Source organism: Anser cygnoides, chromosome 3 (genome assembly GCF_040182565.1).
Source record: "Anser cygnoides isolate HZ-2024a breed goose chromosome 3, Taihu_goose_T2T_genome, whole genome shotgun sequence".
Classification (NCBI taxonomy): domain Eukaryota; kingdom Metazoa; phylum Chordata; class Aves; order Anseriformes; family Anatidae; genus Anser; species Anser cygnoides.
This window is the reverse complement of record NC_089875.1, coordinates 119749496-119807266: the sequence shown is the minus strand read 5'-3', so window position 1 is coordinate 119807266 and position 57771 is coordinate 119749496. Positions and strand designations below refer to the sequence as shown.

The 57771-nt window shown below is 47.6% G+C and overlaps 4 protein-coding genes across 4 annotated transcripts; 2 read left to right on the top strand and 2 right to left on the bottom strand.

Annotated features, from left to right (window-relative positions):
- Positions 1 to 2918: 2918 nt before the first annotated feature.
- Positions 2919 to 4393, bottom strand: LOC106038109 (cygnin). The gene is made up of 2 exons (XM_013184397.3): positions 3981 to 4393; positions 2919 to 3115 (listed from the first exon to the last, which is right to left on the bottom strand). The coding sequence occupies exons 1-2, from the start codon at positions 4036 to 4038 to the stop codon at positions 2982 to 2984; spliced, it is 192 nt and encodes a 63-aa protein (XP_013039851.3). The 5' UTR covers positions 4039 to 4393; the 3' UTR covers positions 2919 to 2981.
- A 2469-nt stretch (positions 4394 to 6862) lies between these two features.
- LOC125184734 (small basic protein 1) lies at positions 6863 to 8811 on the top strand. Its single transcript, XM_048079281.2, has 2 exons — positions 6863 to 7032; positions 7608 to 8811. The coding sequence occupies exons 1-2, from the start codon at positions 6975 to 6977 to the stop codon at positions 7736 to 7738; spliced, it is 189 nt and encodes a 62-aa protein (XP_047935238.1). The 5' UTR covers positions 6863 to 6974; the 3' UTR covers positions 7739 to 8811.
- A 5720-nt stretch (positions 8812 to 14531) lies between these two features.
- Positions 14532 to 15940, bottom strand: LOC125184740 (cygnin). The gene is made up of 2 exons (XM_048079312.2): positions 15725 to 15940; positions 14532 to 14795 (listed from the first exon to the last, which is right to left on the bottom strand). Exons 1-2 carry the CDS (start codon positions 15780 to 15782, stop codon positions 14662 to 14664), a joined length of 192 nt encoding a protein of 63 aa, XP_047935269.1. The 5' UTR covers positions 15783 to 15940; the 3' UTR covers positions 14532 to 14661.
- Positions 15941 to 30548: 14608 nt separating this feature from the next.
- MTMR9 (myotubularin related protein 9) lies at positions 30549 to 52655 on the top strand. Its single transcript, XM_013184398.3, has 10 exons — positions 30549 to 30888; positions 33477 to 33585; positions 34289 to 34414; positions 40026 to 40199; positions 41895 to 42112; positions 43398 to 43559; positions 45687 to 45828; positions 46414 to 46634; positions 48557 to 48708; positions 49433 to 52655. Exons 1-10 carry the CDS (start codon positions 30704 to 30706, stop codon positions 49594 to 49596), a joined length of 1653 nt encoding a protein of 550 aa, XP_013039852.3. The 5' UTR covers positions 30549 to 30703; the 3' UTR covers positions 49597 to 52655.
- Positions 52656 to 57771: the final 5116 nt, after the last annotated feature.

Below are 57771 nucleotides of genomic sequence, written 5' to 3'. Positions count from 1 at the left end.
GTGGATATCTAAATCTAGGCTGGTGTGATTCTGGTCTCCTTCCCAAAATCTGGTGAGCCAAACCCACCCGAAACCTCTATATGACCCTCCCCACCCACACCTACTTCCCTGGAAAAGTCTTCGTTACCTTCATTCCTTTATGGTTCATTCATTTCTTCTCCAAGTAACGTGCCACCTTACCTGGGGTGGCCATCAGGGCCATTAGGAAAACGGCAAGCACAACATAGATGATCTTCATGCCTGGATCTCCACCAGGATCACAGCAGGTCTGGGATGCAGCCTTGCTGAGGGAGCTTGAATCTGTTGCTAAGAGGAAGGCTGGAAACCCTGATATTTATAGACATTTCGTGGCAGAAAGGACAGTGTTAAGGTGACTCTGCTGTTGTCCAAGGACACGTTGTTTGCTGCTCAGTGGGATATTGTGTCACTCCAACCCAGTGCCCATCCGACAATGAGACATCCACCCTGTGCCCATTTGTCACAGGGTATTGAAGGCACCTCGTGTGGCCTCTGTAGGCGTCTCTCCCTTCGGGGCTGGGCTCCTCTCCGTCTCGGTGACGATGCTCTTAGCACGGCCAATTGTCACTACCAGCCCCGGGGTCAGGGGACATGTCTTGGGATGGGAAGGTCACAGGGACAGGTTTGAGAGTGCTTCTGCCCTTCCAAAACAGACACCTGAGAGGGCTGGCACTACACAAGCCAATGCCACCATGTAGATTCTCATTTTATGTCAAATCCTAGGCCCTCAGCCAAAATACAGTGGCAGTGGACAGAAAAATTTTTATAAAGTTAAAATATCTTTCCTGCAGCAGAACTCCGGCTGTCTGAATGTGAGGACACCAGTCTAAGCTCATCGGCAGAGGCTTAATTCACTTTCCTGAACACCGACAGCACCATTCCCCAAGTTTATCCCACTCATCAACCATCCCAAAGAGGTTTGGAAGCTGCTTTCTGCAGAGAGATTAAACAGCAGCTCAGTCCTAGTCTCTTGTTCTCTTAAGTCCTCTAAGTGTTGGGCTTTAAAAATAAACGGATGGAATAGAGCAAAGCACTACGTGCAGAGGTGGCCAAACTGTGGCAAGCAGCCCGTGCCTCTGCTGCTTACCCGGAGTCTCCTTCACCACCAGCTAGAGAGAAATCCTAGCGCTTACATTTCCATCAGCGTGTTTGTTTCCTTTCTCATTCTCTTCTCCTTTGTGGACAAGCAAATAAATAGCAACCACAGCACCGCCAGTCCGAGAAGAGGCTGAACCCGAGCAGAGACACCGTGGGCTGTGTTCCCTGGCAATGACCGCACGTTTCAGGCTGAACAATACTGGCACTGCCTTGTGCCGTTCCCTCCGGACCTGCCTGCGAACAGGTTAGGGCTATCTGCCCCGGAGAGCACAACCTGCAGAAGCACTCGCTCCAAGTCCATTCGCTCTGTGTGGGAGATGAATAAACCTAGCAGAGATATCCCACCTCATCCCCAGCCGTGTCTCTAGAGGGTGACCATCTCCTGCAGCTTTCCATATCATACCTGGCAGCCACGTACAGGTGTCCCAGGCACAAAGATCCTTCTGTGTAAACACCTAAGAGCTAAACTCTCCCTAATTTCCATTTTAGTCTCACCCAGATTGTGCCAGGGGGACAAAAGCATGAAGGGAGGATTCTGCCTGTCTTCCACACCGTCCTTTACACCCAGCTTGGACAGCACAGCTCGAAGATGCTGGGAAACCCCAGCCTTGCGGTGCATCTGTAGTTGTTTTTCTGCCCCGATTGTGTCTAACTGCACTGCAAAATGAGAAAGCAAGAGAGAGAGCAGAAGAAAAGTTAAGATAGAAGAGGAATAAACTATAAACTCCTTGCGTTTTCCCAGTGCCTCCCTCTAGAAGGGAAACGATCACTGTCATGCAACTCTTCTTGTCCTTGATTCCCCCAATAACAAAAGCAACCACTAGAAATTCAATGATTCCTGCCGTTAACTCAAAACAAGTTCCTCTTGGAAAAAAAAAAATAAAAATCAGCCAGCAACCCCACAAACAGCCACGAGTCCAGGCAATGTCATACGGATCCTCCTCGTGGGAGTGAGAGCAGAGCTAGCCCTAGGATGTATTTATTTACAGAAGCTTTTTCACTGTTAGACTCTGAACCCCTGGTTATCCCCATAAATCCACTGCTATATCTTCACCTTTACCAGACTACAATTGTGGGGTGGAAAGCATTAAATCTCTTATTGAAGGGCCTAAAAACTGTGTTGCCTCTGGTACTGGTGTAAAAGGAAGAGAAAGCCAACCCGGTGGTGAGGATCTCTAAACAGCTTGTCTGTGCAGAGTAAAGGTCTGCCCCTGCTGCACAGCTCCCGCAGACCTCAGATGCCTTCATAGCTCTTTTCCATATCCATTTTTTCCCCACCACACTGAAACCAGAAATTGAACTCCCCGTATGGTACCGATACCCCAAAATGCAGAAGCCCTGGCTGGGCAGCCTTGGCAGTTTGACCAAGGAGAATTATAAAGGTGTGGTTTGAGGTCTGGGACAGCCTCTTTGTGTCTCTGTTGTTCACCTCTGGGGGTCTGCTGGTATTCTCACAGAAAAAGGGGTATAGCATGCTTACAGCAGACATTGCTGAGCCACCCACATTTTTTTTTGAGATGTCTGGAGATAACCTGTAGGCTGAAAAAACAGTAAGGAAACAAATTCTCCCTGGATTCTTGTCTCCAGGTGGAGCTGAATTAAGGGGCAGAGAGAAGGAAAGAGGACAAATGACAGCTTTCATCCCAAATCCCTACCCCACTTTGGGCTGGGCTCAGGGAACCTGTCCCAGTGCTCTGCCTGGGGTCACAGGACGCGAGTAAGCACACCACACACAAATGGGAGTTACATCTTTTATCTCCTTTTATTTATCGAGAGGAGGGGATGACAGTTGGGCTGACAGTCGAGAAGCCGCTCCCAAAGCAACCGAGCTGCCTCCTCGTCCCCGGGGGCTCCTTGCCCAGCCCTTATTTCCCCTTCCAGCCGGGCGGCAGGCAGCAGTAGAACTTGCAGTCGGAGGACAGGGACCACACGTCCGCCTTGGAGCACTTGCTGGAGCAGTACCCGACCTTGGGGCAGTACTTCCTCACCTGCCCGTAGCCTGCAAGAAGAAAGCAGAGGGAGAGTGCTTGGGTTAGGAGCGTGCCCTTGTTCCCTGCTCTCCAGCCAGGGCCAGTTGGTGATAGAGGTGCTCATCTGTGCAAGACAACATTTCTTCATCCTGTTCCTCTCCTTAAGAGACAGGATTTATGTTTTCAGTGGAAAACAGCCAAAGTCATATCAAGATGGTTTCAAAAACCTAGTGTCCACCCACTTACAACATGCTTTTAAAAATTGTCCACTTAGGAAAAAAATCAAAAGAGGTGCTGAAAATGTCCTGTTGGCCACAGAGCAGCCTTGCACCAAATATTCACTGTGGTGGTTACAAGTGGGAACCCGAGTGAAGGACTCGGCCCAGATGGATGAGAAGTTGTATCTGAATGGAGCTTCTAATGCCCGACTGGCAGACCTCAGCCCAGAGTTCCCTCTTGACTCCTGCAGAGGGACCAGAGGGCCTCAGACTCGGGCACTAGCAGCTACAGCTACATCACATCAGCAAGCCGAATGTGCCCAGGACTGCTCCGAGACACAGAAATTGAGTGGCAAGGGTCCCCTATGGAAATGTGAAGCTCTCTTACCCCCTGCAGAAGTGTCCACATCCACACCAGAAGTGTCCACATCCAGAGTCTTGGTTAGGAACTGTCTATCCTAAGCTCGCTCCCAGACTTTTAACCTCAGTTATCCCTCCACAAATCTTCCTGAGCTAGTCCCTGTTTACATCCCAGTCCCTTGAAATAAATCACTGATGTACCTGACCAGGTTAGAGCGATCATCTCAGATGGCAATATCTACAAATTCAAGGGATAAAGGTACTTTAAATGAATCCCAGCCAGTCTCATCGCATCTCGCCCGCTTTTCCCACTTACCTGGGGCGGCCAGGGAGACCAGCAGGAAGACGGCGAAGACGAGGCAGAGGAACCTCATGGCTGGGGCCGAGCTGGGATCTCAGCGAGGCTGGAGGGAGGAGAGCCGACTGAGCTCGAGGAGGCGGTGCGGAGGGAGGCTGAGGCTGCCGCTATTTATCGAGCCCTCTCCTGCAGCGCGGAGGACGCCGGGGAGCCACGGGAACCCGTCCAAGACCGTGCTGTTCGTGGCCGGGCGCAGGGTGGGGGAACAAGCAGCAGGACCTCCCGCCCGTGCCCAGGTGTGCTGGCAGCCGCCGCCTGGTTGCCCAATATCGGCCGATAATCCACGCGCCGCCTTTGAAGGGAGCACAAAGGAATAGGGGCTGGCGAGAGCGGGGCGGATGGGTCAGCGGGACCTGATGGAGATCTGCAGTATAACGGGGAGGGGAGGGCGAGATCGGTATCACAGCATTTTGGGGCCTTTCTCGGCCTCTGGCAGAGATGCAGAAGGGCTGAGCAGCGGCCGCGGTGTGCCGATAACTCGCCCTCCATTGTCTAGGCCCATCAGCGTGCAGACAGAGGGACCCTGCTGTGAGCTGCCTTGGCCTGGGGAGGACCTGGGGCCTGTGCCTCCATTCCCACCCTCACAGGAACACAGTCTGCAAAATATCTCTAATACCTTCAGCAAACCTCGTATTCGTTACTTACTGTCCCCTCTCACCCCGCTGATGGGCAGCAGCACAGGGGCTGAGCGCCTGTCCCAGGAGCCTGGATGAGCCGACTGCTTGCAGACACTTTGGTCATCATCCCCCCTTTCAAACCCTCCAGGAAATTATGAGGTTGCAAGCATAAGCAGGGCAAAAATTGCTTTTCCAGCCCCAGTTAGCCAGGTTGTTTTATAGCTTTACACACAGCCAGAAGAATGAAGTGAGTGGTGCAGGGACAGAAGCTGCTGCTGCAGGATTACCAAGTGCCACCAAACCCAGGTCTCCCGAAGGACCTTACAACACTGAGTAACAGGTTAGCAAAGGGTCACAGCTGATTCAAGGTCAGTCACTTCAAGGCTGTGGTTTGGAAAAATATGTAAACAAATGATGGGCCTGGATTAGCTAGAGCCAGTTAGGAAGGAGGTTTGGGAATCCGAGGGCTCTGAAAAGAGCTGGAAGTCCAAAAAGGGGAAAATTGTATGCTAAGAAATCTTAGCTTTCTGATTTTTTAGCTTTCTGATTTTCAATTTCTGATGGGCTATAATAGGGCAAGAAGAGGTTAAAAGGTGGGAACTCATTCCCATAAAGTTAAATATGCTGGTGCTTTTCAACTCAGGAAAGAAGCGATTACTGGATATGTATCACAAGGCGTACAAAAAATTGTAGAGGCCTAAGGAAGAGAGATCTGTGGTTCTCTAAATTTCCTAACCCAAGAAATAGGTGAGATGTAGTGCTAAATCACACTTCCATTGCAAAAAATAACCAAAATTCGTCCTTCACACTGAACGTAGCTGAAATGTTGAACTTGTTGCCACCAGATGTTGGAGAGGTTAAAATGTCGGACGTCTGGCAAAGCAATTTATAAATTCAAGGAGCAATTATAAACTCAAAAATTAGATACAAATCCTTATCAAAGAAGCCCCCAAACCTCATGTTACAGCAGGCTGGAGTGTTTTGCTGGGTGAAAACACGCTCTTGGACTCTTTCCCGTGCACTTGCTTCTGCCCACAGCCTTGGCTCAGCCTTTCTTCTGTTCCCCTCTGATCCTATCTGAGAAACCGTGTAAGAGTAAGGGTGAGAGGCTGCACACCTCGCCTACTTCACGGCTGCTGTTTCTTACCAGCTCTCTGCCTGTTTTGTGGTGTTTATTTTCTCTGTGCACGGTGTACAAAGCTGGATGGATGCACTTTCCGACACGTGCACGGTGCCGTGGGTACGTCCTGTGTTTTACCAACCCAGCTTCTGTTTATACTTGCAGGACAATTGGTGCTGGCTTCCCAGCACCAGGACATTGCTCGTTTGTTCCTACCTGTGATCCACTGCAACCTGAAATTTTCCTGCAGGACTGCTGTGCAGCCAGAAACTCCTTGTTCTGCATTCCCCAGCTAATTACTCGTGTCTGTATAGAAAGGGTAACTCTCCCTGTTACCTCATCGTGCTTGGTTTGTTATTTCTTTAGCATGAAAAGATCCACTGGAATCCTAATCCTGTCCTCTAATGTGTTGCAGTCCCTTACAACTTTTTATTTGTGAATATAGCAAGCACAGTCCCTAGATGACCAGAAAAATTATTAGGCTGGATAGCACTGGGCTCACAACAGATTTCTGATCGGATGTGGTGTGGGAATCAAATGCTTTATTTTCATTTAGATATTTGCCTGTTTCCTTCAATCAGCATCATGGGTCTTTTTGAGGAGATTCCGACAAAACACCCAAATAGCTCCCAGGCTATTATTGCAGAGCATCAATGGGAAAGACCCTTGGGGAACCTCACTGATAAATTGAGGATGAAGGCACCCTGAAAACCATTTCCTGTGATGGATTTGACACCCCAGTGCTGTCCGTCAGGTCTGTGCCTTGCAGACGGTGTCCAGGGCCGGTGCCTGACCAGAAGGACACCCAGGCTGGATTCCTGCAGCCCTGGGGTGCAAACCTGACCCAGGCAGCTCCTGCTGGCACTGGGTCGATCAGGGCTGCACCCGGCGGTGCTGAGCAGCCGGATCTGGAGGAGGGGGAAGTGCCCCCGCACGTCCGGGTTGGTGCAAGCGGCTGGGAGCTGAAGCCCGCTGGAGCATGGCCCCAGCCGCCAGGCACCTTTGGGAGCGGGTCCAGCAGGTCGCAGTGACATTGCACGCGCCAGAAAGCAAACGCCGCCTCTCCGAAGATGGCTTTGCTCGAGTTCCTCCTCCCGCCGCTCTGCTCGCAGCAGGCACTGCTCTATAAAACCCAGCACCTCCAGCGTTCCTCACCGTGGCCATCTCAGACCTGCTTTGCTCCCGGCGTGCCGAGATCTCCACCGTCCTCCAGACATGAGGGTGCTCTGCGTGGTCTTTGCTGTGCTCCTGCTTTTCTCCATGGCCGCGCCAGGTAAGAGAGCGACGCCGTCCCCAGGGCTGAGGGCGCACAGCCTCTAGCAGAACCATTTCCAAATGCTTGCCTTGGGTCCCTGGGTTTTAGAGGCTCACAGCCACAAGGGGATGCCCCGGAGACACCTCCTGACCTTCTTTCTCACTCTTTTTCACTCTAATTCCTGCCCTTTCTTCCCCTTTTGCCCTCTGCCCGCAGCACCCTGTGCCTCCTGCCTCCCCGTCTCTGGTCTGTGGGGTGGAGGGAGGGATGCATCTCACCCAGCTTTAGGGTTCATCCTCCCGTGGCCACCCCCTGCTGCCTTCAGCTTCATCAAGGAAGGTCAGAAACGGGCACTTTAAGACATGATTTACCCAACACAGTCAGCAAGCTGCAGTATAGATCAGTGGGGATGAACTCCCACCTGGCTCAATGGGGACAGAAAACACGGCTCCTCCCCTGCAAGAGTTTAAACACAAACCTACCCCCTGCACCAGTACAGCCAGCGAGGAGATAATTTCCAGCCTTTGGGGGCTTTCTCTCCTACAGTGCCGGACATTTGCTGTTATGACCCACCTCTCTCTCTTCCCTCGCAGGGTACGGGCAGCCGAAGGGCTTTTGCGCGGGGTACTGCTCCTACTCGTGTGCCAAAACGGACGAGTGGACGTTCCACCAGACCTGTGGGAAGATGTACTGCTGCATCCCGCCTCCCAAAAAGGGAAAATGATTGCAACGGAGCCCTGCGGTAGACGAAGAACGGCGCTTTCAGTGGAGACTCCAGCGCTGTGTTCATTGCGTGCCGGAGACGGTTTCATTGCTTTGAAGTAAATGTGGCCAGATGTGATTTCTGTGTGTCGTGTGGTTCATTCTCCTCCTGGGCAGGGAGCTCCAGGAGAGGTTCTGCAGCCTCCCTGGACCACAAACACAATGTACCTCTGATAACCACAGACCTGTGACTGCAAAATGTCAATCTGGAAGGGAAGGGGCTTTGGGACCTGCTTCAAAACAGGGTGGTGGCAAAGGCTGGGAGAGGACGGACTGCCTGATATTGTGTCCTCCTCCTCCACAGTTTAGCCTTAGGAGCTCTTTAGCCCAAGCCCCCAGCAGTCCCATTCCGCGCTGAGGACCTCGGTCCCACCAAGGGGCAGACACCAGGGTAAACAGCCAGCCACCTCCTTCCCCTCGCACCCCCAAAATCCCTCTCCCAGGGTGTCTCCGGAGCATCCTCACCCCAGTGCGGCCACTCAGGTGTCGTGGTCTTGGGCACCTTAGCACAAAGCAGGTAACTTAAAAATACAGTCCATGACCAGAGGTCCGTGGCCTGGGGCCTGGCAGTCCATGTCCCCTTGGGGGTCACCAATAACAGAAGAAAAGACACAGATTTTTTCAGTTCCCCTGTCCCTACCCGCTCCATCACACAATAAACCATTCACTCCAGGCTTTCTGCATGGGCACGGGGACAGGGAACGGTCCGGTGCCGGGGGGCTCACAGCATCCCAGCAAAAGGCAGCCAGGGAAGGCTCAGGAGCAATATCAGAGGGTGGGATGCTTGTGCCAAAAAGAAGCAGCTCCCTGACCGCCTCATGGGACAGAAAACAGCCCAGCTCCTGAGCAATCCCCCAGGAAACAGAATAAGTTTCCAGCCGTGGGGCCTTTCAAACCCAGAAAAAGGCTCCTGCACTGGTGTTTGTCAGGCTAGGGGATGATGCAGGAAACTCCCTCGCAGAAAACTTGCTTAATTTAAGATTAAAAGAAAGAAAGTTTGCTTAATTTTGTCCATACATGCAACCTGAGCTGCTCCAATTGCTTCCACCAATCACTCGGGTACAAACGAGCCGCACCAGGAGATTTTTTTTTGGGGGGGGGGGGGGGGGGGTTGAAGGGAAATAACCTGGCAAGCAACCTTACACTATTTTATCCACAGGACAAAGGATAATTGTGAAACCTGATAACCTTAAAAGACGCATGGCTTGAAAAAGTGAGCAAGAAGGCAGGAGTCCTGACGGAGCCGTGGGATCCCGTGCGATATTTCTCCTTGCAGGAGGAGCTGTCAGGATTTCTCTCGCATATTTCTCTTTCCAAACCAGCCGCGGATTGTGAGATGCTGAGCGAGAGGGGTTAACACCAGCGTGCGGCTGAGATCAGCCAGGGGAAGGCGGCAGGTAAATGTCGAGAGCGGCAGGCGTCCCGCTTACCCAGCGGTTACTTACCAAGCTTCTCCTGGCCCCAGGCAACAGGATCCAAAAAAATAAAAAAGGGAAAAGCACCTGAAACAGCCACGTGCTGGTGAGAAGACTACACAGCCACACGGGGCTGGGAGCTGGAGAAAACAATAAAGCTTGCAGGAGGAGGTGCTGAACAACAGCAGAAAAAAAAAAAAAAAAAAAAAAAAAAAAAAAAAAAGCCATATTGTTTCTTTCCCATTTTTCCACAAGAAAAAAAAAAGTGTGAAGAAAGTGAAAAGAAAAGCTCTGTGAAAGTGAATGAGCAGCAAAATGGGGTTTTGAAGAGGTCTCTCTCGCTCTGCTGCATCTCCAGCCTTCAAAATGCTCTCTGCAGCTATAGAAACTTTCCGATAGCAAGAGCTTGTTCCAAATGTCCATTGTGAGGAGATAGAGAGCTCTCCTCTGCCCCCTGGGGAGCAGAGGGACCCTCCAAGGGCGCTGAGCAGCAGGAGGGGTGGCGGGGGCTCTGCCTTGTGGTTTCCAGCCTGGAAAGGGATGCGGTTGCAGTGCAAGGAGGAGGGGAGGAAGGCTTCCCTCATCTTCAGGGCCCGTATCCTGTACCTGTAGATAGCTGGACCTTGGTACATGCCACAGAAGTGCTGTTTTCGTTGTGTGGAAGTGATGTTTGCCCAAGGGGTCTTCACAAAAGGGAAGCAGAAGACCCCCCCCCCTGCGAAGAGCATCCAGGAGATTCTCAATAGATCCCTTTGGAGGCAAGACAAGGGCTGATGGGGACAAAAACTTGACCAGTCTCCTGGAAGAGCTGTCAATAATAAATTAATTTTTGCAGGAGGCATTTTGATCACTATCGTGCAGGATTTTGTTTTGTTTTGATTTGTTTTCCTGCAGGATAAGTGCACCAGATAGGAATCATAAGCGTGCAGAAAGTGCTTCAGCCGGTCTTATTTACACACACTGAAAGCAGAGAGAAGGTCGTGATGAGGTGTACGAAAGAGAAAAGCCCAAACGGTAGGAATCATGCCCTGGTGATGAGAAATCAGTGACAACAGACTGACATTATGAGAGAAACGTTCAGCTCTGACACTACTACAGCCAGATGTGATTTCCAGGGCTAAGCCTTCCTCTTGGCACCATGAAGGCGAGCATCCAAAGAGCCACGCAATCAAACACTATTGCACACCTGGAAGGTGCTTCTGGGAGCTTCAGACTTTCGGAAGAAGGACGAGCAAAGAGCACAGAGTCTTAGAAAATTAAACCCCAGCATCCCGCCTTTCACAGCGTGGCGTCGGCAGTGTGTTACCTGCTGCGTCTCGCACGGTGCTTTGGGCGTGAAGGCGCAAGGTTGGGTAGGAGGCCACAATCCTGCCTTCCAGGATCTGGATCAGAGACCTCAGAAACTGTGCCCAGACCTCGTCTCGGAGGTGATTATACCCAGAAGTTGCCCAGAAGTGAATTAATGTGTGCATGGGAGACAGACAGGGCGATCCAAGTTGGCACTGTGAGTGCAAGGTAACTGCAGGACCTCGGTGGGTGAAGAAAAAAGACCCCATTATCAGATTATGTGTTATATGTATCAGTTCATATATTATATATAATTATCAGATCTCCTGCACAGCACACATGTGATCATGACAGCCTGATCTTGCATTGAATTCAATCTCTTCTGGGTGCCTTGGATATTTTTTGAACAAGGTTACTCAGGTGGGAATACATGCCCAAGGAAAAGAGAAAACATATCTTCCCTAGCATGGTCACCATTTCTGCTAAAAACGGGCATCTTTCTAATTTCAGTCTGTTCGTGTTATAAATTCCAGCTATGCCAAGAAGCAGATTTAGGTCCTGGAAAGCACCTTCTGTTGAAGTTCTAGTAGTTGAATTCTTAGTTGAATTCTAGTAGTTGAATACTTAGGCCTTACAAAGTCAGCGTGGATAAATTACTGGTGTAGAGGGGTTTTAAACGTTTACAGGGAGAAAACACCAGTTAGAGGCTCACTGACCTAGCAGGAGGAGACAAAGATGTAACAAGCAATTTCTCAGTACTTCTTTCGGTATGCAAAATTAGAGAGGACAGCTCTTGGTGCTGGCTAACCCTCTGGGCTTAGCTCAAAGTTTTACCCTGGGAAAGCTGCCCTGCAGCATGCATCAGGTTCCCACCTCTGCAGGAGCAACAGGGGATGGAAAGGCCACTATTTCTGTGCTTAATTTCAATGAGGGAGCCACATAAAAATGAGGGAAATGTTAAAAAGAAGACAAAAGGGACAGCTAAAAGAGTTAAATCCTTGCAAACAGATTATTTGCAGGCACCGTGGGAGCTATTTAAGGCCACTATATTGGAGACTCGGAGAGAATGTATGACACCTATTAAAGAAAAGCCCTGAGAAAGAGCAAAAAGAAAAGGTCATAGCAGAACAGTGGGATGAGGGAGATTGTTAGAAGGAAGAAGCTGAAATTGTGTCCAAACGTGGGAAAAAGAAAAGATAATAAACTGTGCCTGACAACGTGTAAAACGCAATAAAGCTGCTCAGCAGAGAATTGCAGGAAGAACTTGCAAAAGGCAAAGAAACCTCCTGAAATATGTCTTTTTTTTTTTTTTATTTTATTATTATTTTTTTTCTTCAAACACATCAGAAAAAGAAGCTTGGTGAAGAGTGTGTAGGGCAGGAGATGGATAAAATAGTAATGCTAAGAAAAGCTAAGACCGCTCAGTGGAAACTAAATGAAACATTTGCAGCTGTGTTCACCTTGTGAGAAAGCAAGGAGGTCTTCGTGCCAAGCCTTTGTGGGCACTCGTCAAAGGATTGGTCTTAAATGAAAAGGCAGTGGAAGGGAGGAAATAAACAGCAACAAATCTCCAGCATCCAGAGAGATTTCCCCAAAAGTCCTAGAGGAACTCATGGATGCAATAGCTGCCCTATGACTGCAGCGTGTCTTATTGATGGATAGAGATTTGCTGTGCAAAGGTTGGAGATGCTTGTGTTAGGAAAGAAGGAAACTTAAAAGGGGTCCAGGACCAACAGGATGATAAGGTAAGATTGTGCCAGAAACAAATATAAGACATGGGGAAAGACGGGAAAATCTTGTCCTAAAAACCTGCTGGAGCTCTCTGGTGGGGGCAGCAAAAAAAAAACCTCAAGGACTAGGAGATGCGCACAGGAGGAGGAGGCAGGGGCCAGCACCAGGGGGCCCAAATTGATGGAGAAGGAGGTCACTGGCAGATCCATGGGGTGTCACTGCAGGGGCTGCAGTGGTAAAGTTGTTCATTAAAGATGCACAAAAAGGGTTGAATGGAAAGATGGTAAAATTTGCTGCTGGCACTGCGTTGCTCGGGGTAATAAAGGTGATGGCTGCGGCAGGACCTCACCGTTTTGAGTGGCTGGCTCATAAACCATGATGAAATCCAGCACAGGTCGATGTAGAGGGATGCACATAGGAGAAATCAGACTAATTTTATAAGTTGAATGAATGGCTCTACGTTGGCTATTCCATGGCTCAGCAGAGACCAGGAAGCAAGCAATCAGCAGAGGAAGAGAGAGCAGGGAACAGCGTCATTACAGGGCACAGCTTGATAAATCTGGGGAATTCTAGCCAGAAATTTTGAGAGCACTTACTTGCTCTTTTTTAATTTTCCTGTTTCAGGTAGAAAGCGTTTGCCTTCTTCTAATGACAGCTAGTAACCCCGTGCAAGAAGAGGGAAGAGTTTGAGGTGCCGAGACTTTGTGCGCCATTCAGAGGGAGAAACGGGAGCCTTCAGTTTCCTCCTTGTTGGGAAGCTTCAGCTGGAAAAAGTCCTGACGGGTCATGGCTTTGCTACTCAAACAAACTGCACTCAGCCATAAAAGCCCAAGACCCGGTGCAAAAAGCCGATTCTGCCCCGATTGCTGTCTGCGATTGTACGTAGGTACAAGTGACAGCAAAGCAGATGGGCATGCTAACACGAGTCATTGGACCAGACGTTTTCATTATGCCTGGCACTCCTCTTTGTTCCAGGGCAGATGTACGGACTGTCACTACGGGAAAAGACAGATCTCTAAAATGTATCGCACCAGACAGTGTGGTATCTCCAGATTTGTGTGGTAAGTGGGTTTTGCTGCTGTGTGCAGCTTGTTTCCTCTAAAATGTCTCTGCAGAAGTTGTTATATTTCACTGAAAATAAGACATAGAGAAAAATGGTGGGAAAAAATAAAAATAAAATAAAAAGCACCATCTTACAACCAGGATCCAATCTGTTATCATCCTGCACGTTCCAGAAGCAGGGCTCAGAAACGCAGCTTTTCTCTTGGAGCTGCAATTTATGGTGCTGTTTGAACAGGTACTTACTATAACTTCACAAGTTAACTCTCGCTGCCAGATAGGAAAGACCACGAATTTCTCCCCAAATACCTGTCCTTTCAGGTAGTGGAGCACCATGAAAGCTTTAAATGAGAGGGGCCCATAAATGACTGCATTAAAATGAGGACGTTTTAGCTGAAAACCATTCATGGTCACTTCATTACTCTGCTCAGGCACGTTCTTTATAGTAGTCTCTGCTTTGTCATTGAAAAATGTGGTTTCTTTTCCAGGACCCAGAAACGTGAAGAAGGGCATCATATGAAGGGCACATAGACAGTGACACAGTTTTCTAATTGGAAAGTAGCTACAGAGAGACGGGATAAGGATGGAGATAATCGTTGTAACAGAAAGGGATGCTGCAAATCTTCCCTTTACAGCCCCTGCTAGGGCAGTGTATTGGCAGTGCAGGAGGGGGAGTGAGAGGGCAGAGGTGCTCAGCTACCTGCTGGTCTCAAACCAGCACAGGCTGCTGTGTGCCCTACGCAGAAACCCTCTAACAACCCTAATCGATGCTGCTGGTGGTGCAGAGGAGCCTTTGGGAACCAGAGGGCAGGAGCAATGCTCCCCTAAAGGTCCTTCTAGACAAGGGCCCTGGGGCATGGTGAAGGGAGGACAGACTACGGCACCCATCGTTTCCTGCTCGCTACCCGGTCCTACTACCAACAGGCTTGCCAGGATCTCGGAGGGATATTGATTTTTTGAGCCCCACTGTTAGAAATGGCTCTCTCTCCCCTAAAACCCATGGGCTTTGCCATGCAGCCCCAGGGGGGAAAGGACACCCAGGGGCGTGTTATTCTAACCAGCCTTTTTCCACCCACCATTGACTAAATTATCTGTGGGAAAAAAAAAGAGGAAAACGCCACATGTTTAGCTCTTTTGCTATCAGTTTTGTGCAAAACCCACCGATGAGACATGCTGCTAACGGGCCTTTTGGGCTGTGCTCAGGGAACCATCTTAACCCTCCGCCTGGGGTCACGGGACGCGAGTAAGCACACCACACACAAATGGGAGTTACATCTTTTTGTCTCTTTTTATTTATCGAGAGGAGGGGATGACACTTGGGTTCGACAGTCGAGAAGCTGCTCCCAAAGCCACCGAGCTGCCTCCTCGTCCCCGGGGGCTCCTTGCCCAGCCCTTATTTCCCCTTCCAGCCAGGCGGCAGGCAGCAGTAGAACTTGCAGTCGGAGGACAGGGACCACACGTCCGCCTTGGAGCACTTGCTGGAGCAGTACCCGACCTTGGGGCAGTACTTCCTCACCTGCCCGTAGCCTGCAAGAAGAAAGCAGAGGGAGAGTGCTTGGGTTAGGAGGGTGCCTGTGTTCCCAGCTCTCCAGCCAGGGCCAGTTGGTGATAGAGGTGCTCATCTGTGCAAGACAACATTTCTTCATCGTGTTCCCCTCCTTAAGAGAGGGGACCGGTGTTCTCATGGCAAAACGGCGAGAGGAACACCAAAGTGGTTTGAAAACGCGAGCTGGTATTCCAAATCTGGAAGGTTGCTGCGGCAACCAGAAAGCTGACCTGCAGTAGAGAAGGTGAAAAAAAAATTTTAAAAAAAATCAAGTGCCAAGCACTAGTCACCAAGGTGGGAGACTGTTTGAAAATGATGTCCTGAGTGAATGGATACTGGACTGGGAACCCTTCTGAGCCCAGAATCCCCCTTTGAGTCACTGAAGAGGGAAGTGGGAACCCTGCTGCAGGGGTATGCAGGGGAGCAGTGTTCTGGATGTGAAATATCCTGAGAACATCCTCAGAATCAGCTTGGCACAAAAGGGGGCATCGTTGGACTGAAACAGAGACACCATAGCCCAGCTCACCTGGACCTAGAAGACGTCAAAAATATATAAAACACCCAAAAGTGCTTTTTGTAGTACTTCAATTGTAAAGTGAGTTTTTCTCTAACAAGGATATCTATTTTCTAGCTGCAAGGTGCTGCTCAGTTGCCCGCACACGAACACCGAGCCCCATTTAAAGCAACCTGGGATAACCAAGTCATCTACATCTGCAGGAGACCAGCAGCTACCTGCCTACCCTAAGGATGAGATGCCTACATGTGTGCAACTAAATAATAGCCTTTAAAGCCAATAAAGACCCCGAGCTGTCTATGAAGCATGGCACACTCCTCTGTGCTGCAGCCCTGACCCCCATCTGGCTCTCCCACCACTCTCCCAATTATTTTCCAGTGCAATTTGCCCGCTTACCTGGGGCGGCCAGGGAGACCAGCAGGAAGACGGCGAGGACGAGGCAGAGGAACCTCATGGCTGGGGCCGAGCTGGGATCTCAGCGAGGCTGGAGGGAGGAGAGCCGGAGCGAGCCTGAGCTGGACACCGCTGAGTGGCGAGGCTGGGGTTCCTCCTATTTATAGCGAGTCCCTGAGCAGAGAGGAGGGCTCTGGGGAGGTCCTGCTGCTTGGCAGACCTCTCACGGCTCACAGCACAGCACCCTCCTGCCCCTCCACCCTGCACCTCGCTATGGTGGCGAAACTCTGCCCTCCCCAGCTCTGCTGTCGGAAATCACAAGGAAATAAAAGGAAAATCATTGACTGTGACAAGCACCAGCGGTGAACAGATAGGACAGATCTGCTGGGGCAGAGGGACCCGAGAGAAAGCGAGATCGGTATCACAGGGTTGCATTTCTCAACCCTGGGAGGAGAGGCGAGTTATGCAACAGGGCTGAGTGGTGGATGCGACGCACCGATAGCTCTCCCCCCACCGTCTGGACCAGTCTCTGGACATGCTGAAAGGGTGTGTGCTGGGATGTTAACTTTCCCTGCAGCAGCCCATACAGTGCTGTGCTCTGCACTTGTGCCTAAAACAGCAGTGGTATCACACCAGTGTTGTGTCTGCTGCTGAGCAGTGCTGGCGCAGCATCAGGACTCCCTCTAACCCCCCCTAGGGGGTGGGCAAAAAATGTGAGAAAAGAAACATCACCAGGGCAGCTGACCTAAACCAACCAAAGGGATATTCCATGCCATATGATGGCACTGAAGGGATGCACGACGCGGACTCCTGATGGCTCTTGAACAAGGAGACGTTTATTGCCCTTTTTCACTACTACATATACTTCCCCCGTAGCCCCACGCGCTGTCCACGCGCCCGAATCTGTCTTACAGTCGGTTAGAGACCCTCAGACACGCGCCTCGAGCCAGCCAGCAATTGGCCACTGCCCAAAGCTCATCTTTAACACTGTAGCCAATTCACTTTATCTCGACCTTGCTCAAATTTTTGGTTCTACCGCTGTTTTCCTCATTATCTCTAACTCAGGGACATGTGAACCAGCACAAAGCTCCCTGCGAATTCCTTTCCCACACGTCACACTCAGCCATAAAAGATGGAAAAAGGAAGAAGAGGGGAGGGGTGGGCTCTCGTTGTGAAAACGTCTGTCCTCCTCCCACACACTGGCGACATGCGTTGAGGCCCTGCTTCAAGGAAGTGGTCAAGCATCGCTCATTTGTGGGAAGCAGAGAGTAATTTCTTTCCTCTGCACTTCCACATAGCCTTTACTTGTTTTGTTTAGTTTTCCCTTTCCCCCTCCATTTTCCCCTTTCCTTTTTTTTTTTCCCTTTAGTTAAATTGTTAATTGTTTAGTTAAATTGTTTAAATTGTTTAATTAATAATAATCTTTCCTTAATAATTATTTTTTTCCTTTAATTAATAATAATCTTTCCTTAATATTTTTTTTTCCTTTAATTAAATCATCCTTATCTCAACCCGCGAGTTGTTCTTTCCTTTACTTCTTCCCCTCCTCATCTAAGGAGGGGGAGTGAGAGAGCGGTTGTGGTGTTCAGCTGCCTAGCACGGTAAAACCACCACAGGGTGTCAGGATCTTGGCTTGGGAAGGACCTGGTGTCCATGTCCCCATCCCCACCACCGTGGGAACCATGAGTGCAAATCCCCTCTAATTAATTTAGCAGAGACCGTGTTCAATGTAGCTCCTTGTGTCGTCCCCTCTCACCCTGCCACTGGGAAGAAGGGAGCCTGGATGTGCTGACCATCGTCACCTCTTCCTCAAAAACCCTCCAGACAGAGCTGTGGTCCAAGTGGGCTTTCTTTCTGGGGCACACATATTCTGATCCCTGCTACAGTCATTCATGGCAGTGAAACCGAAGCTGCCCGCAAGGAGTTTGCAAGGCAGGAGGGCCTCAGCCCTGAGCAGCGGCGTTAGCTGGTGGCAAATGAGATTCAGTGATGGCAAACTTACTCTCACCTTCCAGGAAAGAGGTGCTCCCAAAGAGAACTTCAGAAAAATTCACCTCCAGTGTCTGGAGGCAGCCAGAAAGGAAATCTGAGTGCTGGGATTTATGAGGAAGGGCGCTGACAAAAATTGGTGTGTCACTGTACCAAACCTAAGGGTACTGCATGCCACACACTGTGCATGCTGCTGGTGTCCTGTCTCTGCAAATACTAGGACAAAAAGTGGTATAAAGGATGGTACAAAGTACTCCATCCCACAGGAACCCTATCCTATATGCAACACGGAACTGTCATTGCTACACTTTAAGCCCACTGTTTACCATCCAGCCCACCGTAGGCATGGAGAACATATGTAATCCCCATCCCATGACCTTTCTCTTCCAGATTTTCAGGGCATCACAGCTCCCACTTTTTTTTTCTCGTCATCACGATCTCAGTTATTGAAGATTTTTGTTATAGATTGTATTTTCTTGGTCCATTAACCCTCTCAGCTCTAGACTCTATGCAACTATTCCACCCCATCTTGGAACACGGTGTTTAGACAGCGAGCAGTGCACTACCTGAAAGTTTAGCAGTCAGCAGTAACAAATGGATTGGTTTAGGTGCCTGAGCAGTGATAACCCTTAATACATACATAAAGAAATAATGATTTCTGCCGTTTCCATAGCAGGATGACATTGTACCATTCTGTGCACCTCGCTGCCCAGTGCAATCCCACGCCTCTCCTGCAGAACTGCTGCACTGCCAGGTATTGCCTGCTCTACCTTCTCCAACGATTGCTCCCGTCTTTTGCAAACAATGCAGCTCGCCAGCATTCTCCCACATGCTGCAGTCCCTTTCAGCCTGCTGTTTGCAAATTTAGTAAGCACAATCTTTATTCCATTATGCAATTTGGTAATGAAGACCCCGGATAGTCCAGGACTCAGAACAGCCCTCCGAGATGTCCTTCTGCCATCACCATGGTAACTGGAAATTTAGTAACTCGTGTTCATAGACCGTTTTGCCTTCATTTCCTTTAGGCCAATGTCATGATCAATATGGACGGAAAAAAAGAGAAAGAAAAAAAAAGAGAGAGAGAGAGAAAAAATACCCAAATAGCTCTAAGGCCAAATGAATGTGATGAAAATGTTGTAGAGCATCAGGTTGGAAAAGACCCTTGAAGAACGTCACTGACAAAGTGGGGATGAACACAACCTGAAAACCGTTTCCTATGATGGATTTGATGCCCCAGTGCTGTCCGCCAGGTCTGTGCCCTGCAGATGGTGTCAAGAGCCACTGCCTGATCAGAAGGACGCCCAGGCCAGATTCCTGCAGCCCTGGAGAGCAAACCTGCCCCAGACAGCTCCTGCTGCTTGAACAGGGCTGCAGCCCATGGTGCTGGGTGGCCGAGTGCCGGCAGCTGGATCTGGAGGAGGGGGAATTGCCCCTTTGTGTCCAGATTGGTGCAAGCGGCCGGGAGCTGGGAGGTGAAGCCTGCTGGAACATGGCTCCAGCCGCCGGGCACCTTTGGGAGTGTGTCCAGCAGGTTGCAGTGACATTGCACGCGCCAGAAAGCAAATGCAGCCTCTCCAAAGATGGCTTTGCTTGAGTTCCTCCTCTGTTTGTATCAGGAATCCATCTCTAAGTACCAATATCTCTGTCTTTGTTTGTGACGAGTATTGTTCTCGGTTCCTGGCGTGCCAAGACCTCAGCTGGCCCCCATGCATGAGCATTTTCTTCACTGCTTCATTCTTCTCTCGTTTTTCTCCATGCCCACCACAACAGTTAGGAAGCTAGAGAGGACAGAGAGAGGTGGAAGGTGAAAATTCAAAATTACTGCCTTCAGAGTATTCTTGTCTGGGCAACCTGCAGAGGTACAATTTTGAATACAGTATAGGTCTCCAAAGGCCGTAATTGTTGTATGTTCAGATTCCTGAAGACTAAACCAGAGAAAGACTCTTCCAAATCTCTCCTCTGCTTCTCTTTTACACTATTACCATCTTTCTCCATTCTTCCCCTTATTTGCCCTTTCTCCCAATTATTTGACACTACACGTTCATACCTTCCTAGTCCCCTTCTTCATTCTTTTCTTTTCCTGTTTGTTCTTGCCTTGATTTTTTTCTTGTTTCCCATGATCACTGCAAGGAAATAACTCTGCTCATTTCAGCAATTGGCCATTCATAAGCTTCTTAAATGAATAATTCAATTTACTTGAATTAAGCTGCTGAGCAGCTTCCTTTTTTCTTGACAAGCAATTGTTGTTTTATTATTTTTTTTAGATGCATTTTATTTTACAGATACTGAATGTATATGTTCCTATAAATGCTCAACAGGGAATCCCTAAGTCAAGCTACTCACATTTGAATACAAATAAACACCACCACTCATTGCTAATGTTGGCTCAGCATGAGGAGCTGCAATGTTTGCATGGATTCATCTTTTCTGGATGCAAAAACAACCGCTATAATTTCTTCCTTTGAGTTAAGGCATGAGGGCTGGAAAGGATGAGTCTGGGTGAGTCTAAGGGTAGACAAAAGAAAGCAGTGCTGGGAGATGCTGAAGCACTCCGTACCACAGGAGAAACAACAGAGCTGGAGAAAAGCCAGCAGAGGAGGGGAAGGATCTTTTATGTTTCTTCACAAAGCATATTTTTCATTGTATTTTCAAATTAGATATGATGTAGCCTTGATGTAATTCAGGTTTTTTTAAGCAATTCTGGGACCATTTGCCCTCAGGCGAATCACCCAGCCACCTTGTGCAGATATTTCATGGGGCTTATTTCTTTCCAACTTGTTCCTGGTAAGAATAGTGACCTCTGTGATCCTCCTATTGTTTACACAGGCTGCCTCTGTACCCGTAAATTAAATATTTTCCAGAGCAGTAATAAGAAATGTAGAGCCCTTCATTATTAATATCACTTTGGGCCTGTTTTCCCTTGTTCATTACTTTGCAATTATCAATTTTTGTGACTCTTTCCCAAAATGCATAGCAGTGAACATAGACTAGGTCTAGCAATACGCCTGCTTTAGAGCATTAGGTACTGAGGACTTGCGGCAATGATAATTGTCAGATTAATTAGACTTGTACGGTACTGCTCATTAGGTGCTCCAGGAAAGACAGATGCAATGAATGCAGTTTTAGAAAGTGTGTACCTCGACAGCTCTTTAAAACCAGACATAAAATATCCAGGAAGTGAAATGATGATGCTCTTTGCTGGTTTTAAGCTACAGCCTTTGTATTTCACCTGTAATAAGTTATGTTGGGCACATTTACAAGGAGGGAGGAGGGCAGTAATAGAAGTATCCTATTGTATCCCATCCTGTTCCACTCTACTCTGTGTTGGTGCGGCCTCAGCTTAAGTACTGTGGCCTGTTTTGGGAATCACCGTATAAAGAGGACATAAAATTATTAGGGAGTGTCCAAAGGAGGGCTACAAAGGTGATGAAGGGTCTGGAGGGGAAGGCGTGTGAGGAGCGGCTGAGGCACCTTGGTTTGTTCAGCCCAGAGCAGAGCAGGCCGAGGGGAGGCCTCATGGCGGCCTGCAGCTCCCTCACGAGGGGAGCGGAGGGGCAGGCGCTGAGCTCTGCTCTCTGGGGACAGCGACAGGACCCGAGGGAACGGCATGGAGCTGGGACAGGGGAGGGTCAGGCTGGGTGTGAGGGAAAGGTTCTGCACCCAGAGGTGGTCGGGCACTGGGACAGGCTCCCCAGGGCAGTGGTCACGGCACCTGGCTGCCAGATTTCAAGAAGCATTGGGACGATGCTCTCAGACATAGGGTCTGGTTTTGGGGTGGTCCTGTGTGGAGCCAGGAGCTGGACTTGATGGTACTTGGTGGTCCCTTCCAACTCAGGATATTCTATGAGTCTATGATTTCATCCCATCTTATCTCATCCCATCCCATTCCCTTTCAAGGGTGTCAGGCACCAACAAGCTTCCATGACATCCTTCTGTTGTAAACAAGTACGTAAAAAAACTCATTTAGTTCTTTCAACAAGACATGATATATATATATTTTTTGTGGCTTGTGGTGCTCAGGGGACCTCCCTTTTCCACTGTTCTTGGCTTACTAAATTCAGAAGAGGGATTTGGTGAAACTAGATGGCCTGGGCCACAACAGCTCAGGACTGTGCCGACCATTTAGGAGTACAGCCCTGCTTAAGTTAGAGTATGGATGCCCTCCAGGTAGCTCAATATGGCAACATTTACCGGTATTAAAGAAAGAATCATCGTTAAATATAACCAGATTTGCAGGACTTCATAAGTTGTGGAGTTGCACTCAGTGACAATTTCCCCTGGCAAAGGGCATCCACTTACGAGTTGAACATCTCCAGCAAATGAAGACACTACTACTTCTGTTAATAATTACTCTCACTCTTAAGAACTAAGCTTTCTTTCTAAGTTTAGTCTCTCTAACTGAGAAGCAGCAGCATCAGGAGCTTATGCCTTTCTCTGTTCAGTTAAACAGCTCTCTTTGATTTTTGGTTTTCTCCTTAGATTTTCCCTGTGAAAACAGTTACACCCTGAATGGAATCACTCCCCGATAATTTGATAAGCCCCTTATCCTCCTGCAGGGTGACATTTCCTACATTTTACTACATAAATCTACATCCTTTTTCCAAAATATATTCTTTCCAGCAGCATCACCAACAACCTACATTCTGTTTGATGTGAGTCAGCAGTGAATCCTTGCAGCAGTCAAGGCCAACTGCATACTGAGCTGTATCAGTAAAAGCATGGCCAGTAGGTGAAGGGAAGGGGCTGTTTCCATCTGTTTGGCTCTTGGGGACTGCATCTGGAATCCTGTGACCGGTTTGGGGCTCTTCAGTGCAAGAAAGTTCCCAATAAAGGCATGAGTCCTCCTTTGCTTCTTTCTGGAGTTCGAAGTCCCTGTTGCATTGCTCTTCTCCAGAGGTCTCCTGTGACCAGACTAAGACAGCTCTTAGTTTTGCCCGTTCTGGCGATGAGCTATTTGCAAGAACAGAGTCTTGATTTTAGTCTTCTGTCACTCGAACAACAATTTCACACCACAAACAATTTTACACAGTGAATTTCATGATTTTTTTACACTGTGAATCTCATCTCATATTACTCCAGTCTTCATGACAACCCAGTTCTTGCTGTATGTTACTTTAATCTTTTTTTTTCTTTCTTTTTTTTTTTTTTTGTTTCTGTACTGATGGAATACACTAGATTTGGGTCCAGTACATTGCTTTTTCATACTTGAATTTTTGTTCTAAGAAGAATGACCCATAAGAAAATTTCACAGCAACTGCCCCCCTGCCTGACATGTTCCCTTTCAAGGTTATTCCTCAGCCAATTTACAGTGCCTTTACTAACACCCCCCTTCCCCCTACACACTTCATTTAATGTAGTCTTTCACGAACTAATGGTCTTTACTGAAGTGCATTTGATAAGATCTGATGCCTTCTCTTTGCTAAAAAGCTATTTCATCAGGTTGGTCTGTTGAAAACTATTCAGCTGAGAACCCCTGATGCATTTTCTTTTGTATTCTTGTTTGCCTGTTTGTTCCCAAAGCCTTGCATAATATTGAGATCAGATCATACTCGCCTGGATAATTTCTGTTCTCGCTCTGAACTGTAATAGTGCTTGCTGTTCTCAGATTGTAGTGTATCCCCCACTTACCAGATTCCTGAGAAATTCCTGTTGTTTAATCCCAGTTTTATGAGCCCCTGTTCTGAATTTGGGGAAGGATAATATTAAATGAACTTTGTGGGTCCCTTCCAAACGAACTCTTCTACTCTACTCTACTCTACTCTACTCTACTCTACTCTACTCTACTCTACTCTACTCTACTCTACTCTACTCTACTCTACTCTCTAAATAAGGCTCTCCTTCTTTGGGACTGACTTTCAGTGAGGCCTTTTCCAGTTATTTGCAATTTTCTGGCCTTACTTATTCCTGAATACCAAACCAAAATATTCATCAGTGTCTGTTCCTGCACACTCTGCAAATCCACCTCTCTACAATAGCAGCTCCACTTTGCCTCTGATCTTACAGTTACAGAGACTTGATGGCGAGCTATGGCACGGCTTGACTTTTTCCAGTGCTCGCTTTCTCCCTGTCCTTTTTGATTTCCAAAATGACAATTCATTGCTCTGAATTTATCCCACTCCCTACAACAGGGAGGGGAACAAAAGGCATTTCAGCATGCAGGAGCCTGGCTGACCCTGCTGGGCTACCCTATTGCTAATCTCTTTGTCACATATAAGCGTGGGTACTCTGCCCATTTCTTCTGTATTAACTGCAACCATTAATTGGGTTCCGAAGGGAAAGGTTTTCATTTCTGAATATCCAACAGAGAGAACATTTAATCCCGTGCTGAGCATCCTTTTTCCCTGACGAGCAATTTTTCGGACGTGGCCTCAATCTACTACACTCATCCTGGGAAACCCTAATTCATCCTATCCAGATTTGATCTGAAACACTCACCGCAACCTTAGCAGTCACTGCTGAACTGACAACACCAAGATGCAAATCCTGTTCCTGACATTTAAAGCTATGTGCCATTTCCCACAGTTGTGTAGCTCTTGGGACCTGTAGACACAGAGAGAAATGTGCAGATAAATGCTTACTGTAACCCGAAGAGCACAAATCTATGGGTGTTTGTAGGAAAATGCAGCTGTGGGAAGCACAATTGCTGTATAGAGACGATGACTTGGTGGCTAAGGAGGGTCCACAGATGAAGAAGGAGGTCGGCTGCAGCTGCTGCTCCTCTACTCTTCTACAAAACCTGTTGTTCACTGCTCGTTCTAAATTAGACATGAGCTGCCCTCACTGTTCCTGTCCTCTCTTGGGGGATGCTCTATGAAACTTGTCATTCCTTCAAGCTCCCCATGGCTAAGAACGAATTTGGATGTGCAGAGAATGTAAAGGTGGACTAAATGAACTCTTAAGCCCCTTAATAACCATGGCAATCCTGTTCACTTTGTAGTGAGGAACTAATAGTTAAACAGGCTGCAATTTCTTACATTACAGGGCAGCTTGCCAGGTTTCACATGGCAGTTCTTATCTTCTAACATAACCCCTTTTTTTTTTCTCTCTTTTAAGCAGAAGCCCTCATCAAATCTCTATCAAGCCCAAGAGGTTTTAGTTTAGAAGATATTTTAATTTATACTTTTCTAGAGGCAATTCATGATGCAGCTTTCTCCGGAATGATCTGGTAAGTTCCTAAATTGGGTCAGACCCCCAAGAACCCAGCTTTGAAGACATGAAGAATTACCCCAGCATATGCACCTCCTGGGACACAAACAACTCGATCCATATCCCATGGAAAAAACACCCAGAACTATGCTTTCAAAGCACTGCAGCTTTTAAATAGTAACCAAAAAAAAAAAAAAAATCAGATCAGAAGCAGTTTGCTTTATCAGCTTACATTATCCTCATTTGCTCTTTCAGGAGTAGGTGGAAGGAGAGCCCTGCTCACTTGAATGACATAATGCTTTCCTCTGGACCCCAGAGAAATCAGAGCTGTCTCTGTTACAGACTGCAGTCACTGCATAAATGGCTGTTTAATTATCTTTCCGCTTAAAACCATGTGCAGGTCAAGATCATTTCATTAATGCCCCCCTGCTCCTTTTTTTTTTTTTTTTCAGGCTGCTGTCTAATGGAAAATATTTATAACCACGGGGGTTTCTCCTCTGTGCCATCAGCTTCTTCTCTCTCTACTTCCAAGCTGGGGCTCCCTTTACTTCAGGCAGTAGAAGGCTTCTTAGAAGGCAAACGTGGACCCCAAAAAGGAACAGCAAGGCCACACTGTGATGCCTCTTCCAAGCCTGCACCACCAGTTCCACATGTTAAACGATGTCCACAGCTCTCAGAACACCTCTTTGTCCACCTAATCAATCAGGTCACGATTATTTAAGAACACGTCAATATACAAAAGATTCTTCAGCCCCCTTATTAGGCTGATGGATGCCTCTTAGGCATTAGCTGATGTTACAAACGACGATATTTTCTGTAGAATTCTAGCTTTTTTCTCCCCCCAGCAATTTCTGGAAAAGCCAAAAGCAGATGTCAGAAAAACTTCCCACATGGGTAGTAGTGCTGGGGAAAGCTCCGGGGACAGTTCGTACCAGAGCAATTGTTCTCGCTCAGTCAGAATAATTGCAGGCAACTTTGGCACCGAACTATCTGCACGTTTTGGATGGCCAGCCATGAAGACACTCCGAGAGCACAGAGACCTGCAGGTTTATCTTTGGCCAGTTCTCCTCCTGGGAATGATTTCCCCGAGCTGAGGAGAAAACCAGCCCAGAAGTTCCCTTTTCATTGTCCAGACATTTCCCTAATTGAGAAATGAAAGATAAAAAAACAAAACAAAACAAAAAAAACTAGAGGTGGAAAAGACAAAAAGCTTTGCAAAAAAACATGATAAATTTCTGATTTATGGACATTATGTAGTGTCTCATGATTCTGATCCCCCTTTCCTCATGACAAAATGGGAAAGCTTCACTAGAAATCCCTTAAAAAGAAAACAAAAACAAACAAACAAAAAAAACCACCATACTACCACCACCAAATAACAACTAAATCTATATTCTGCTAAAAACAATTTATTATGGCAATTTAGAGGTGAGGAACAAGCCTGTTTGCAACGTTGGGTACACATGGCTGCTCCATCACATCCTGGCAGCCTCTGTCCTTCTGTGGTCTCATTTTGCTCGCTCTCCAGGTATCAAATCCTCAGATTTACATCGCTGGGGTTTGGGGAGAGCTGTCCTGGGAAGGTGATGGGTGTTAAGTGGGAAACAACATCTAAGTCAGCTTCGGTCAGCTCTCCTACTGTTAGGATGTTGTATAAATAAAATGACTTCTTTGCTTCTTTATAGGAGGGTTTTGCCCTCTTTTTTGCCCAGACCCACTGGCAATAGTGGTTTTGCCCACTTTTTTTGCCCAGGCACCACAAATGCTCATCCACACTTAAAAGTCGGAGCCAGAGCAGTTTTGGCCTTGGCCAGCTAGCATTGCCCAAACTCTCCCGGGCAGACCTCAAGAGTTAGCAGAGGGACTGACACCCATCAAGCTGACCCCTTTTGGGGAAGCCAGGAGACCTTAATATCCTCTACATGGCCATGCCAGCTGGCCTCGCAGCTGCCTAGGCCCTATGAATTTCCCACCACAGGTATGGGCATTGCAATCTCAGGTGGTTTTCAGCCACAAACATCCCAGGAAAACATCAGAGGGTGAACAGTTGGGCATCTGGATAATAAAATCAGAACCTATTTCAGGAGTGAAAACAAGCAAACTGCACAGCTCTAGAAGATTACTCGTGCTTCTCCAAGGGGCAAATGGGCACGGGACTGCAGCAGATGGAGGGGGATCCTCTGGCATTCCGCAGCCAATTATGCTTTGGATTTCGCAGGCGAAACCCTGCTGATAGGAGCTCATGTAGGGGAGAAAACCTCGCTCGCTGAAAAGCCCAACATCAGGCGAATTGCCTGCCATTTGGGAGACGTGGCACCATCGGTGGTGCAACTACATGATGCCTGGGGAGCAACCTCCTTCCAGGAACCACTTTTCCACCCAGGAAGAGTGGCCAGAGACCCGACAGCTCCTGATGGTGCTCCTCAGACAGAAAGGAGGATGTGGGAAGAGCCCTTCTGCTGAGGCCAGACAAACTCTTGGCATGGCAAGGGACGGACGTGGAGCAGATGGCTTGGCGTTAGGGACCTGGCAGAAGGATCGCTGGGCGTTTGGCACTGATTCAGCTGCATCTCCTCCTGCCTGGACACCTTCTGGATGTGCAGGCTACTCCTGCATGGTGGGGATGCTGTTTCTCAGGAGGCTTGCAGCTACCAGCCTCCAGAAACTGGAAAACCCCAATTAACCCATTCTCTGCATGTGTACTGTTACGAACCAAACACAACCTCACAAATATCTGTACATCTGCTCCCCCTCATGCAGAGAAGTCTGTACCCCTCACCTTACATGTAGTTTTGTTTGTGGTGTGCACTGCCCAGCCCGTTGTTTCTCCTTGCCCCGAATAGAGCTGTGGGTTTGGGAACGGAGCACAGGATCATCATCCGTGCAGTGTGCAGGTCCAACAGAAATTGCACAAGAGACGCCTCGTACTCCTCATCACGTCCTGTTCATCCTCCGTTTGTTAGGAGATGGTAGTGACACCTAATGACCGTGACACCGGCGCTGCGCTGTGCCAGGAGGTGTTGAAATACTGGAGGAGAAGGAGCCTGCCCCAAACGTTCCTGGCCTTGTTCCACAGGAGGGACAACGAGCCTCAGGGAACAGGGGGGCTCAGAGCTTTCTGTGGAGAAAAAGAGATTTGAGCCCAAGGTTTTTGACTACGAGCCTTTCAGCTTTTCCACCCAGCAGGTCATTTTCCCTAAAGGCAAAAAGAAAGAGGCAGGCAGTGAAGCCCATGTGAGTGCTACTCCTCTTAGGAGACACATTTCCAAAGCACCTCTCACTCATTTTAGTCCCTGTAACATGCCCACAATTTGAGGAATGTACTTAAATTTTTTTTTTCTTTTTTCTTTTTTCTCTAAGCTGGAAGAGAGGTGATCCAAGAGCTTAGCCCTGCCACTGCCATGCCTCTACTGGGGGGACCACAGGGCTATACAAATATATATATATTTATATTTATATTTATATATATAAAGTGCCTATCACCATACTGGTAAACACTCTTTTAACCACTCTGATGGCAGGGGTAAGAATAGGAGTTGGCCTATTAGTATCTCACCACTTCTGTTTTCAACCAATTATTAAAAAAAATAAACTACAAGACTTTGCTGGGGACCACAGGGCTACATCGGCCACATGCTCGTACCCATCAGCTGGCTGCAAGGCAGAAGGAGCTGTGTGGAGCTCCCCCTGCCGAAGCCGAAGGCATCACCAAAGCACCAGCCCTCCAAAAATGCCAAGCTGAGTCTTGCTTCGGAGGCTCCAGACCTACAGGATGGTTGGAGGTTGGATGGGAAGGGAGCAGCAGAGCAAATGTCTGGGGCTATCACCCTCACCATTCCCTGTGGTCTGGTCTTGGAAGCGATGGCAGGTGGAACTGGAAATGAGAGGAGGTAAAATGTGTGCTGATCGCTCTGAGCAGGTGCCCTCTGGTCTTTTTTCTGGGTTTGTTTAGTCAGATTAAACCAAGGATTTCTTGTACAACCATAGGCAAGCAGCACGTCGTGGTCCTTCTCATGGCCCGAAGGTGGGAGGTTGTTAGCTCTAGATTCCCACCAAAGGCTTCCCAGTCTGTCCAGTAAAATCCAGAGAAAATTGGGATTTCTTCCAGGCCATCCCAGAACCAGACTGAAAGTAGCGCTGACACATTTTTAAGTTAAATACAGGACTCCCATGCCCTGGGAGCTCCACAGCTAGGAGAGCCCCCTCTTCTCTCTTGGAGCCGCTGATGATGTGGGTCACTGCCAGCACTGCCAAAAGAGCATTAAGCTTCCTTATCATGAACATTTGTATGTGTTTATGAAAAGAAAATGCCATTAAGCAGCTTTCCAAATCATTCTCAGATAAAGAAATCACTTAAACTGCCAGCATTAATAAGACACGCAAGGAAGAACCTGGACAAACAGAGAGTGAACTTGCTGCCAGAGGTGAGTATAAAATTTCAGGTCACTGTACCTAAATACCTGCACAATCTTTCTCCTGTGCAATTGGCTAGAACAGGCCGTTATCCAAAGCTGCCTGCTTGCATCTGCACTGATAGTTCCAGGCCGTTTCCATCGTGCAGGGACTGAACACTCTCAAACTTGTACCAGCGAGGTAATCACAAGCAGGATGGTACGGAGCGGCTATTTGCCTCCTCCAAAGGGAGCCCTGGACACATCTGGCATGATTTTCATGCTTTGTTCTTTTCCAGAGATGAAGCAGATTGGGGACTGAGTTTCTTGAGGTGACCGAGATCTGGGGTTCTGCGCCAGTGCCAGCACCCCACTCCTCCAAGCCCTTTGCTTGGGAACCCTTCTCAGTCTCAGAAGCACTCAGGGTAAATGCTAGATTTCAGCACTACCCACCTCAAAATCGGTTTTGAATCTTGCTAATTTCCTCATTTTAGTGAAACCCTGCTGCCAGTGAGCCCCATGCCAATACGTGTTGTCTGTTCCTCAGGCTTAGTCTGGCTGCTGTGTGTGGACAACCTTTGGCTGTGTTTGCTGTCTCAAACTTTGCTAACAGCGATTTAATTCACAACAGTAACCACGGGAAAAGTGCACAAATGCCTCTCTGCACCCTTATCACCAGCTCTCGCATGTTTGCAGTGTGATGGGACGCATGTCACGGCATGAAGGAGCACCTACAGCCCACGGATGACCCCTTTGACACCAGGAAAGTTTTGGATTGAAGCACAGGGTGACGTACAGGGGGCACAGGCACCAGAAAACCTCAGACCACCACACAGGCTGGGACTTGGGTTTGGAAGGGAAAAGTGGGCACTGCCCAAAGTTGTCAAGGGGGTGCTGAGGAGAAAGCCAGGAACAGCAGTGGTGGCTGTCGTGGGGTTTCACCCAGGTGAGGAGCAGTGTCAGGGCTTTGCACAAAGCGTGTTTGCATCTCCCCTGTTGACTTTTCCCCTACTGTTTTTTCCCCTGTTGTCTTTTCCCCTATGGTGCAGGGGCAGAGCCAGGAAAGCAGGAGCCCCGCTTCCTGCAGGGGTGCAGCCTTTTAACACGGGCTAACAGAGGATAACAGAACAGCGGGTAAGGATTTAACATAACCAAACGAAGTCCCAAAACGTGGCCGTGGGACAACCCCAAATCCCCCACACACCCCGGGCGGACAATTCATGCCGCGGAACCTTCCTCAGCAACCACCATTGCGCGCCGAACCCTCCCCTCCCTTCCCCGCCCGGGCAGCGTCCGCCATTTTGCGTCCCCCACACGCTTCCGCCGCGGCTCCTCCGGGGCCCGGCCATGTCGGCGGGCTCGGGGCTCGGGGGCTCGTGGCCGGTAACGGGTCGGGGCCGTTGAGCCCCGCCTCCCCCCCGGTTTCCCCCTCCCGGTTCCCTTCTTCCCGGTCGCGATGGAGTTCGCGGAGCTGATCAAGACGCCTCGGGCGGACAACGCGGTGCTGCACGGCCCCCGGTGCCCGGCGGTGCGCGGCACCCTGTGCCTCACCGGGCACCACCTCATCTTCTCGTCACGGCGCAGGGAGCGCGGCGAGGAGCTGTGGCTGCTGCACGCCAACATCGACTGCGTGGAGAAGAGGTGAGGGGCGAGTTTCTGTCGTTGGTGGAGGTTTAGGTGGGAAACGAGGAGATATTTCTGGTCAGGAAGAGCAGCCAGGCGTTGGGACGGGTTGCCCAGGGAGGTGGTGGCGTCGCCGTCCCTGGGGGTGTTCAAGGAGAGGTTGGACGTGGTGCTTGGGGACATGGTTTAGTGGGTGACATTGGTGGTAGGGGGGCGGTTGGACCGGGTGATCTTGGAGGGCTTTTCCAACCTTAACGATTCCGTGATTCTGAAAAAACGGCTCACCAGAGGTGGAAGGTGAGGTCCTGCCAAAGGGATCTGCTGTGCAAACCTGGTGGCAGAAGTAGGATCTGGATTATCTCAGCCCCACATCACTGTGCAGCTGCTAGGCAGTGTCATCCCCATACTCCTCCAGCAGGTTGCACAAATCAATAACGCCCTTCGCATCATGCTTGTTACTGGACTGGTGTGGTAAAACTGAATTTTAGTTACAGCACGCCAATAGCGTTTTAGTCTTGCGCATCCTCTCTTGTTACAGGAACTTCAGAGACAAATCCTAACATAGTTTCTGTCAGTTTTATGTGTTCTGCTGCCCCACCGTGCTTCCCTCAAGCTGTTGAGTGCCAGTCCCCTCTCATCTGGTCATTGTCTGCTGCACGGTCCTTTTTGCAGTTTGTTCATAATATATATTTTTTTTTTTTAATTAAAAACTCAACTTCTCTCCTCATAAAGCGATCCAGAAGATACATTTCCTCTCTGACAACAAGGCAGGAAAGATGAAGCAGCAGCAGTTACAGATATGAGGCTTCCTCAGAGTGGGTAAACTGTTGGTCATGGATGAAGTTGGTTCCTGTGATTCTGATTTCTCTAAGGGTTGGAGAAATGTTGCTTTGTGGCCTGAGTGCGGACAGGAGCAGGGTGAAACCTAAGGAGATCGGCTCCCATCTGGTACTGCTCAGTCATCGGGGTGCTTTGGCCACATCCTCATTGCTGCTTGTACTAAACCAGCCGTGGCTCCAGTTTAAAAAATTATTATAGGGAAGCTTCTTTTTTCTTTTAGCTTATAATGTAAGTTAATATGAAGGGAGAAAGGAGTATTTTAAGTTTTGATGCTGGGGAGTGGTGCATTGCTAGCTCGGTGCGTGATTTATAACGGAGCTAGCTGTGCCTGCACGTCCCTCGGTTAGCCCTTATTGCCAGCCCCAGTTTCTAAAAGGTCCCTAGAGTGGATGCCGCCCTCCTGAGAGCAGCTTTGTGAGCATAATTGCAATGAAACTCCTCCACGTAAAAGGACAGGAGACTATATTCCTCTCAGTGCTGGAGAGGATGGAATAACAAGGCTCTTTAAACCAACAAAGACTGTAAAAAGCTCCAGTTTGGCACCGCTTCAGGGTATTAGTGCCTAACAACTGTGTTACTACATCAGGTTCATGAAGTCTCTTCTCCCAGGTCCATGATAGGAGTATAATTCTGTAAAAGTGGTGTTTTCCTCAGTTATCAGGTGCTCATTGAGCTGTTATCAATGTTTTGTAGTTTTTTCATAACTTAAATATGACCTGTAGGATGTGATAAGAAGAGAAACAGTTTCTAGTGATACTATGTGGAGTTTTTGCTGAAGGAATTGGGGAAAGGGGGAGTAGCCCCAGTGGTGGATGCACCCTGGCTGTTTGGGGACCTGTGAAACAGTGCTGCAGCGAGCACGTGTGATGCACAGACTGGTTGTGCTGGAGGTGCAGAGCTTTTGGGTCAGAATGCCTCCATTCCTTCCTTCAGTGTTACTAAAATTGTAATAGGCTCTGAATGTTAACGTTTCTTTGCACAGATCACCTGTAATAACTTCAAAATAAATTAGAGGCATGGTTGTAGCTCAAGTGAAGCAACCCGAAGCTTAGCAACAGGTCTGCTCTTAGAGCTGGTGCAGCTCTGCCCTTCTTTTTGTGGTCTATCCCCTGCTTAGTCCCCCAGGGGACTGGAACTTGGTCCTTCAGTTCTTGCCTGCTCCTGTTTCTTGCATCACCTTGGGTGCTGTGAGCACTGCTGTGGTGTGCAAGGAGACTTAGCTGCTTTTCCTTAGTTCACTGCTCTGCAAACAAAAATCTGCATCGCTTCTGTGAGTGCTGCTGGCTACTTGATGTAAGGAAAGCGTTCGTTATCTGCTCAGACGTAGGCCTTTTTTCATATCTGCAAGGAGGACTGGAGAGGGCGTCTGTGTGCTTTGTTTGCTTTGTAGCATAGTTTTTCTGGGTTGATTTCCAGCTGAAGTTCCCAGTCTTATCGGGGTGAAAAAAAACAACCACTAAACATTCCTTTTCTCTTGCGTATTTTAAAGCAAAGCCAGGGTGAAAACCTTCTCTGTCTTGTAATACGTCCACTCGCTGCCACATCACAAGGGTGGAATAGAAAAGCAGAGCACAACTTGAAAAATACCAAATATTTCTCTGTTGTCATCTTTCCAAAACAGATATATCTAGGTACATATATTGCAGATGTATTACTACTAATGGAATTTTATCTTACAGGCATGTGTTGTGGGAAGAGCTCTAATACCTCACCGGACCTTAGAAGATCTTGTTCCTAAGAGGCTCTTTCTTCCTGTCTTGCTGCAGGTTTGCGGGCTCGCTGGGTACCATCGTTATAAAATGCAAAGATCTGCGAATCATTCAGCTGGATATCCCTGGCATGGAGGAGTGCCTGAACATCGCCAGCTCTATTGAGGTAAGAATTCATGATGATAATCACACTTAGGTTCTCAGACCTTCATCGGACCTCAGCCTTGGCTCTTCTCAGTCACGGAAGACCTCACTGCTGTTGTGGAAGGTGAATGTGAATAGCGGGATATCTCCTTTCAGTTGTTAAAACTCTATTTGTTGTTTGTGGGTATTTTAAAAACAAACAAAATGCTAAAAGACTACTTAATCAAATATTTCCCAATAGCATTTGGAAAAATGATGCTCAGCAGAGTTATGGTGGAGCATGAGGAGGTGAAAACAAATCAGACCAAGTAAGTTTCACATGTCTCAAGCAGCATTAACAACTCTTTTAACAAACTCTGAGTTTAAAGCTCAGTGGCAGGATGTAGGAGGTATCCCATTAATTATACCTGTTTGGGATGCATCGTCCTCACTCTTTGTTGCACTGTTAAATAGCACAGCCTGCACAAGTGATACTATGCAGACAAATCCCTAGTTGTGGCTAAATTGTCTGTTATCTTTTTTTTTTTTTGTGCTGCTCTGCTCTATGACCGTTAAACTACCCTGCAGGTAAACTTAGTGCTTCAAACTTAATAGTTCCATGCTTTTGGATGACGTCAGCTTGCATCACCAGTATTAGAGAAAAACACCACTTTCTGTGTGTTTTAGGAATGAAACAGCAGTTTGAAAGAATTTTAACTACTTGTTTGTTTCTCTCATCCTTGCAGGCACTTTCCACGTTGGATTCTGTCACCCTCATGTACCCGTTCTTCTACCGGCCCATGTTTGAAGTCGTTGAAGATGGCTGGCGTTCTTATCTGCCTGAGCAAGAGTTTGAGCTCCTCAGTTCGGTGGTAAGCTGAACCTAAAGGTTTGCACTGAAGTGTTTCGCTCAGAGTGCCTGGAGTGGAAATCCTCTGGGGGTTACAATAGCTGATAATGCCTGGGTGGAAAATGAGTGGTGCTCCTGGCACTCCCTGTAAACGTCAGGCATTTCTGCATGTGCTAAATATTCCTGTTTGGCACTCATATTTCACCTGGTGGAAATGGAGTTTTGAGGTTCATGTAAAAGCTGCCTGGGAGGATATGAACGCAGGAAATGTTTATCCTTTGGGGATGCTTCCTCGTTGTAAGAATGAGTACAGGACCTTTGGTCTGGGTTTGTTCAAGTTAAGTTTTCATCTGGAGCAGGACGAATCTTTGTCAACGCCTGAACTGAAACAAAGCTGTCTTTAAACACAAACAGAAACTTAGAAATATAAATTATAGCCCTCTAGGAAGATGATAATGTGCATGCCCACTTCCAGATACTTGCAGGATTCTGCCTGGTTTGATAGTGCCTTGGGTTTGCATCTCTGTGTTTCAAGTCCTCCACATTAAATATGCGCACTTGCTGCATCGCTTATGTTCCTGAGACCACATCCATTAGTACAGCATCAAAGAACATCGATTTATTTTTTTTAAATACACAACCGGGCTTGTCTGCAGGATTTGTCACTTCCTGTTTATGACTAATAACTGAATAATGTGATTAGCTCGGCCAGATTCACATGATGAAATCAGAAAATCAAAAGAGTTTAGGGGTCTTTCTATTTTTGTCTCATAATTAGATGCATGTCCCATCTTCACCTGCTGTCAAAAGTAATAAAACCTGACCTTTTCTAATAACTAACTGCACAGCTTTTGTTTTAATTCAGTTGGGTGAGTCAAACCTAAGATCAGGGTGCTCTCCTGTTTGGAGGCAAAGCAGCGGATGTTTTCCAGGCTCAGAGGCATTTCAGGGAGAATCGAAAGGCAAGAAACAGAAGCGTGCCCTCTGGTGAGAGGGGAGATCGTGCAGGAGCAGGATTGAGGGCAGCAGCAGGACATCCCTGAGAGCTCAGTGGAAGCTTGCAGGAGATGGTTCTTCTGTTCATGTCTTTCTGTGTGTAGTTTAAAACCTTTCTGGTTTTCAGGAATCAGATCACTGCGGACTTTGGGATTTACCATCACGCAGATGCAGCTGCTAACAAAATCCATTATTACACTTTTGTCTTTTAGAGGCTTTAAAAGGGCACTGATAACTTATTTGTGAATCCCTTGGCTTTCTGAACATAGATTCCTGGTAAGAAATACGAATATATTCCTTCCCAGGAATTGTTCCTTGTAATTAAAAACCGAATGATTTATTCCTTTAAAACATATATGTCTAACAGCTGTTGATTAATTCTTGGCTTTTAACCTAGAATTTCAGATGTAACTTTTTTTTTTTTTTTACAAGAAATGGTGACAAAAACCACGCTCAAGTGACTTGCTTTCCCTGAACAACAGATTTAAAAAAAAATGGTGTTGACCAAACATTTTTTGTTCTATACTTAAACTTTATTCTGGGACAGGCCAGAGCAAGTAAATGGCGGATTTTCTTAAGTCACATGAGTGGAATTCAGAAGCTTACTTCCCTCTCCCTTAAATCATCCATCTGGCTGTGTTGTGCCTCCAAATTACTGTGAGATGAGACTTCAATGATACTACAGGCAAATAAGAAAGGAGCAAAGAATGCACAGGATAGATGGCGTTTGCTTATCCAGCTGTTTTTTTTTTCCTGGAGGCACTGGGTGCATGAGACCTGGACTGGCTACAGGTACGTCAGGTGAAATTTGTTTTAAAGAAAATTGCATTCCTCGCTGTGCTCCTGCATAACCAGCGAGTAGCTGAATGGAATTAGAGTATATGCAATGAAAATACTTCCTTTTCTTTTGTGGATTGAGGAAAAGCTAATAGGTCAGGATGAAGAAATTTCCCTTCTGCCAACTTCTACAGTTGCAGGGTACTGTGAACTGTAACACTGAAAACTCACGTTCCTCTTCAAGATAAGGGAACGGCCCTGGGAAGCTTATACACTCACGGGATAATCAACGTGAAGATATTTCACTGCCGCGGAGCTCGGTTTCTTTGCCTATTTCTTCTTTTTATTTTTTTTATTTTGTTGCCAGCGTAGGAAAGCTGAGGGTTCTGGACAGTTCAACAGGTTTATCTTCTGTCCTGGAGTTCTTATAAAGAGGTGAATTTTGAGGCTTTGGTCTCGGCTTGCAGTGTAGCAGATAATTGTGAAATACAGGTGATCAGACAAGCTTCAGTCTTTGCCTGCATCTGTTTTGCTTCTTGTCTCTACACTCTCTGTTATAGGGCTTGGTGCCTTCTGTCCATTCCTTGGTACTGGCCTGCCATCACTGCTTTTCAGGATTCTTCTAGGTCTGTGAAGGCTTCTCGAACTGTCGTCTAAGGCTTGTTGTTTTACACAGTTTTGTTGAAAATGACCTTTTCTATCAACTGCAAGCTCTTCGGAGGAAGAATAACTGTAGTTTTAGCTTTCCAGTACAGTGACATTTGAAAATTGCTGTCTCTAAACAAGTACCAGGACAGGCAGAATAGAAAGAAGAGAAAGTTAATCCTGCTCTGTGTTTAGGAAAACACTTCTGACTACCTTTTTGTTCCTCCTTTTGAGTCCTCTCCTCCTTTGTGCTCACCCCGCAATCCTTCGCCACTTTCAGTCTTAACTGCAATTCTTTTTTCCTGAATCCTTAAAGTTCAGGTCTCTAGATCTCTTGCCAAGAGAAGTAAATGTTAACTTTGCACTTTCTGAGCTTCACGGAGCGTACTTTTTTGATGTCTGAAGATGAGGTCCACCTCTTCTCTCTTTCCTTGCAATCCGTGCTGCTTCCTGCGTCTGCATCTACTACTGCGTGTAGCTGAATTGCTAATCCCTCACTCTGCCCGTTAGTAATGGCAGAATTTTTTCCAAACTGCAGAGAGACCCCAAGAAAAATCCACGAAGGTGCTTGCGCCGTTGGGTTTTACTGTCACCTTGTTCATGTTGGAGTACACTTTAACAGTCTGAAGCTGGCTCTGCAGAGGTTCGCTGGATCTCTGCACAAGTAGCTCTGCTACAGGAGACGAACGGGGCTAATTGCTGCCCTTCTCCTCCTTCCCCTGTAACGGTAAATTATAACTGGCTGACACAACGGTATCATCTGTCTCGTGTTATAAATGGTGAGGAGAGGAGGTTGTGAGTCGAGTTAAGTTACCAAAGTGGGAGATAAATCACGTTGATACTCTTCTATTCCTCTCGTACTGGTGATATCGGTGATGGCCAGTCTTTCAAAAGGGATACTAAAAGGTTTTGATTCTGCCCTCCCTACGTCTTAGGTAACAGTGGGGTGTTTCAGTTGTTTCCTGTATCACACATACTTCTTAAATTGTGGACAAATTGCACACCATCGTATGAAATCTACTGTAATTTGACACAGGCACCCCAAAAAGCTGTAAAAATATTGTTGTTGGCACAAAAAGCACGAACTGTGACCGGCCAACCTCCCGTCTGTGATCCAGACACTGTTTCATCTCTGCCTGTGACACGATTGCCAGAGGCAATTTAGCTCTGCATCTGGGAGAGCCTTTACCTTGTAAAATGTAGACGTTCACAGGGGCCGTTTTGAGGTTACTGAATAATGAAATAAGCTTGCAACAGGGCTGCTGCAAGACCGTCTGGGTAGGCTGCTCAACACAGTGCTGAGCACTGTTCCTGATGATGGTAACACCCATGTGTGTGCTTTCCAGCATCTTTTTCTTAGGCTGCCGCCAAAAGAGACAATTTTGCTGTATCCTGGGCCCCACATCCCTTGCATTGCATCTGTTGATGATGAAATCATGTCGTGAATCAGATCATCATGTTTGTCTGGCGGAGATACTTCATTGCAAGAAGCATTTCTGGTTCAATCTTATTTTTCCACTGGACAAGCAAGCCAAGCAGATTGCTTCGTATAACCAGGTACAGGCAGGCTTTTTTTTTTAAGAAAAAAGGAGAGAGGAGAAGAGACCTTTCTGATCAGAGTCATGCAGTTAACGCATGTCCAACCTTTCTGAATCAATTTTTGTTATAATTTGTGTTCTGCTACTGGATAACTTAACTGTCATGCTCTTCTCTTGCTTCCTCTGATACCTGCTTTGTTCCCCTGCCTTTTTGTCTAGCTGAAGCTTTCTCTGAACACAGGTTTTTACAGCATCTTTGAGGTTTTTGCATGCTGCAGTTGCAGAAGTCTTTACTGGTCCATACCAAAAACGCCTCATATGAGAAATTACTTGGGGTCTTATTTGCTTTCTTATATTTGTGTCCTGTCTAGTAACTAAATATAAAAAAGAGACCTTAATAGCAGCTGCCTGTTCCTCTTCAAAAGACTTTATTTCACTTAAATTTTTTGCCTGGAGCTTTCTACAGGCAAATCTGTCACTCTGCCTCTATTTTTAAGAGGCTAACGCTGTTGCTAAAATCCAAACATGCTGTAGAGGCTTTTGGGTCACCTTCCCCACCAGGGTTTCTGCCAGCGGTTTTGGTTGGCCGTAAGGAGTTACAGAATAAGGACACGACGACTAAAGATGCAGCCCAGCAAAGCCACCACCCTGCTACCAAGTGCCCCGAGCTCTGTTCCTGCCAAGCTTTAGGTGCTGCTCTGCTGGATTCAGTAAGCGAGGGCTTCTCGTCAGTGAGGCCACTTGTTGACCTTTGGTTTTGCCTGAGGTGGAGCCAAGGCTTGTGTCTGACCCCGTGTATCTGGTAGCCTGAGCTCGCTGGCAGAAATACCAGCCGCCGGCTGGAGCGTGCTGATGTTCAGCGGGTTCTTTCACAAATGTTTGGCTGCTGGAAGCTGAAAAATGATGTAACGGGAGTTCACCTTGGTGCTCAGACGCTGCCGTGGTTCCAGGAAGTGCTTCTGGAGGAAGAACTGTCGTGGTTTACGTTAAGCAGAGCCCACAGGAAAGAACCAAGCTGGAAATGTTAAATCGTAACTTTTAACCTCCAAGCAGCTTTGTCATCTGGAGCTGAGTTGTCTGCTAATGCAGTAAGTTGCATTATAGTGCGTGCTGAAGACACGCTGTTTTCTGTGCTTGTGAAATAATGAAAAGCTGCTACCACCCGTTTCTGACCATGGGAGCTAAATGGGGATCTGTTGTGGAACAAATCCCTCACCTCAAGAACCAGGGTCATCTTATAAAGGGTCATCTTATAAAGTTTTGCAGGCAGCAGAAGAGATGACTGTGTGCTGGTTAACGAGCTTCTGGGAGCTGCTGCAACAAGATGTGGTCGGAGATCAGGAGATTTGGGGTGGGAGGATTGGTCAGCAGACCTCTAAATGGATACTAAAGGGCTAGGCAGGAGCATACCTTCTGATGTCTGTGATACATGCATGCGTTGTGCCTTTGATCTGACTGATCGGTGTAGTTACGCTCTCACAGGGGGTTCAGAGTCCTGGGTGAGCAGAAGTGGTTACGCTCGGTGACAAGTGAGCTTTTACCTGTGGTGCAAATGGAACAGATCACCGTGTGTGCGTGCTTTGTTCTGAGCATGGAAGTTCCTCTTCGCTGTTACCTTTCACTCTAGCAGTAATACTCTGTTTTCTGACCTAACGCCTAGAATTTCTTCCCTTTCAGACAGATGAGTGGCGTCTAAGCTGTGTCAACAAGGAATTCTCTGTCTGTCCCTCCTACCCTCCTGTTGTTACTGTCCCCAAATCCATCGATGACGAAGCGCTCCGGAAGGTCGCACTGTTTCGCTACGGCGGTCGTTTCCCAGTCCTCAGCTATTACCATAAGAAGAACGGGATGGTAAGTTGGGATGGCTGGTGGTTGTACCTGAAGGAAGCGCGTGAACCTGCTCAAATCCCGTCAGCCTCTCTTAATGAGCAGAACAGCTTGTGCTCTAGACTTAATGCAGTTCATGAGACGTTCACTCATTATTTTCCAGCTTGTTTGTAAGTGTATGCATTGAAACTGGTTCTGGGCGATGGAATGAGTAATCTCCATCCTAGAAATAGCTATTAGCCTGCTTGTTTGGGCGCGTACGTGGCATGAGCTTGTCTCATCTTGCTCTTACTGCTGGGAGCCTGTAAAGCCACTGTTGGCACCCTTCCTCGCTTCGTCTGCCAAGAGGCTTCACGCTGCAGGGATGGCAGAAACCACATTGTCATGTCTCTGGGTGGTGGGCCGGCTCCTCTGCAACGGAGTCACGATGACAGCAAGCGTGCCCGGAGCCAGCGCTGCTTCTGCCGGGTAACTGTCGGTGGAGTGATCGGAACAATCTGTTCTCCGAGCCTCTCAGCTTAACACGTTTCAGGAGCAGCAAATTCTTGCTGTTGCAGGCTTCGCCGCCTCTCAGCGAGCCAAAATCTAATTGAGGCACCAATGCGCTGTAATTAAGAAATGCACTTTATGAAATCGTTGGGTAATTCTCCGTATCTCTTGCTGATGTAACTTGTTCTAAGGATGTTGGGGTGTTCCGCTGGCAGCTTGCAACCTCGATGCACGCTTCTGAGTCAAATGCTCTTAAGTGTTCTCACCTCCTGTTGCCAAGATTTGTAAGGCCTGAGTTAGAGGACATCTAATCTGACCCAGCAGTGTGCTACCTTCAAATTTTTTTTTGCCTTGCTTTTAAAATCAGCTCTCCACCAACTTCATAAGTAGCATTTTCTGCTCTTTTTCTGCTTGACTGAAAGCTCTTGAAGGAAGACATGTTCAATTATCCCTCTGAATTGTGCATGTATCAAATGCGAGGAGTGTAGCAGCATTTGGCTCAGTGCTTGAACTCGTGGCAGTAATGCTGTCTGTCGTGTTGCTCTCCTGGCTTTGAGTTCTCAAGTACAGCCGGAGCTGCTGACTGGCTGCCCTCACGTTTTAGTTGTTGGAGCTGTTGGGATGCAATAGCTTTCTCATTTGAAAGGTGTTTACCAAAGGAATCTCAACTAATAAACCTGTTGAATTAGGATTTATTAGCCTAGCCACTGAGTAAAACTGTGCCTAGTAGACATCATTAATATATAAGTGACTAAGATACTGTAAAAATGGATTTGAAAGAGACCTTCAGAATGAGAATCCTAAAAATGGTGGTTTATAAAGGAGGCATCAGCAGGAAGGCAGTTCAGTGGCTTGCAAAGATGGTTCTACAGGAATAATTAAAGAACAACTCTGTAACTTAGAAAGTGGCCGGCCAAGTGATTACACGACTTAAGGATTTCTAGTTTGTTTGTTTTTTAAATAAACTCTGTCTCTGTGAGTAATTGCACTTAAGAACCGAAGAAAAGAACTGCAGGGTTCAGAGCAAGAGGGAACAGCAGCTATCGGAAGAACCAGAGGAATGTGGGACGGTGTTTCTGGGCATCAAGCTGCTTAGATCAGTGTGTTTGACCCTCTAAATGTTGTGGATTGAACTTAAAGCAGAGTTTGTTCCAGACTGAAAGCCACGGATCACTTGAGCCCCAAGTCTCAAGCCTTTGTCTCCTAATTGATGGTTGGTTGTCCTCGCAGGTCATGATGCGCAGTAGCCAGCCTCTAACGGGTACGAACGGCAGGCGGTGTAAAGAAGACGAGAAGCTGATTAACGCCACACTGCGGCCTGGAAAGCGCGGCTACATCATCGATACAAGGTCCCTGAACGTAGCGCAGCAGGCCCGGGCCAAAGGAGGGGGCTTTGAACAAGAAGTGTACTACCCCCAGTGGAGGAGGATTCACAAGTGTATTGAGAGGTGGGTGAAACCACACAGGCCCTCCTCTGCTAGGCTTTGCAGGGTTGCATTGGCAGGGCTAGTTCCATAAAGTAATTGGCTTCTGTAGAAAGTGACCGGGCATCCTGGTTACGGTCAAACAGGGTCCCTTTCTTGCAAAGTGAGGGTGCGTGAGTGATAAAAGACATTTGCCTTTGGGAAAGCTGTGTTTAGTTCCTTGTTCTGGACAACCTGCTGCTGCAGGTTTCAGATATTTGGCAATCTCCCTATTTTTCTGACCATCTCTAGCTGCAGTCCAGCCTTCCTGTGTTCCTCTTTTGTTTTCCGTGAGGAGCTAATAGAAGGAATTTCCTGTCCTCTGCTTTGAGCTGCTAGTTTTTGCTTATAAAAAATTATGTGGAGTTGAGCTTCATGTTGATTACTTTGCAGGTGGATGTAGGCGTCAAGCGCATTCATTCCTCTCTGTGTAGCTCATGCTTCTAGTTTTTTTAAGCTTTTTGAGATCTAGTCTACTAGCTGCACCCATTATTACACCTGAGTGCACAGTGGAATCAGTGGTGTTAAAGTGGCATTTGATCCAGCAGTACTTCGGTGCCCCTGGAAGGCATAGTGTGAAACAGGACCAGGGAAGCAGCTGTTGTACCAGCTGTGTGCAGAATGCCAGCCCTGCAGGGCTTGAGGACATACTGCAACAACTGTAAAAGTGAAAATTTGTCCTTCCTCCCGCTACATCTTTCTTACATTCTTCAGAATGTAGCCAAACTTGGCGTGGCTCTGTGTAGTGAAATTGAGTCTAGTTTAAAGTTTTCTGTTTTTTACAGCGGGGTTGCAGCTCTACAGGTTAAAACTTGCCGTGCAGTAGAAAGAACAAAGCAGCACTTGGAGCCTGGCAGATGTTTGCTAGTGCCCATGCAGGACTGCAGTAACGCTTGTACTTGGTGATGGCAGTAGGGCTCCTGAAACACGCTTTACATGTACGGTGTTCATACGGCTGAGCACGCACAGAGCTCTGGTAAGAGAAGGAAAAGGCTGCACTGTTGTAACACCTCATGGAGCAATTTGTTTTGAAAGTGGAGCAGCTGCTTGTATCCAAAGAGTGGTGTTCTGCTGGTGCTTAGCCACGGTTTGGGATTCCCGCTGAAAGCAGGCTTGTAGAGTAACGAGGTACAACATCTGTGGGGTCGTACTTGTGATGTAAATGCACACAAGTTTTAGTGCTGAATTTTGAGATCAGTATGTTTTTGTGTGTCGCCCTGGTTGCTGTGGTCCTGCTGATGTTTTCAACAATATTTTGCTCTTCCCGAAGGTTTAATATTCTGCAGGAAAGCCTCATCAAACTTGTGGAAGCTTGTAACGACCAGTCACACAACATGGACCGCTGGCTTAGTAAGCTGGAAGCTTCCAACTGGCTGACTCACATCAAGGAGATACTAACAGCAGCTTGTCTAGCTGCTCAGTGTATTGACAGGTAAAGCTTTTTTCAAAAAAAAAAGCTAATTTTCTCATTCACTGGTCACAGTTTTAATCGTTAAATACTCTGTTTTCTTTAGGTGGCATTTAGACCATTAGTAATTGGCACCATGAACTAGCTTGCTTGCACCTATGCAAGATGCTATTTCATCAGCGTGGTTAAGGAATGTTCCGTCGTATTTGCGCTCTTGAGTACAAGCCTGAGGGAGGAAACACTCACTGGGAATAGATATTAGATCATCTAGGTGACATCTGTTCCTACATCTGATTCGGCCCCTCTAATTTAGTTTGCTTTACTGAAGGTTTAGGTGAGAATGTGCCCATCTAAAATACTGTGTGGTAGCCTAGCAAAGTAACAACAGTATTAATAAAAAGTTGGGTTGTTGGGTTGTTTGTTTTTTTTTTCAGCTGAAAGTTTCCAGTACCCCACTTCACTTCCAGAGACTAAACCGATGGCATTTCTTTGTTTTCCCCAGGAATTGGTCCAATGCTTTTTGCTCTCAAAATTCTTATCTCTTTAGTCCTATCTGAGCCGTCTTGCTCATCCCTTATAAGTGTTTGTGACCTCTTTTAACCTGACACTTACTAAATCCTGCTGATTTCACTAGCGTGTCCTCAAAATCTCTTCATATCTCAGGCTGGAGAGCGAAAGCCAATGGTCAGGTGCCAGGGTTTGTAAAAAACAAATGCAGGGGTCTAAATGTGGTGGTCTTTTCGTGGCTCTGAAAGGGGAAGGCCCTTCTCAAAGCTCAGGGAACCTTAAGCTTTCTGTAACAGTCAGGAAATCGGTTACACAAACAAGATGAAATGCAGTCTCATTGGTAAAACAGCATTACTGCATTAAAATATGAGCTGCTGTGCTTTTTAAAAGCACTGACAGCGTCTGCTTAGTTACAGACTGTGCCAGGAAATGATTGCTCTTGATCAATAGTTTTATCTGTAACTCTTTCCCCTTGTGTACAAGGGGAAAGATCGGTGACGAAACTTGTCTGGCTTGCTGGGAGAGTAGGCAGTTTTGTCATCTTTAACCTCCTCTTTGCTTTTTCTGTTTACCTGGAGTTAGGACACGCCAGCTCGGACCTGATGCCTGGCCTGCCTCGCTCAGAGCCTGGTGGTTAGGGCTGAGTTGATGAGAGCGGTTCAGTTACGTTGGCCCCAGGGCAGGAGTGGCTGGGGCAGATCTCTGTTGTGTCTTAAATTCTGGGGCCAGAAAGGTGAAAAGTGTTCCTGGCACACGCCGCTTGGGGAGCACATAGGCTTGGCAGTGAAGTTTTGCAGTTAAGGGGCCTCTGCCACTGCCTGGGGGAGGAAGAGAGAGTATATAAAGATTATCTGTGCTGTAGAGGCACTGGGTTTATTTTAGACATAGGACTGTAGACAAAGTTGTTGCAATGTTTAAGGTACAGATTTTTTTGTTCCGTTTTTCAATTCAAAACGCAGGTAATGTCTGCAGCGTGGTGGATTGATCTGTTTTACCCGTGCTGTGCTGATTAGCTTGGGTCTCTGCACAGAAATAAATCCAGCCTGCAGTTAATGTCCTTGCTAGGTGTAAGGGTGGTGGCAGAAGTGAGGCATTGGGTCAGCGTTTGGGAGGAGTAAGGGTTGTAAATGCAATTCAGTACCATCCTGTCCTTAATTGAGGAGTACTTAAATTTTTGGATAGCGTATCCAAATACAGCCTAGGATGGAAGAAGAAGAGAGGAAATCATTTGTCTTAGTGGTGACTAGGATGTGGGGAGTGACAGCCTGTGGGTCCCCAACAAAGTGCAAAAACCTTCCTGCCCCAGACTGTCCCACCTCAGGCTGCCCCTCACGTTGTTCTGCTGCTTCACTTGTGCTGATGGTGAGTTGAGAAGCCTTTGTGCTTGGCTCTTAGACAAGCTTCCTTGCTCAGCGCAAACAATTCATCTTCCTTTCTGGACACCAAGCTCTGCCTCTTCTTTCTCCTGCACTGGCTCATTGGCTTTGCTTACAGTAAACCCCAGTGAAGGTGTAAGTGTAGTTAAGCCCAGGTGTAAGCAAGAATCTCATCAGACTGTTGCGATGCTGACGTCCACGGGATGTGCAAGTCCATGGGATGTGTTGTGCTCATTCATACTGTTACTCCTTTCCACCTTTCTCGCAGGGAAGGTGCGTCCGTGCTGGTTCATGGGACTGAAGGAACGGATTCGACACTCCAGGTGACTTCTCTGGCACAGATTATCTTGGATCCGAGGTGCAGGACCATACGTGGCTTTGAGGCTCTCGTCGTGAGGGAGTGGCTGCAGGTGAGTACTCGGGGATAGAATGGCAATCTGTTCTGTTCCCACTTGTGTTGAGAAATGGCCTGAGAGGCAGCAAACAAGTCGGGCCTTGTTGCAGCCCTGCTTCGTGTGAGCAGCCCTTGTCCGAAGGAGCACCATTATTACTGAGTCATTTGTACCTCTGGCGTTCCATGGGGCTTGTATCTCTCACCTTAATTCTTCAGTTTGAGGGAACTGCCTCTTGTGTGCCCAAGGTGAACGTCTCTTTAGAATACTAGAAACGCAAAATTTTAATTCTGCTCTCTGCTGTTGCAGCTAATGTCCTCAGACTGGTCCTTTGGTGCCCCTACGCTAGTTTGCTCTTGATAAAATCCTCTGATCAAATACAGTGGCAGCTACAGAGCCAAAAAAAGGCAGAGATGCCTTTTTTTTTTTTCCCATGCCTTTTTTGTCCATGCTCACTAGCAATTTATCACTGAATGTTTGATGAAGCTACAGTTGTAGAAAATAACGGTAGTAGAGTAGTTGCATGGACAGAACTGGCTCTGAAATCCTTGCTGTATGTATTCACATCCCTGTACTTTGTGTGATGCTCTCTCTGATTTCTAGGCTGGCCATCCTTTTCAGCTGCGCTGTGCCCAGTCAGCCTACTCGAACACAAAGCAGAAGTGGGAGGCCCCAGTGTTTCTCCTCTTTTTGGACTGTGTGTGGCAAATCCTGCGTCAGTTCCCTTGCTCTTTTGAATTCAACGAACAATTCCTTATTATGCTCTTTGAACACGCTTACGCTTCGCAGTTTGGGACTTTCCTGGGAAACAACGAAAACGAAAGGTGGGTGAGGATGCTTCCTTTGAACCTTGTAAATATCAGGCTGTATCTGGCAAGAAAAAGAAGTTTATAAGCTTGAAAAAGGTGATTGTGTGGTCTTAATGCAGGTGAGGTTCTTGCAGTTCTGTGATCTGTGGCAATGGCAGGGGATTTTTCCCTTTTACAATTGGGACATTGTGAATAAAGGAATTTGTGGCTTTGTCAGGGGGAATTTGCCTTCTCCAAGTCCAAGCTACTACCTTTAGGTTGTCTTTTCTGTTTCCCTGTGTGGCCTTGAACATTCTCCACCTTTTCTTATATAATCCCTTACACAGAAGCGCTTTCTGGGGAGAAATAAATGGCGAGAGTTCAACAATGATGCAAGCTTTAGCTGCGCAAAGCAAGCTTGTCAGCATCGGCCTGGAGGAGAAGGTCAAGGCAGGCACGGGCCAAAGCTGCAAAGTTTGGCTCTTAGCTGCTAGGCAGGGATGTGACTTTATAGCCTGCTGGTCCCAGCACCCTCTGGAAAGGAAGGATTTGCTTTTTATATCATCCTTTAACTGCTGGAGGTGGAGAAACACGGAAGAGATTCGCTCACAAGGATCTGTCCCATGCTTTGGCAAAAGTTAGGCTCGTTTGGCTGTGAGCATTTTAGTTAGGTTGGGGTTTTTTTTTGGCTGCGCCATAGTAAAACTTCAACAGAAGGACGCCAAACCCCTTTAGCCATAACCTGTGCCTTAGAGAAATGTGATTTTACTGTGTTGAGCGCATGCTGTGAACACTCAGATGGGTGCACTTGTGATTATTTTTTTTTTAAAGGAAGCAGCTGAGATGCGTTCTGCTGGAGTCTGCCTTGCCAGGTAGTGTTAGGACTCTTGCTGAGCTTGCTTGTGGCCTTTAAGGCACTTGAGCAGACTTAGCTTCTGAACTCTAGTCCCTTTTGGATGCTGTGCTGTACCAGTGGGGGAATTCTGGAGTCCAGGAGGACAGGAGCCTCCCAAGACAGTTGGCAGCTGCCAGGGGTTTGAATTCCTGTTTTAATCTTAGGCACTTCTGTTCTCAGGTCTTCTGACTCCAGTAAAACCGTATCTGTTGGTCTGCTGCTAAACTGAAGACCACTGAAGGAGTAGAAGGAAAAAATAGAGCTGATAATACAAAAAGACAGTTTCAATCTTCCTATAAACCTCTCTGCCCTTAAAGTAACCTTTGCTTTTAGAAGAGACTCTCGTGTTTTCTGCTCAGCTGGTCAGACTGCAAAGCTATATCAGATGTAAAACTAGTGCAAGGAAATCTGAACGAGTGTTGAATGTTACGTGTAATAACCTGCCTGTCACATTTGAATGTCCGGCTGTGAGCAGGAAATGTTTTGAAGTCTAATGTTAAGCTTGTTCTGCCTGAAGTATTCATGGGAATCTCGCACCCGGCTGGCAGCTCAGTCAGAATGAGGTTTGCCACAATCTAGGGCACAGAGACCCTTGTTTAGCTCTGGGAGGTGGGTTTGGCCTAGGAACATGGACTTTTCTGTGCTCTGATGCTTCCTGCCACCAGAGGGACCCAATGGGACGTCCCCATTGCACAATCCTAGCGCTAATACTGACTTAACAGAAGGATTAAATCCCGTTCTAAAACCTGGCAGGCCAACCTTTTTGGGGAGGTGACCGATTCTTCACCTGGACAAGAAGGCAACTAACTCCCACCCAAGCTGTAAATGTTATTTCCTCATCTCTTCTTTGAAAGACAATGCTGAGTAAACTGCTTTAGGTGTCCACCAACCCCATGCTTTGTTGAGGAGTGGTACAGAAAGGATTAGCGGGAATGTTCACCCTTGGTTTGTCTTGGCTGGTAGCACGTAGGAGAGCCTGTGGCAGTCTAACCTGTGTATTTCTGACAAAATGAGTCTTAACAGTAGAAAATCGAAAGCTAATTTGGTCCTTTGGGTTTCCCAGGTCTAAGCTGAAGCTGCAACAGAAGACCATGTCCCTGTGGTCCTGGGTGAACCGGTCTGAAGAGCTGGGCAAATTCAAGAACCCTCTTTTTGAGGCCAACAGCCTTGTCATCTGGCCCTCTGTTGCCCCGCAGAGCCTGCAGCTCTGGGAAGGTAAGCCAGCCTTCCTTTTTCTGTTACAGGCACCGCGTGTCTTGTGGCTACTCGCAAAGCTTGCGTCCGCTCCTGTTGTCTCTGCTCCGTGCTTAGTCTGTCTCAGCTGGTGGTGATCTCACTCCTTTTGAAATCTATTCCAAAACATTTCTGGCATGTAGCATCCCCGGAAGCATAATGGCTTCTCCTCACGTTTGGCAACATGCTGGTTTTTGCTCGGGATCGTACCAAGCCTTCCTCGTATCACTTAACTTTTTAGCACAGTATTTCTGCAGTGCTGTAGCCAAATCTACATCTGCAAGCCTCAGGTTTTTGTTCTGTATAAACAAGACTTCCCTTTCTCCTGACCAGCAGGTGAGTACTTTGTGCAGTAGATTTTCTGCTGCGGAAACTTCCTCCATTCCATGTCTGCTAAAAAGTTAACTGCAGCGTAGTCGGCAGGCAGTCATGGCAAGCTAGAGACTAAATATGGGTTGGTCTTGGTCAGTATATGAGGAAAAAAAAGGAAGGCAAAAAAAAATGCTTTTATTTTTTAACCTTGCTTAATAGAATGGTGAACTCAAGGGAGGTTCAGTATTGCCAAGTGCTGTTTAGGGGAGATTTCTGTTTTTAAGAAAAAAATGTATACGTTGTGTGCACATTACTTGAGAGCAATGGGATATGAATAGCAGTCTCCTGCTGTAACAAAAATCCCTCCTGACTCTTTCCGTCTCTGGGCTTTCAGGTGTCTTCCTTCGGTGGAACCGGCCTTCCAAATTCCTCGATGAAGCCCAGGAAGAAATGCTCAACATAATAAATTACAACAGGGAACTTCAGGCAAAGGTTAACGCGTTGAGGAGGCAGCTGGCAGAGCTGGAAACGGATGACAGGATGCAGGAGAACCTGTGAGCTCGCAGGGCTTTGCCTCAGGTCTTTCTTTTCCAGTTCCCTTTACGTTAAAGACTAAACGTGGAAAGTGCATGTATTGCAAAGTCCTCTGGTACAGCTGCCCGTGCCCTCCCGCTGCTGAAACCTTCACTTCACACTATGTACCTCCCTGCTTTTCGGGAGGGATTTTTTTTGTTTACAGAAGATACACACAAGTGGGCACAGTGTCCTTTCTCTTGGCAGCTTTTCTGTCTCTAAGTTGTGTACGGTGTCATTATAAGCTGGAACTCTTACCTCCACCCAACTGTATGGATGACCAGGATGGGCCAAGAGATGGGGTGTTTCAGACTTACTTTGGACTTTATTTCCCTCAGCTCTCTAAACACTCTTTGCAGGATTAAATGACGAAGTTCTGTGTAGATAGGGAAAGGCATTCTGCCTGAAGGCACCTTTTCTCCCCAAGAGTAGGTAAGGCAGCTTAGTTCTTTAGTTTCCTAGGTAATGGTATAATCTAACTACAAGCTCAACCAGTCTATATGATGCCTTCTGTAGCCTTCATATCTAACACTTGTTTTTGTGTTCTGTTTTTTTTTTGTTTTTTTTTTTGTGGCTTGGGAGCCGTAGGTTAAATACCAAACCAGAGTAAGAAATTCAGTGCAATACAGGACCGAGGTAGGGATTCTGCTGCTAATGTTTAAGCCATGACCTTCAGGTGGAATTGTCCCTCGTGGACAAATACCTCCTAAGGAATAACAAACTTTTTTTTATTCTACCTGGAAAACACAAAGGTTAAGTGGTTGGCGGAGGTGTTCATTTGCTAAGCAAAGCAGTGATTTGGAGCTGTCCTGTTTGAACTACTGCCCTCTTGAAGCTTCTGACTGCACTGGCTGTTCCTGTACATTTGAACAGGCTCACGGCATTGCCAGGGTGCACGAGCAGCACTTAATCTACAGCTCATCAAAATATTTTTACTCCATTCAGTGCTTTTTTTTTTTACCTCTCACGCTCTTAGAAACATCAAAAGCAGGAGTTGGGAGTTAACGTGATCTAACATCCCAGGTTGCTGCTGCAGACTGGAAGGCTGTCACACTACAGAAATGCTCACAGTGTAAATCGCTTGCAGATGCTAAAACTGCCCAAAGATGCTAGAGAGAACTTTTCCAGGTAGCTTTGTATTTTGTGGTTACTTGTTTCTGTGACTGCAGTCTGCTTTGTTATAAAGTTTGTGGATTTTTGCTGGAGATTTTTTTCCTCCTTCAGAAAGGCGGGTAAGAATGGTCTGGCATGTTAACTCATCTCAGCGTTTGTTCAGCTTGATTCCGTTGGTAGCTGCACATGGCTTGAATTAAAACAGTGCGTGTGGCTGGAATTGTTCTTAAAAGTTGTTTGCTGTCAGCCTGACTGGGCTGAAACAAGTGGAGCTGTGTTAGGTCAATCTTGATCTCTCTCAAAAGTGTTGAACTTCCAAGTAATTTCTTTGGTGTTTTGGAATGAAGCTGCCTTTACCTGAAAGCCACTTTACATAAAGACAGATATGACAACAGGATCTGTAGTTGTCTTGGAAGTATCTGGAGAGTAGTCTTCTGCAAAATACGTATAGCCACTAAAAATATTTTTAAAAGTGTTCCGTAACCAAGAAGACTATTTGTGATAGCGATTTTCAGGCACTCCCTTTTAATGCCTTTTGTTCCAGTCCTTATTTCCTTATTTATTTTTTTGACTAGCCTAAACTTAGTCCTAAAGCCGTCTCGCTTCAGAAAAACAAACAAAACAAACAAACAAAAAAAAAACGGCTGTAATACCAATTTCTACCAGTTTCTTCTTACATAGCGAGAACAACTAAATCAAGGCTGGCATAGGGAACGCTTCTCAGGGTAGCTGGTGATCTTTACTGCGTGACAGTAGAGATTCAAGTTGGCCATGCCTCCCTTCCGCCTCCAAGCTCCAGATTTTGGAGCTGCCTTCTGGGTGTATTGCAAATGAAAGCCCAGAACGTTACTGCTCTCCCTTTAAGATTACGGCTGCGTGCTCTGCACCTGCCTGGATGTTGTGCTCCCATCCAATTCCCAATTTCTGCCGTTCCTGTACATCTAAAATACATGATCACTAGTCAGATGAGAAGGGTTCAGAAGGGACTATTTTCCCCATAATAGACTATACATAAAACACACTTAAAGGTTATGCAATTTTCTAACATAATAATTATATATTGAGCTAAATAATAGAGAAGCAAAGAGGGTTTTTTTTTTTTGATCCAATTGCCTGCCTGCTCTGGTCTCGTGGAAACTGCAGGCATCTGAGGAAAATGGGTAACCAGCTGTGACAGCTAACGAAAGGCAGAAAATTCTCTCCGAGCTGGCATTTCATCCTCGACTTGGTTTCAGGACTGAGTCCGCACCCAAGTGCAGTGCGTGCACCCTGGCTTTGTGGCGGTGTGGACCCTAACGAGGATTCCCTAGTGTCATCCTGAGCAGCGACAGCAGTTTGTCCCACCCCCTGATTCCTCTGCCACGCATCGCCTTGTGTTCACAGCGAGCAGCAGGAGCTGGAGGGCTGAGTTAACCCGCAAACAGTCACCTCTGTGCCATGTTTCAGTCCTGCAGGGTGTTGTGTGAGGTGGAGTTGAGACGAGATCTCTCCTGGGAGTCCTCTCTTGGGAGAAGACGGTTCTCAGACCTGCGGCAGGCCACTCGCAGGGTCTGTTTGCCTTTTCGTTCCCAGCGTTTTCCAGGTTCGAGTCTAGTGACTACTGGTAACACGCGGTGGAGCAGTGCCCCTTCTTTGCTTACCCGTGCGTCCACCATATTTATTCACTTACTTTGATCAGCTTGCTTCTTGTTAGCCCGCTGCACTCACCCCATGCAGTCAGTGACACGCTGCTTGCAGTCACCCGTGTCTTCCTGAGCCCTGAGCGCTGTGGCAGTGCCCAGCTCTGGCTCGGCAGCGTGACGCTGCTGCCGAGATGCCCATGTCAACTCTTTTGCACGTAGCTCTCCGCGTAATAAGCTGGACATCGAGGGGCCCCTTCTCCAAGCTCTGGGGTCAGCCGACGCGGGGACGCTGCCATTTACCCCCCCCCCCCCCCCAAAAAAAAAGGGAAAAAGAACTAACTTGCACAGCTTTCACGAACACAAAGGGAATGTGTACCTTCAATATTCTGATTGTATCGATCTAACTCCTGAATGTGGCGACCCGGTTAAGCGCACTGTTGTCCACGTTGCATACGATGTAACTTAAATTGCACTGTACAGCGTATCGGCGTCCGTCTGCTTCGCTCAAGCCTTGGAAAGCGTTGTGCAGGTTCCTCTGCGGGGGAAGGCGTCCGTACTAGCACTCCTTTTGTAACTGTGACACTGGATAGCACTGCGTGATGTGTGCTACGTAGCTGTTAACTCTTACAAATCTAAGTGGTGAGCGCACTTCTGTCCAAACATCTGGGATTGTTCATTGGACTTGGCTGCTGCATTGATCCTCATTTTCAAATGAGTAACAGGGCTGGGAGTTTCGTGCTATTGTTAGACGTATGCTGTATGTGTACAGAATCCTAGCTGCTGTGGTATTGAATATATTGCAAAACAAACAAACAAAAAAAAAGTAAAAATGGAGGAGAAATTATAATGGCTGAAATCGCTTAGCCATTTGAGGGGAGAAAACCAGATACAAAGTGGCTGTAAACTTTGCTGTAGATATGTTGAGAACATAGTAGACTTGTCTGTTCAAATTAAAACCTTGAAGACTCTAAAATTCTTTAATTACAGTGGTGAATCTTCTTTATTAGTACTGCCTTCACTTTCCGTTGGGGGTGTGTGTGACTTGGGTGTAAACACTTGCCCGAAGCTTTTTTGGTTGTTGTTTGTTTCTTTTTCCAGCTCACGTGCTTTTTCTCCTACAGCTCAACATGGGCTGTGGTGGTAGAGAAGGAATTTGTGCTGAAGGGCTGCCTGAAAAGGTTGAGACCCCGACTCTCTGCACAGTTTGCAGAGCTCTGCTTCCATGGTCTTGGCCCTTTGACACCAGCCCTGCACATGAAGAATAAGCAAATTAATTAGCTATGATTTTCAGCTTGTATTAGATCCTCTAAAGTAAGGCTGGCAGATCTCCTTAAAGGGAGAGGGGTCAGGACCCTAAAACCCAGCAAGGAGTTCGTGAGGAGAGCTGGGGCTCCGTTACCTACTGTTTTAAGCGGGTGTGTGGGAGGTTATTTTATGTGCCAGGCAAAGGGGGGCAAAAAGGCAATTTCTTGAGAAATAGAGTCTGTGACCCATGGAGGAGATCTCTCCAGGCCAGTAGGTCAGTGCGCTGTCTCCCTGGGGCAACATTGGTGGTCTCTGCCACTTGTTTGGGAGGTGAAGAATGCGTGTGGCCTTGGGTTTTTCAGCAGATGAGCGCTCTGCTGCCCTGCGGCTCGTGCGGTCCCTGATGGTTACACAGCGAAGGGTGCTGAAGGCTTCGTGTGTTCCCAGCACCTGTGATGGGTTCCTTTAGCTCGCACAGTCTGCGTGCAAGCAGTGCTTTGGTTCAGCGTGCAAAATATTTGATGGGAAGGAGCAGTGAAGATTGAGACACGTTCTTCTCAGTCTGAGAGTCGTGTCACTTCCAGCCTGGCTTTTTCAAGCCTCCATTCCCAATCCTTAAAGTCCACCTGGTTCCAGCCCCATCCAGCCTGGCCTTGGGCACTGCCAGGGATGGGGCACCCACAGCTCCTGGGGGCAGCCTGAGCCAGGTCCTCTGAGGGAAGGATTTCTTCCTAATATCTAATCTAAAGCTCCCCCCTCTGAGTTTAAAGCCGCCCCCCTTGCCCTGTCCCTACCCCTGACACAGAGTCCCTCCCCAGCCCTCCTGCAGCCCCTCAGGCCCGGGCAGGCCGCTGGGAGGTCTCCCCGGAGCCTTCTCCTCCCCAGGCCCAACACCCCCAGCTCCCTCAGCCTGGCTCCAGAGCAGAGGGGCTCCAGCCTCTGCTCATCCTCGGGGCCTCCTCTGGGCCCTCTCCAGCAGCTCCACGTCCTCCTGGTGCCGGGCCCGGAGCTGAGCGCAGGGCTGCACGTGAGTACATCTTTGTGTCATTTGGCATCTGATGGGTCCCACCTCGCCCCTTTCTAACCTGTTCACCGAGGTAGGCAGCAGAAAGGTGAGTGCATTCCCCCAGCAGAAGAAGCAGACCAGCAGGCAAGCCTCTTAACCCCTGCGGAGGGGCTGTGTGTGAGCTCACCTCTTCAATTCTGAGCTCCCCTGGCTAGCGATGATCGTGCAGCATCCAAATCCCAGCATCTTGTGCGTATTGTGGCATGAGTAGATGTTGAGGAAGATGAAAGTCAGCAGATTGTGCCATAGGCGTTTATTTTTAAAAAAAATCCAACTGTTTTTGTTTAGTGCCATTACAGGGCTCTTTTCCGTGCCACCAATTTTCCCCAAGCAGTGGAAGAAAACGAGGAGGAGGAGCCACCACCGTGCCCTGAGCGTGACTGCACGACGCTGGACTCTGCTTGGCTGCTCACGGTTGCTTCTGCTGCATAAATGTAGGGACAAGCCTGTGGTGTTTGTCTTCCAGAGCTAGAGAGGTTGATACTTCGATGTTCTGGTGCAAGAGCGTTGCTGGTGGATTTGGATTGCTCTAATACTACAGGTCAGGCTAAAGGAGGGCTTACTCCCAAAGCTCAGAAGCTGCGAGCTGTCCTGGACAGGCACAAATCCAGGATTTTCCCTGGACCAAATTAGAGACCCGCTGCACTAGGCGCAGGGTGATATGTGGCAGTACCATACGGGGTAATAGTTTCAAGGTGTAGCTTGTGATTATTTTGGGGAGGAAAAAAAGGCGCTCGGCCCTTTTTTGAACTAATTCTAAAGTGGCTGATTCAAAGACACAGGAGATGCAGGAACTTTGCTTCATGGTGACTTTTCGCTCACGTGAAAAAAAACTTGTTGTGATGGTCCAGCCAGGTAAGTGCAGCATTTCTACAGGATGTATACGTATCTACAGGATGGAGATAAAGATATATTTAATTTATATATACTTATATATTTAGCCATTCCTTTTTGCCTTGTAATTCCGTGGTGTTGTATGAAACGTAAGCTTTTTTCTAAAAATTTTCCCAGCAGGAATAAGCGTTGTTCCAGAATTCATATTTTTGAGCAGAGAACTGCTTGCTTTTTGTATGCTGTGCTTCATCTCACCAGCTGCCGTCCTTAGCAGTGCTTGGGGCATTTAGGCTACCCTGGCTGCATCCTTCACGGCCAAGGACTCTCTAAGCCCGTGTTAACCGGTGGAATTGATGCAGCACAGGAATGGCTTTGAGTAAGCGCCATGCTGAGCGTACTAGATTAAGACCTACACTTGACCTGAACTCTTTTCCCTGAGGGCTTGATGACTTTGCTGCTAAAATGAAGCAGATTCTCTCCGTTTCTTAGAGTCGTTGCAGGGAGATAACAGCACTTTGAACGGCATTGGAGTAAGTACAAGTCTCTGGTTTCTTCAGCTCCTCAGGTCTGGCAGAGAAAAAGAAAAGTGGACTTGGTGGGGAGAAGGTTATTTTTTATTTTTTAAATGCAAATCTATATGGGACACTTAATAATAATAAAAAATAATAATTAAAAAAAAATGTATATTAAGTATTTTGGCGGTGTTGCCCACGGCTGGCAAGGCTGTGATTTCACAGCAAGGAAGGCTTTGGGAATGCTGAATTAAAATTCTTTTGTTCTCCACCTCTTTTTATTCCTCCTTGTGCCAGCCCAGCTGTTGACAATGCCATACAACACACTGGATTGGAGAAGCTGGTGAGGAGAGGTAACCTGGCCAAAAGGAAAGAGCCCTGCAGCCTGAGTCAGCACCCGGGGTGTTAAACGTTTTGGTGGTGCTTTTAGTAATTAAGTCACAGAGACCTGTAGGATGAAAACCCGCGTGGATTAATCAGATGTCATCTAAGGCGCTCTCACTGCAACTGCATCCCCACGTAGACTGGGAGGAGGATTGATTTTTTTTTTTTTTTTAAGGCAGGGAATTGCGGTTTTGGGGGAAAAAAAGTCCTGGTCCTGCCACACTGCTGTGCCACTTCGTGTGGGTTGTCACCTGCCTCGGTCCCTGCCGAAGAAGCGCGCTGCTGGGTGAGTCCAGATGAAGTTCCCTGTTCTTCTGTGCTTCCTATTTGCCATTTGGGAAAGGGGATGCTCGCCTGTTGGACAGCGTTGAGCAAAACCAGCCTCCGGGGCAGAGCCCAGGTGGAGCTTCAAGGGGAGAGGAGAGGGCAAACCTCAGCCTTGCCCGCCCTTGACACCACAGGAAGTCACACTTAGATCCGCACCATCATCAGCAGGACTAAAAGTACCCGGTGTGAAGAAATACCGTCTCCTGTGGGTGCCGTGCGGAGCAGAAGAAGAAGGCAGCGTGGGGCAGGCTGGGGAGGGTGAAGGAGCATGCCAGGAGCCATCGGCTCCACGGCACCGCGCTGCCTGCGGGAGGACGGAGGGTTCTCTGCTGCTGGAAGCCCCTGGCAGCAGAAGTCACCTTCCCATCATAGCGTGTTTTAATCTGGTCCTCCTGGAAGGTGGGACTGGCCTGGGTACTGTCATTGCTTGGGCTTGCGTTGTACCTGAGAGACGTCATGTTAAATTTTGCAGTTGCTGTTCTGCAGCCGTTCTGGTGAAATAGGATCAGCTTCTAAAGGATGGGATCGTTCTCTGAACCGAGCACCACCCTTAAATCTCCAACTCGCTGGCTGCTCCAGGATGGCACCTGCTGTGTGGGACAGGAGGAGCTGTGCTGTGAGGATCCCCTTTCCTTGGATTAAAACCAACCTTTCGCTGTCCTCACAGCCTTTTTTCTTTAGGACGAGAGCAGAGCCTCAGCTGCTGGACCAGGTTCGCCTTTCCCATCCCTGCCATCAGGGCCGGGGAGGCAGAGCAGCTTGTTGGGACGCGTCCTGCTCACTTCATTTGCCTCCAATATTCCTTCCTTAGCACGTTTCTTGAATTCAAACTGGCTTTTCCTGCTCCCAGTCCTTCAGACGCTGATTTAACAACAACAAAAAAAGGAACTTGTATTTTTCCAGCCTGTCCGGCACTGCCAGGGACTGGGCACCCACTGCTCCTCCTGGAGCACCCCCTACACGTGTAGGGCAGCGAGGACTAGTGAGGTAAAGGCTGTGCTGGCACAGGCACCTGAAATTGTCCCTGTTGCCCACTGGCAGCACTTAGGGGGATAGG

What these genes read in the sequence shown, in the direction of transcription:
- LOC106038109 (XM_013184397.3), bottom strand. Translation starts at nt 4,038, where the DNA reads ATGAGGTTCCTCTGCCTCGTCTTCGCCGTCTTCCTGCTGGTCTCCCTG. An exon ending in GGTCTCCCTGGCCGCCCCAG is followed by an intron (nt 3,116 to 3,980) that starts GTAAGTGGGAAA and finishes TTCTTCTTGCAG; the next exon opens with GCTACGGGCAGGTGAGGAAG.
- LOC125184734 (XM_048079281.2), top strand. Translation starts at nt 6,975, where the DNA reads ATGAGGGTGCTCTGCGTGGTCTTTGCTGTGCTCCTGCTTTTCTCCATG. An exon ending in TTTCTCCATGGCCGCGCCAG is followed by an intron (nt 7,033 to 7,607) that starts GTAAGAGAGCGA and finishes CTTCCCTCGCAG; the next exon opens with GGTACGGGCAGCCGAAGGGC.
- MTMR9 (XM_013184398.3), top strand. Translation starts at nt 30,704, where the DNA reads ATGGAGTTCGCGGAGCTGATCAAGACGCCTCGGGCGGACAACGCGGTG. An exon ending in TTGAGCTCCTCAGTTCGGTG is followed by an intron (nt 34,415 to 40,025) that starts GTAAGCTGAACC and finishes CTTCCCTTTCAG; the next exon opens with ACAGATGAGTGGCGTCTAAG. An exon ending in GGAAACAACGAAAACGAAAG is followed by an intron (nt 46,635 to 48,556) that starts GTGGGTGAGGAT and finishes TGGGTTTCCCAG; the next exon opens with GTCTAAGCTGAAGCTGCAAC.
- LOC125184740 (XM_048079312.2), bottom strand. Translation starts at nt 15,782, where the DNA reads ATGAGGTTCCTCTGCCTCGTCCTCGCCGTCTTCCTGCTGGTCTCCCTG. An exon ending in GGTCTCCCTGGCCGCCCCAG is followed by an intron (nt 14,796 to 15,724) that starts GTAAGCGGGCAA and finishes TTCTTCTTGCAG; the next exon opens with GCTACGGGCAGGTGAGGAAG.